The 72,089-nt window shown below is 36.6% G+C and overlaps 3 protein-coding genes, 1 long non-coding RNA gene and 1 pseudogene across 5 annotated transcripts; 1 reads left to right on the top strand and 4 right to left on the bottom strand.

Moving 5' to 3' along the window:
• Positions 1-7,154: 7,154 nt before the first annotated feature.
• LOC143549585 (MLO-like protein 6) lies at positions 7,155-11,234 on the bottom strand. The gene is made up of 15 exons (XM_077040462.1): positions 11,108-11,234; positions 10,968-11,025; positions 10,607-10,845; positions 10,251-10,367; positions 10,067-10,127; positions 9,842-9,930; positions 9,287-9,361; positions 9,090-9,184; positions 8,949-8,998; positions 8,632-8,672; positions 8,351-8,524; positions 8,221-8,256; positions 7,916-7,983; positions 7,759-7,819; positions 7,155-7,640 (listed from the first exon to the last, which is right to left on the bottom strand). The coding sequence occupies exons 1-15, from the start codon at positions 11,222-11,224 to the stop codon at positions 7,182-7,184; spliced, it is 1,740 nt and encodes a 579-aa protein (XP_076896577.1). The 5' UTR covers positions 11,225-11,234; the 3' UTR covers positions 7,155-7,181.
• Positions 11,235-45,163: 33,929 nt separating this feature from the next.
• On the top strand, positions 45,164-48,088 carry LOC143549584 (uncharacterized). The gene is made up of 5 exons (XR_013138158.1): positions 45,164-45,512; positions 45,614-45,658; positions 46,023-46,146; positions 46,297-46,435; positions 47,813-48,088. It is a non-coding gene; the product is annotated as an uncharacterized LOC143549584 (long non-coding RNA).
• Positions 48,089-49,486: 1,398 nt separating this feature from the next.
• Positions 49,487-50,313, bottom strand: LOC143549603 (V-type proton ATPase subunit D pseudogene; annotated as a pseudogene).
• Positions 50,314-51,887: 1,574 nt separating this feature from the next.
• Positions 51,888-61,050, bottom strand: LOC143549602 (E3 SUMO-protein ligase SIZ1-like). Of its 2 annotated transcripts, XM_077040474.1 has the most exons (17): positions 60,807-61,050; positions 60,612-60,725; positions 59,596-59,676; positions 59,103-59,145; positions 57,818-57,890; positions 57,558-57,723; positions 57,324-57,457; positions 56,848-56,916; positions 56,603-56,690; positions 56,445-56,520; positions 56,297-56,370; positions 56,096-56,203; positions 55,768-55,929; positions 55,183-55,287; positions 55,017-55,097; positions 53,300-54,473; positions 51,888-52,666 (listed from the first exon to the last, which is right to left on the bottom strand). In XM_077040474.1, the coding sequence occupies exons 2-17, from the start codon at positions 60,645-60,647 to the stop codon at positions 52,518-52,520; spliced, it is 2,619 nt and encodes an 872-aa protein (XP_076896589.1). In that variant the 5' UTR covers positions 60,648-60,725; positions 60,807-61,050; the 3' UTR covers positions 51,888-52,517. The 2 variants fall into 2 exon arrangements, with proteins under 2 accessions (XP_076896589.1, XP_076896590.1); XM_077040475.1 differs by lacking the exons at positions 59,596-59,676; positions 60,612-60,725; positions 60,807-61,050 and having other exon boundaries at positions 57,558-57,713; positions 59,103-59,147.
• Positions 61,051-64,285: 3,235 nt separating this feature from the next.
• On the bottom strand, positions 64,286-67,379 carry LOC143549601 (dicarboxylate transporter 1, chloroplastic-like). Its single transcript, XM_077040473.1, has 3 exons — positions 65,928-67,379; positions 65,620-65,841; positions 64,286-64,788 (listed from the first exon to the last, which is right to left on the bottom strand). Exons 1-3 carry the CDS (start codon positions 67,014-67,016, stop codon positions 64,426-64,428), a joined length of 1,674 nt encoding a protein of 557 aa, XP_076896588.1. The 5' UTR covers positions 67,017-67,379; the 3' UTR covers positions 64,286-64,425.
• Between the last annotated feature and the right edge of the window lie 4,710 nt (positions 67,380-72,089).

Here is a 72,089-nt window from a genome sequence, read left to right as displayed (position 1 = left end):
TATTGTTTTTTGAAAAAACCAATAAGTCTATAAGTTGTTTCAAACTCAATCCCAAACATGCTCTGAGCAAAATGTCTTTGGCAACAAGCATGCCCTTTGACCAAATCAATTGGACAACTTAAACCCTTTCGAATCACCATATATAAACATCAAGAAGTAGTTGATCACATAGCTTATTCCGAAAAGTATAAGTTTAACAATCCGTTAGGTGTCTCAGATTCATGGAGATATCATCTTCGCTTTTTGGATTTTCTCTCTTTACTTTGCGTATTATGAACCTTCGAAGCATGTCAAGATGTCCAATGAGTATTTATGCACAATGGCAATATGTTTGATGAATATAATGATCCAAATGAAAGGATGTGAATAGACTTTATAAACATACCAGATTTAACCTCACTTATAGTGTAGAGAGTTGTTCCCGTTAAGACGTTAAGAGTACCTTGACTTGAATTTTTTTAATAACTTAAAAGTATAACAATGCAAATGTATGTATGGCTTTGAAAAAACTAAGATAAAAATTACTAAAGTTAGTAATGGACCACCGATAACCAAAAGTTTCTAAATGGGGTTTTGGAGGTGGAATTGGTCTTAATGTCATAAACTAATAATAAGTTAGGCTCTAAAGACGCCCTAAGTGGTCAAACTTTGATTAGCCATGGAGGATAAAACTGGTTAAAAACACAACAATTTTCATCATTCATCGATAAACTAGGATATACAAAGATCTAAATTCTAACATACGATCCAAAACATGTAAAAAATAAAATTGCTTACTGCCTAAGAAGTTAAAAGTAGAAATAGATAAAGTGTGGAATTAAATTTGCAATAAGAGAACAATAAAGCATTATAATATAAACAGAACTGTTTGTTGATCGTGGGGTGATGATTGTCCTGCTTTATATGTCAGGCCGTCACCCTTTTTCATGTCTTGTGGGCCATTGTCGGGTTACACTCAACCCATTTTTATAGACAGCATCCGTTTTTTGAATCGGGGTTACACTCAACCCATTCTTATAGACAGCAGATAAAAGTATGATATTATTAAAATTTTATTTTGAAGACTGAAAAAGAAAATAAAAACAAGGGGAATATTTTGGATGCAAAAAGGATCAGAAAAGGTGAAGTGCCTTTACAGCCTTGATTGATGACGAAGTTCACAAATGATTGTGATATAACTGGGACTGCATAGCATAGCCTAGCATGTGTACTTGATAGAGATTCTATAACAACGTTTTGCGTTATGTGACGCCACGTCACAATCGAAGCATTTTATAACAAAGTGGTGTGGTGGATGGAGTCTCTTCCAATCATTATTTTATTAAACAAATAAATAAAACAACCGTCAATCATTGATTAACTTTCCCCCTACCCTACCCGACGCTTTATAGGAAACACCCCCAGCCCAAAACTAGCCCAAAGCGTCTCCGCATGAGAGAAGGGGGGGGGTGCTCGGGGGCACTTTGGAGGGGAAAGACGCTCACTACGCGGTCTAACAATTAAGTCCATAACCACTTTCATACCCTTTTGTTAATCAACTAAAATTTCATTTAACAAAATTTTTATTTGAAACGAAGAATTACTATACATGCGTATGGTATCTTTATACAGGTACGATACAACCAATCTTTTTCATTCAATAAAGTAAGGCTTTATGTAGAGGTGTGAAAAAGAAGGATTAATTGAACCGAAATAACTGACCCAAGCGAATACAGAGGTTTTGGTTTTGGTTTTGATTTAATATATAGAACACTACAGTTTGGTTTAAGTTGTACCTTGTTTCAAAACCCAACCAAGTCACACCATAACAAACCGAACAGCACCAAAACCAAAACGAATCACACGTAACTTGTTTGAATGTTTGTTGTATGTGCCAAACTCATGATTGCTAACAATAATTTAAGGCCAAAACGCTAAAGCCTGTGTTCATTATATTTTAAGTCATTTTTTCAAACACAAACAGTTCAAGCCAAGTGTGAATAAAGAAAAGTCAACTCATAAGACCACCCGTTGTGAGCTAACTAGGAGCGCCAAAGAGTTGTCACATTATGGGTAGTTTAACACCCAAACAAAGGGGCGCCATATGGACTTTTTACCCTCCTTTGTCAAGTGGGGTCTACCCCAATGCATCAATCAAACTTTTTACATTAGTTAAAAGGTTGGTTAGTTAATGTTTTTTTATTTGCCTATGTGACGTTAACGTGATGCTTTAACTAGCAGTCTAGTTAGCGATCATAACACATAGGCAAATGGAACCAAACCAATACACACTCTTAGGTTTCATATACAAGTTATATTAGTGTAGTAGAAAAACGTATATTTAACTGGAGGTGGCTGGATGGTGAGTGCCGAGCGGTGGTCAGACTGGATGGAGATGTTAGCGGTGGTGGTCCTATATGATCGATCTTGGAATTACATACATATTAATCAATCATATGAACAATAATTTAGAATAGTTAGATTACATATTTACATTCACGTTGTGAAATCCAATTGTGTGATGATGACATATGTGACTGTCATGTTAACAACTATATTATTACTATAGTATAAATTGAAACTTTGGTGCCACAAGGGTTTCTATTGGACCACTTGGCGGTACCATATTAGTCCATGAGTTTGTTTGTTTTGTTTTTTGTTTTTCTATCTTTAGTTTCACTATCATAATGAACGTAACCGAAATCAACCGAACACCAAAATCATTTTTCGTTTTATTTTCGGTACCATAACGAACGTGGCGGATTCATATCGAATTCGCGTAGACTCACCAACTTTTACTGAACCACGCCACCTCATTGGTCCACCTCAAATTTTATATTTTGTATTTTATTTTTGTTTTATTTCCGATACAGTAACGAACATAACCAAAACTAACCGAGTTCACGTCAAGTTATCGCCTCAACGCTCGGGAACAACGCTTGGGTTTTACCACCGTTCGGATTTTACCGACCAAATAAATGACGTTTTAAATTTTTTATTTTTTCATATGTTACTCTTCTTATATGTTAATTTGACGAATTTATTTTTTGATCTTAACGCTCGGGTTTACCAACGTTGTTTATACTTTACGAATGTAAACGATATTGGCTGAATTTGCGTCCACTCACCGTCGTAACATTCGGGTTTTACCAACACCCGAGTTTGCCGACCGAATGAACATGTTAATTTATTTTATAATACACTATACGGGTACCGCTATTGTTCATGGTCTTTTATTATAAACATGTTAATATGACGAAATTATTTTTTTAAGTTTAGTTTCAGTACCCTAACGAACGTAGCCAATAGTCTAATACCAACCGAATTCGCGTTGACTCACCGATGCAACACCCGGGTTTTACTGACTGATTTCGCTGCGCATCACGCGGGTGATTTACTAGTTATATTATAAAACTAATAAATTAGGCGGACATGTGAAACCAAGATAAAAGATTAAAACATTTTAATTATTGCGGATGGCCTTTAGTTTCATTTCATTTCCGTACTCAATTCATGAATTAATCACATCTCAATAACTCATATATTTTTAAATTGTTAAATAGTTTGATTTAACTTATATAGTCATATCAGTTTTCATTATTAATAAATTATTACTTTACCTAATAAATAAATCATGATTACGATTTCCTGAACTCGACATTTAGTGTAATTAAACTTATATGGACTCCAAAGTATTCAATATAACTTTTAAACATATTAGTTAATCGAGAAACATTTTAATATGCAACATAATAACCTTTTAACATATTAACTTAAACTGGTTAAAATTTACATAAACGTTTTTATTGTGACTAAAATTATAATTCACACATAAATATATGATTAACATTTTTTATATATATTTTGTTTGGGAGTTAAATAGGTCACCGTCCATGACAGTAGTGACAGATGGAAAATGCGTTGGATGGGCCCCTAAAAATGAATCATCTTAAACATGTCTACGGAACAGGATGGGCTAACGGGCTTGCCATTGGTCTGGGCCCTGGAGCTACAACAAACCGGGTTTGTGACGTGTTAATAAGTCTATACATAAGTTAAAAATGAGTTGTATATATTAATTATTAGGAACAAACGTTGGATTATGTATTTTACATAATGCAAGTGTGAAATTCCAAAGCCGAATAGATGTTACTATACAGAAACACAAAGTAAATTTAAATGTTGTAAAAGCCTAACAAGATAAAAGTACGCATACAATACCGTGTATCTTTCGTTTGTAATACCATTCATGTGGTCGTTTGCGTCTGGTTTGGTTGGTATCTTGCTATATTGTTTGATGGTAATAAAACTTGTTGGTTGTTAAAAAAAAGTATATACAATACCGTGTATCATATGTTACCAACGTTTGTAACACATATTTTTCAACAACCAAAAGTTTTAACAAATCATGCCATTTGATATCCAAAAATGGTAATTTCACAACCCACCATTTAAAAGGAATCTTTTTATACAAAATTTACATAAAAGTAGTGAAGTGTACAAACTAACAAAAGATACATGGTCCCTAGTGATAGCTTGTCTATACATAACAACATACAATGACAAGTTCTTCCACCTTTCTTGTTCTTATTTATAATTATTCCTTTGATTTTAGTATATGCTGTCGACACGTTTAAATAATTTTTAGTTTTAAAAAATGTTCCTGAAATACAACAAGGTTACAAAACCACTTAGCTTGATGTTAGGACAGTCAAGGGTAATAGTTCCAAACGAGGTAATAGTTCTGTTTTATTACTCATGTCATGTTTCTATAATTAGGAGACACCACTTTTATAATTGATCTAAATATGGTTTATAGAGTATTTTGATTATTTTTTTTCCTATATTACGCATGTCTGATTTTGGTCAAATTCCGAAATTATCGAATTATATTTTTGGAAATTCGAGGATTTTGATTTAATAAAAGTTAATATTATATTAGAAAGATTAACTTTATTTTATATTTTTTATAAGCTTATAAAATATACAAATATTTATTAATAAGTAGCTTCAGACCTGTGTGACTTGATTTAAAAAAAACGTGTAACTGGATAAGTGTCAAAAGACAAAGTGTGTACCATTTGTAAACATCAAGTACAAATACATCTAATTTAACGTGAATGCTTTGATCCAATATACAATGCTAGTAGAAACCTAGAATCAGATCTGAGGAGCATGCATGAGTTGATTTCGCATATAGGAAATCAAATTCCTATTTAAATAATTGGTATTACGTCAATCATGAAAACAAATATAGTGGCAAAACATCATTCATCGTGTGCTGACATATTTTCAAATACTATTTTACAGATGATCTAGTAAGACTAGACAACAAGAGGAATGATGACGGATTGTCATCAGATGTTATCTGATATTGACTAAGACATTTAAAATTGTTAAATTATGTAAATTATGTTTTTTACATAAATGTTTTGTAATAAAAGACAGGTGTTTCATTCCTGATATTTTATAAATGAATATTTTAAAGACTCCCGCTTAAACTCAGATGTATTTACAAAACCAGTTCCAACTATTGATCACATGGCTAGACTCTGAGGACGATTGTGACATGCTAACTTGTGAACACTCGTGTCATGTTCAGGTTCATGTGCATCTTACCCTAAGACATGAACGTTTAACTTTTGTTGAATTTACGTGTCACATAAACCATTAGAAGAGTTTAACCAAATATTATCCTAGGATGTCCAACTAACTTTGTCAAATGATCAAGATATGCCACGCCATTGCTCAGTCAGACTCATCCTAAAAGACGCACTATAATGTGTGAGTTTACGTAGGTCAGTCCACAATTATAAGTTTACAACTATTTTCTTAACAATTCAATAGATATCTCACATAAACTTTATTAAAAATATTTAGATAGGCATGTTAATCCATCATTACGTTATTTATAACTAACCACACGTAGTCATGTATAATGCACGCAAACTACATCAACATAGTAAGTTTGCCACATGATGCAACCTGAAGCCATTATATTATAAATTCATAACCTTTATAGAATATTATTCAAACCAATTCCACACCCTTGGCAATATATATGGTAAGTCCCATGGCTATTTAGGTCATGGTTATCACTTATTACCCGAGTTACGTGATATTCTTTGTATCACTTTAGGATTCAAATGGGACTATCAACCGGCCAGGTCAACATGTGTCCATTTATTACCACTTTATCCGCGATTCCTCACAATTTCGGGATAGCTCATCCCAACAAAATTCATTTTAAGAGTAACCACTAACCCTATCCTTGGACCTTAATCCTTTTATTAAGAAAAACGTCCATACTTCATACTTGAACCTTTTATGACTAATTAATTCGTTAATCATCCTTAAACTTCATAACCATAACCCTTAATCCATGACTTTCCGCGAACCCTAGCTTAGTCCCCAAGTTTGTATGTTAAGATTGGGACTCTCTCTTCAATCCAACATCGCCAACCTTGTTAGACAATTAATCATATAGTAACTATTTCATTACCAAACGACGTTTGGCCTAGCTGTACCAATGAGTTTAAAACACATTGCCATTATAAGGGGTGAAGTTTCAAGTTTTGTTATTGTCAAAAAGATGTAATAATTTAGATGCAGAGTTCAATTTGTTGTCCAGAAAAGTAACATATATATTAATTAACTTTTAAATTAATCTTCCTAGTGCTAAAATATATCTAAGTTCAATTCGTATAATAAAAAAATGTATATTTTAGTTTCAATTCTTTGCTCTTGACCTCTTGTTGTTAGTGGGGGTTGGATATTTGACAAGCGGGCTTGGTCTTGGTCTAGTAGTTGATGGGCTTAGACCTCGTCTAGTAGCTGATGGGTTTGGACTTTGGAACTTGGTCTAGAAACCGGTTATAGTTAGAGATTGTGTGCTGCATTGTGTAAGCTCAACCCATGACCCGTTTATGATTAACACGTTGGTACAAAAGAAGAGTGCGTACAAGTTACTAAAAGCATGTTTACGGTTTTTCATCATCCGAAACTACTTCAGAAAATTTTACATAAATAATATCTTATAATCACGTACAAAATAAACCACCTAAAATATGTTGATGAAGAAAATATATAAAAAAAGATAGAAACTAATAAAAATTTAATACAACATTTTTCTCAAATTCCATAAAAGAAGAAAGGAAACAGAATCAGTGGTAATTACATATTTTCCTGCACTTACAAGACTATCATATACTTGTAGTTCTTTTATCAAATGAAAACTCTTTAGGCAATTGTATTGTCACCTCATGTTGAGGAACCACTACCATTTGTAACGAACCACCGTCATTGGTCTCGTTACTCTGGTCCATAGATCCCAATTCTATCCGGTGCTGATGGCTCGTGGACGATTCAGGGTCCTGGCTTTGGTGATAAGACGGAGAGGGTGTACTATCATTGTCCCAGTTATCAGTATCGAAGTTTGACATCCTAGGAGACGTTTGCAAACTATCATTGTCGGTTTTGTAGTTACGTAAAAGGTGGACCGGTGACATGCCATGGGAGGGTGTCCCAGGCCTACTTGACATCGGGGTCACTTGACCCGACTTTTTGTTTTGTTTTATTTGTTTCCGGGCCGTATTGTGCCACGATCTTAAAGCCGTTGCAACGGTGTCGTTGAATACCGTGGGTTTCATAGTCGATCCCATCTATATTTTCGAAAAAAATATAAACTAGTTGAGAAATGCATGTATTATTTATTATAGGTTTAGAACTATAATTTTGTAGCATGTAAACTTAGATTATTTATTATTTATTTTTCATTACCTGTGTGACGAGAGCATAAAGAGGAAGAGTAACATAGCTGCATAGAATTTGAACTACCGCCCTAGTGAATGTAAAAAAAATAAAAAATTAGTTTCTATTAATTATATAACTATTTTATATAAAATGTTCTTATTATATATAAAGTTTTATAACTTACCCAGTTGCGACGCTGATGACAACGTCTTCTGTGTGGTCATGAAAACAAGATTTCAACCCGAATTCGTACTGTGTCACATTAAAATATTACTTTAGACACGCGAAATAGCGTGGTATATTCTATACTCGTGAGTCTAATCAGTCTCAATAATGTATGATACATGAGTTGAGACTGGAGATCAAACTCACTTCTCACAACAAGCTCGATAAAAACTCAGTTTTTAACGAGCCGAGCCAGACCAACAAGTCTCACAATTTAGTATACTAGTTTATATTAGTGTTATAATTAGAAAATTTAGATCTTACCCAAGTCCATGCAAAGAAAGCCACTTGAAAAGCATTCTGTAACATTCACAAAATGGATCATATGTTAGTGCAAATTTTATGAAGAAAACAAAAGCAATATTAAAGACACAATATTCGGATGTAAATTTACCGTAAAAAGTACAAAGTTGATGAGATAGAGAATGAGACGAGGGCGGTTAAACCAGAAGAGATCGTCACCGGGTTGAACCACGGGTACACCTTGTACAACCTCTCCTCTTTCTTGAATACTTAATCCCATTTTTGTAATGATCACTTGTAACTTTGTCCCAATCAGTAAAACAATCTGCAAAAACATTATTTTATAAACTAAATAAATACACAAAATTCAATTAATATAAGATGTATATTAATGTATTGAGATTAATGTATAGAAAATGAGAGTATACTTACAACTAATGGTATGAATGGTAGCCAAAAATGAGAATACCACCCTGATCGATCAAAGACAAAAATAATAAGAATAAGTCACGGTTTGACAAAGTAAAATACTCTGTGAAATAGTTGATTTAATTCCAAAACATTTATAATGAAGGTAGTAGAAATTAGTAGAAATAAACGCCGTAAATGTTACACTTTTATTTTTAACATATTTTATAGGTTTTTTAACCAGCTAAAATGATTATTTTGTGGTAAGCTAAGATACAATTGCTTGAAAATACAACATAAAAAGGAAAGCATATAAACATTTATAATTATAATTAACGTACCGTGGGTATTAAATAGGAGGAAGAGAACGGTGAATAACCAAATTGGTGGACTGTTACGAAAATAATTATATAAATAAGTTCAATCCTTTAAAAGCTAAAAACTAAACTTTACATAGTATTAGAAGTAGACAAACATGTTACCTTATACCCACAACGGTCTTGAAATCTTCTTCGAGAGATCTCTTAAGGTATTTTTGAAAGTCGAATCTTGACTGGTTTTGCGGGCCCAGATGTGCCTTAACTCGATAAAGAAACAAGTTAGTTCGGAAAAAATAAAGACAAATTTACAGTAGCATGTAGAAATTTGTAACGACATAAATTTAAGTAAAAGAGTTTACCATTATGAATCCGTGTCTAAGAGTGAGATAATCAACTTTAAGGACGGATCGAAGAAATTGTCTAAAGAAACAAACCTGAAATTGTATGAAACAATTAGACATATAAGTACAAGATAACGTACAGTATAATGTACGAGAACTTAACTATCATATAAGCTGTATCGTAGATAACATTTGAACAAATAATAATTAAAAATATATATTTTAATTAACTATATGTACAAATATTGATAAGTTTCTAAAGCATTAATTATAATGACAGGAGTTTGACATTTTGTTGTAATAAAAGTCGTTTAGAGATAGAGGGTCGTGACCGAAGTTAGAATTTAGTTTCTTGTCCATTTCATGGAAACTATTTTGATGTGCGAATATTTGTATTTGTTGCTCATATTGTAATAAATAAAGTGATTATGTAACCACATAATTCACTTTATTTTTATCTCGTATTTGACTAGCAACATTATGTGTCTATGAATCTTTACTTAAAACCAGTTATGTATCAAATGTAATAATATATATGATAAATGAAAAAAGTTGCTTTTTAAAGAGACTTACAATCCATAGTAGAATGGGAGATTTGCTCCAAAAGTTCAAGTGTCTTCTTCCGAATGATGTGTTTCTTGCAAATTGGAACCTCTCAGGATCTATAATTATATACATATATGTATGTAAATCAGCATACATGTAATATGCATGTGTATAATGCGTTACCAAACGAAATATAATGGTTTTGAAAAACAATTTTCTACAAGAACACATAGTAGTTTATTTCATGCTTACCGTGTGAGAATTGATACTCTACGGTACTTGTCTCGTTCTCCCAGTGCTTCCATCTTCTCATCTACATATACGTATAATATAACAGATACAATCAAATATTTGGCTTCCTATATATTTTATTCGTTCCAAACAGTCATATCTCTATTGTAGTGTGATAAAAGCATATATTAATAAAATATTTTACCTTCGTTTGTCCTAAGAGCATAGTGATAACACTATAAATAACATGAAAGAGCGCGAGAGCAAAGATGAATATATGTAGTTGATGAACCCCGTCATACGACATGAATGACACTTTTCCCTATAAAATTAACATAAAATAAATCTTTAAAACGCTGTTTTATTTATTATTATAAAAGCATATGAAAAACATGTATTTCATAGAAATTTTTTTATCACTTGATGAATATTAAAGTTTCCCGACAATCTTGCATCACAAGGCACATGCAATGTTGAATGAATAAAAAAATTCATAGTTGACAAACTAATATGATATATAGTTAATAGTTTTAACTTAAGAAACTAATAAATATTACATACCTCTTGTGCACACTTTTCTTCACCACTACTTCCGGCCAAAATCCTCCGTCCACCTTCGACCATTTCCGCAAAAGCGAGCAGCCTTCGGCGACTCTCTCCACCATCTTCCGACGCTGTTCCCTCTTCTTCCCGACTGCATGGGTGCCAAGTCGCGGCGGCACCCTTAGATATACAAATCTTTGTAATTGGTGTCGTCCCCGCGGTTAAAAGTAATGATATAAACCCCAATAACATAAACTCTACAATATCATAAATAACCAATAATTAATATTAACACAAAATTATATTCATTAAACCATTAACAACTATTGCAATATATAAGTGTTGCAATATAATAGTTCATTAAGTAATAGAAGACTACCTGCTTTGATCTTCTCCAAGGACTCATAGAGAGCTTTCTTTCGTTTATTCTTGAGCCACTACAGAATAATATTCAATACAAGTAAACATTAAAATATATTTATTTTAAATTTTAAAAGAGTGATCATAGATTATACATACATGCCCAATCATATGAATGATGTGTTCTATAAAGAGGGAGATGACGATGAACACGAAAGCCACGGTGGCAACCGCCCACGTTGGCGTTTGCTCCAACGAGCCACTTCCTCCGGCCATAGAATATGTTGTTGTTTCAACTTTGTGTTATGAAAGTTTTGTAAAAAGCTAAAGTGAAGATGGGGATTAAAATCTTTGTAATTCGAATATTGTCATTTTTGAGTGTTTGAGATGGTTTATATTGGAGTTTGGAAAATGTGAGGAAAGAGATAGTCAAAGGGTTGACCTTTCTAATAGACGCGTGCATGAAAGATTAAAGAAGGAATAAGCCTTTTTTTTAAATGGTTTACTTAAATTGAATTTGGATAATCCTAAATTAGTATTTATATTGATCTCTGAGTAACAATTTATATATTTAACATCAATGACATTTCTAACTCCTTATTTTGTTTTCAATGATAATTCCATTTTAACATAGAAGTAACTCGTACCTTGTTTGTCTGATGAGAAATTGATTGGTTTTTATCTCAATCATATCTTCTCTGTTAAAGTGGAATTATATTTACACTAATGAAAGTAAAAGTTAAAGTAATATTGGTATCGGAATTAAACAACTCAAAGCTCGTGTTTTACCAAGTCTAAGCTCTGCTTGACTCGTTAACTCTTTTACATCTCTACCTTCAACCCAAGTACTCTTTGTTGCCACATGATCACATCCTTAACCATTTTCAATTTACCCTTAGAAAAGTTATAATTATATTTCTACCTTAATTAATAAGTGGATATATACTTTTTCGAATATGAATATTCATCCATCTTAATTTGTATCACTAAACAGTTTTTATACTAAATTTTGTAAAATGAAATATACACAATTCTTTGTTCAAAAAAAAAAAACTTTTAAGGTATTATGCATATATGCATACATATATTATAACTAGACGGGTGCCCGCGCGATGCGGCGGGAACCAAAATTATAGTAATCATATAATAATTGTGAATGTTCAAGGTTCGTTTGAAACCGTGAAAATGTTTGAACCAATCATCACTTTTGGTCAGCCGGTTTCCGAATGTTTAAGCCATAGCAACCGGTTTGGTTTATGGTTTATACAAATAATTGACCATATAAAACCGGACTGGACGGTAAACTTATTATTGAAGCTCAATGCGCGAAACCAAACCATTAGTAACGAAGTTTAAAGTTTTTACGGTTCAACTTCGGTTCTCAACAACAAAAAATCGAACCAACAGTTTGGCTCACGATATAACTTAGAAACCGTTAAACCGAATTGTGAACACCTATATGTAATATGCTAAATTTTTTTAAAAAATTATAGCAATACCATACTCAAATTAAAGACAATAAAATGCTCATTTTTATGGTGCAATTTTTTATAAAAAATATTAACGTATGTAAAAGTTATGGCCGTTGGAAAATTGTTGGTGGGAAGTTATTTACAATTAAAATTAAAATGAATATATAGGTAAAGATAAAGGTCCAAAGTACTACTATTTCTTAAATTTACAAAATTTGTTTAAAGTTGAGGGGCAATGTTGTAACTATTTCAAGACATATTTTCTAATGGACAAGTTTGTCCCTCTCTTACATGCTATATAAGGTGTATATTATGGATTAAAATTTGTAAATTCCTTAAAATTAAGGTGTCTTAATTTGCCCTCCTTTCATACATTATATATAGTATAGATAAATTTAAAATGACCGACAATATTGTTGTTATATATATATGAAATTAATCCTATAAATAAAATAACTAGACTGTATAAGTTTTTAGTCATGAGTGTATATATATACGTTCAAATTTAAATTGTTACTAAAAGTACTTGACAATAACAAACCAGATGCTAAATTCCATGGTAATAAATCAGTCCAATGACTTCAACTCAATCAAAATCAGTGTGGTATATTCTAAGAAGTTATTGGCAGTTAGTGGAAGGCTGGAAGAGAAAAACCGTTGATAATTTCTCAACACGGAAAACTGTTAATATTTTGTTGTTTAAATTTTTTTTAATCTTTTTCAATGGGTTTGTGACGGGATATAAATGGCCGAAAGTTTTGTGACCGGATTTATTGCGTTCGCTATTTCTGGAACCAAGGTGATTTTGTTTTAAAGTCGATCGTAAAATTTGTGATACTTTTTTTCGAACTCAAATGCTTAGCTTTCTAGTAGTGTGTTTTTCATCTTACAATTTTTTATCATGTGAAATATTGGATACCAGAATTAAACAAAAATTACAATTACAATGATAGTACCGACAAGTTCGGATATATATACTAATTTAAATTTGAAAATCTAGTTAGATTATAATAATAATAAAAAAACACTTCTCATATTCTAATTTAATTTAATTTCTTTTCTTTTTTTTGGAACGACCAACTAAGAGTGGGTACTCCGTACGCAGCCCTTATTGGCTAAAAATAGCCCGAGCCGGCCACGAGTCCGGACGGACGGAGCCCCTAGCGGTCCTATTGAGGGATTCCTCGGATAAAACCCGACCCCCACGCCCGTCAAATGGCACAACAACGAGAAGCCGGTAAAACCGGGTGAGATCAGGACTCAAACCCTGACCCTCATATCTCCTATATAAATTGGTGATTGGTGATAGTGAGGTTGAACCCCTTACCTCTCACTAGTAAAGTGAGTGCTCTACCATTGAGCCACATCCAATTTATTTCTAATTTAATTTCTAATAATTAGTAAAACACAAATTTAAAGACTTATTTAATAAATAAACTCATTGTTGCGGCCTAAATCAGTGGCTCGACTTATTCACAAGTTATGGGTAAGCCCAAACCAAATTATTAGATAAGAATATATACGTTCTCTAATCTTGTTAATAAATAAATAGTAATGATGATGAGATTGGTTTTAATTAGTATGTATATATAGTCACATCTCCATTGAATCTTTTGACAAGGTTACAAACGTTTACCATATTCATTGTATTTACTTCATGTCGGCCTTTTTAGGGCTACTTGTTATCATATTCTTCTACCCTAAATCATTATTAAGGATATGTTAGGTCTTTATTTATTGCCACCATCTAAATTAGCATCTTCTTTAAATTGTTTTTAAAGATTTATCAATGAAATATTGAAGGTGAAGAACGCGGGTTTTGTTCTCTTATATATATATATATATATATATATGAAAACGTTTTATAAAAAGATTTGGCAAAAAATTTTAATTTATGTATTCATATAATATATTTTATCATAAAACTAGTTTTTTACCCTGCGCGTTGCGCCAGGCAAGTTGATAAATCCGGACGGTGGTAAACACAAGCATTATCGATCCTAAGTGTTGAGGTGGTAAGTTGACGTGAATTCAATCAGTTTTGGTTACGTGTGTTATTTTACAGGAACTGAAATAAAAAAGTTATAAAAATTGAGATGGACCAATGGGGTGGTGTCAGTCGTTAAACTCGAGCTTTGGTAAAGACGTTGAGGCAGTAAGCCAATGCAAATTCGGTCGGTTTTTTCACGTTCGTTACGAAACCAGAACTTAAAAAATATTGGCATTCGGTCGGTTTTGTTACATTTGTTACAGTACTGTAACTAAAACAAAATGCGGTAAGTCTACGCAGATTAGATCAGTTTCTGTCACGTTTGTTACGATATCGAAGCTAAAATAAAACAAATAAAAACAAAACTAATTAGATATATAATTATCAAACTTATAAAAAGAAAAGCAAAACAAAAATTATACAAAAAAAACTTAGCCCACTAAAAAAATGCTAAGTAGACCAATCATGTATATATAAGCGGTACCAAACTTCAAACTTCTATTTTATATATATTAGTAATAGTAATTATATATTTTATTATGTTATGGTCTGATATAACGTGTTCGACCATAGTAGGTCGTCAATGAGGTACAAAGCTTTCAATCATTAAAAAAAACCTTGATGGAAAATATATTGGGGTCCGCCGATGCAGCATTGAAGACCCATCATGAAGAAACAAGCATCGCAAACAACAAGAACATGCTCTATACATTATAAAGAAAAAAAATGAGGATTGACCGTTTGGCATTTTTCACATGCATGAAGTCATAAATTAATTTTAATGACTAAAGAGATTAGTGCTATTTATCCACTTCGTACCTATTATGAATATCTATGATCGCAAACATCATTACTTTAAGCTTCATAAGAAATTAGACAAATAATTTCTTTTGAAAGTATGAGAGTTTAAATCTGATGGTATAATCTAGTTATCTAGATGTCAATTTAGAGAACAAGTGAGTCGTTCTAAAAAGATTACTTGTTGGTTTTACATTATTTGTTTACTTACCATTTAATGATGTGAACAAAATATAAATGGTGAATTGATTAATGTATACTAATTTTTTTTTTTTTTTAAAAAAAGACAATGATGTTAATTTGAGTATTTGACTTACCTTCTGATTTTTAACAGAAACTTCTCATTAAAAGGTAAAACCGAATAGTAAGATGCTAATCTGGCCCGCACCTACAAATATCACGAGTAGTATAACAACAAAAAACAGCACGAAGCAAAAATGCAATACCAAGTACCGACTACATATCAAACAAGTACTGCCACGTTTCTTGGGCGAAACTACATGGCATAAATGTATGTTCCGCCGACTCTTCTACCTCTTCGCAAATCGAGCACATTACCGTCGTCACAACTACGTTTATTCTAGCTAACGCAACAAGGTACCCACTAATTCTACTCAAATTTATAATTCACCGCAAGTCTAACTTAACGTACATGTTGTCATATCAACAAAAGTTCTCTAAATTGATTAATCTCCGCCCGTGACGAAGGACGTCTGATCCAGTTCCACATTCCCCAAATTATACCATCATACATAACCAAACGACTTAACACCGTACATGTCTTGTCATTTTCATGTTGAAACAACAACGAGAATCAATTTGAGAACGCTTCTTTGCCCTTCCACTACTTGATTCAAAAAATGGTGTTCATCTCGTTCCGGACATAACTTTTAAAAGCATTACCCAGATTCACACCCAAGCCTTCTAGTTCGCGGTTGATTCTACCAATCTGTCTACGGCCGGGTGAAGACAATCAAAGAATAGATAACTATATGTTACAGTAGATGAATAATATGATTGTTTGATTCGATTTGTCGCTATTCACAAAGTGTGGGAATATTATTACTGTTTTACGAATAATTGGTCAATTACATGCGAATCATGACTAATTAAAATTATCATTGACATTACTGTGAGGAAATTTTCTACAGTTTAATTAATATGAAATTTGTTCTTTTCAAATTTGGTTTGTATACGTCGTTGAAGATAGCCCACTTACAATTTTCAAATTATCCGAATCTCTTTTAATTAACAAAAAAATAATTGATTATTGACTTTTATTTAAATATGATAAAATGCATTAAGTTATTAGTGTACCTTTATTTTCTTAATAATAATTAAAAAAAAAAGCATTGAACATTTAGACATTAGAATGTCATAGGAGAAATTTCAGGTTTTATTTTGTTCATAGTGTATTTTTTTTTCTGAACAACTAATGAATAAAGTGAGGTTACCCGAGATAACCCTACAATAAAAGGTAACTCAAACACTTGTGATCACAGATAGCGTTAGACTCACAATCTTTTGTTCCGGGGAAAAAAGCCGTCCGAAGACCCACTGCGGTAAGACCCCGTCAGTGGCGAAGCTTGGACTAAGACACCGAGAGGGCCGGACTCAAAATGTATAAAAAATTTCACAAACGAAGGCGGATGGGCTCAAATTTTCGGCCAAAAACGGCTAAATTTTACACTACGTATAAAAATTTCGGCCGAAAACGACTAAATTTACACTATGCGTAAAAATTTTCGGACGAAGACGGGTAAATTTGCACTGCTGCGTAAAAAAACAGGGGGCCGGGGCCACCTCGGGCCCTTGAGAACCTTCGCCACTGGATCCAGTTGAGATCGGATTCGAACTTGAGATCTTGCAGCTTATAACCTAAATTTTCACTTCCTCTCTAACGCAAGTTAAGATAAAGCTTGTCGGTTATACTCTAATGTATTAATCATATATGATTATAGTAAACTTTTCTTAAAAAAGCCAACGGAAAGTACAAACCGATAGAGACTAAGTTTGTTCTTTTGCATCAAATAATTAAGAAAGACAATTAAAAGAGACGTGGAAATGATTAGGCGTGTCTATCTTCTTTATATAATCTTTAATCATGAAGAGACGTGGAAATGCTTCTTGTTTTATCACTTTATGTACTTTATTAACTATATATAAAACTCACATCAATTACTTTTTCACTTTTTTTCCATTTTTCATGTCACATTGTTTGAAGACTTTCCTTACAATCATTGTCGGGCCTATGGCCAAGAGCTTACAGGTTAAATCATGACTTGATGAAATCTGTCTTTTAACCCATGTTTTCTATATGTTTTTGGGTCATTATCGATACAAAATAGGGCGAAATGTAAAACCATGGGTTTATTTTTCGAGTGGAAAAATAAAGAACAAGCTATAGGTTGAAAAAGGTGAATTGAATATATGGTCTAAAAACCGGTTATTAGAATAAAACAAAGTTGTAAACTTGAACGTACCATAGAAATACGCAAAGAGTCTAGGCACGTTGTTGAAGGTGTTAGGCGTGTTGCTCTGACTTGTGCATAAAACCAATTACAACACTAATGTAGCATTTCAAATTTGCACGCATCGTTGTAATGAGTTTTAACAAACCGTTGTAATGAGTTCGAACCAATCGTTTCAAGAATTAAGGAAAAGTTTGAGAGAAACGATTTATTTTATTTATTCAAATTTGAAAACAAATCATATGTGTAACTTTTATTTTATTATCTCATTTGGCTTTCAATGCATAATTTTGCTTACTATTAGTTGCAATTATGACAATGTGAGAATTTCAACATTAGATTTAATCTCATTGACGCATCTAACTCGTTGTATGCTTTAAGAAAAGACTTAAAATAATTAGATTGTCAAGAGGGATAACACTAAACACAATTATGTTGGATTGTCATATTGAATCGTTGAACCCGAACATGATTCATATATTTATTTGTGTTAGAGATATCATACCTAACTGGAAAATACTTAAAATTGTCCATAACGATCCATTAACTTCCACGAAATGGGGCAATGTAACAGTGTTAATATTTTGGTTTCATCATGAAACTTGCCATCGATTAAGGAATGTACTAAGTTAAAACAAAAAAATGTATTTATAAACATCTAACGATTTTTTCAGGGGCAACCTCTACATACCGATGAGTATAGGCGTTACCTCCTGTATCGGAGGTACTTGTTCCTCAATTTTGTTGTGTGTGTGGGGGGGGGGGGCGACGACCTTTTACGTATGGTCTTAACTATCTACGCTTAAGCGATAGTGGAACGCTACGTAGTTAGTTAGTGGGAAAAAATGGGCCGGGATTCAAAAGAATTAGGCGAAGTGTTTGTTCCTGAACGACGGAAGTGAAAAGACACTAAGGGAGAGAGATATACTCCTTTATTTTTGTAATCGCCGAAATTGTACGACGAACCTTCTTCTTCTAGTAAATATATGCAAACTTGATTTAATAGTAGGTTGAGAAGAATGCACAAATGGTCCATGTCTTTTAACCATTTTGCAAGTTTAATCCTCACTCTTTTAGAAGCGTAAACCTGGTCCAAAAATTTGTGAGATGGTTGCACGTTTAATAGTCTCCATTGTTAACCTAGTTAGTTTTTAATGGAATAGGAATGTCATGTGTTATTCATAGAGTGTAATTGTGTCTTTTCAAATGTAAGATTCTAATAATCGTAAATATCCAAAATAACCCAAATGAGGAGAGATATTCCTTTAATCTCTCCCTCTGTCAATTTCTAATAAAGACCCGTCCAAAATCCATTGTCACAATGAGATTCAACGTCAAATGAGAAGGTGACACTTGGCTTTCAAACTAATCATCACAATGAAGTTGATCTCAAAACTTATCGTTACATCGAAGTTGCTCTCAAAACTCATCGTGACGATGAAGTTTTGTGATCAACTTTATAATTACGATTAGTTTTAAGATCAGCTTCATTTTCGCGATGAGTTTTGATGTCACATGTCACCTTCTTATTTAACGTGAATCTAGCCTCCTACAAAAATTCATCGTGAAGATGGATTTTGGATGAGCCATCTTAAATTCTTAAGAATTTGACAAAATAAATGGATATTTTTAGAATCTCTCATAATTTAGGAATTTTCAAACACTCCCTTTTACCTCATTTTACTTTGTACACCCTTCTTTTAATTTGTCATATAAAAACAACTCAAACTTATTTATTTATTATTATTATTATTATGAACAAATATAGTTGTGGATAACATAGCCTAAAATGAGATATGTATTTGGGGTTGTTTAATAGTTTCTTAATGGTCATTAAAAAACTACCTCTTATTAGTTTATAATTTCTTAATGGTTAAGATGTAGCCTTAAGTCTAAATAGTTAAGAGGTAACCATTAAAATGTAGCATTTTAACCATTCAAACTTAGCCTCTTAATGGTCATCTATGTAGCTAACATCCGAATTTGGTTTTCGAATTCATTTTTTTTATTGTTGGACTGCTTTGACCCGAATATTCAATTCAAACTTTATATAATGTTCATTTTTAGGCGGTTTTTTTCTTTGTGTAACATTTTTTATGTAAAATTTATTTTATAATAGTATTATGGAAAGTGTTTTTGAAACTTTTTTTTTTAAATCTTCAGCGGAATATGATGGATGATCGGATTCTATATAATTTTGTTAAGATGGAGGGTTTTATGACAACTAAGATAGTCGAATTGTCAATCACACCTATTTAAAAATGGTTTGATAAATAAAGAATAAAGAAACTTATAGATTAAAAGTTTAAAACTAACGCTACCAATTTCAAGTAACTAATACTAAATATAATAGCTTATTATAGAATTGTGTTAGAAATACTATAATAATGGTAGTAGTAAAAGTTTAAAAAAACGTAGAAAATTGTATTTAGTCATAAAACGTGGTGGCTATGGATTATAGGATCATACCATTTTTTCGTACGGACGTATATCATTGAATTTAACATAAAGCTTCCACCTAATAAGTTGAAAAATATGTAATGATGTATATTGTATGAACTTGCTTTCTTCAACAAAAACTAAAGGTTAACATCTATGAGCAAAGTGTCAATTAAACGTGAAACGAATTAAACGTTTAACACGTCAAATTAGATAAAAAAATGAGTGTATAGTTTCCTCACAAGAAGTTTAAGTCAATAAATGGTTTAATTATCATTACACTGTTGTTTTCTTTATTAAAGTCCGGAACTACCCCTAACACCCGAGTGAGTTTTTCTGATACATGATACCAACCATCCATACGAATTTTGATGTTTCAGAACTGACTCATCTAGAAATACCATCGATGAGGAAACACACTACTGTGAAACTAAGACATAAAGATCTCATGCTTTAACTATCACCTAAAGCTATTGGATCAGAAGGTCAACTGCTACGTGACAATGATAAAGAAAGGTCGATAATGTTACTCCTGGACTTGTAATATATACTACGATATTTTAATTTGAAAGATTGTGTTGGGGAAAAAGTAAATTGTATTTACATCAGGAAAAAAACTATTGATCTTAACCAACTATATATCAGTATATCACAGTGTTAACCGGCTCACACTTAAGTCTTAACCACACAACAAACTTAATAGATAATTTAATTGCACCAACATACTTAACAAAATAAACAATTATTAAAGCACAAACAATATATATTAATTCATGTTCATTAATGCTTCGTATTTTCTTAATAACCCAAACTTATAATCTGTTAACTATTATTATTTGCAGAAAGCTATGTATCAAATTAACAGGGTTGTTTATGATGATTTAAATACTTTGGCCGAGTCAAATAAGAAGGTCCGTAGAACCTAACGAGTAATGAAATATATAAGTTAATTTTTCAAAACAACGTTTAACGTTATAACAATAAAGTAGTCAAAATGTAGTATTAAAATCAAATACCGTAAAGGCGTGACTGGGACGGACCGACAGATGGTGGTCACAACAAGGAAGAGGATGGTCCGACTATGATGGATATGATCAACCGCTAGTTTTTTCTTTTTTAGTTTTTAACTTTAGTTTGGGTCCAATAACTTATAATTGATTGAATGGATTATTGATTTAAAAAAATTTAGGGCCATTATAAGATTACTAGATCCAATCATTTTTAATAAGGTTTATATTGTGGCCCCCGATAAAAAGGCATCGGCTGAGGTGCGGCTTGCCCGCCCCTGCAAGTTAAGTTATGAATAAACCAAATTATAGATAACAAACATTGACTATTCAAGATGTCGTTGACTCGTCAATGCCTTCCTATCATCGATCAGGCCAGACTAATTGATCACGGGCCAAATCTCTATGCTTGCGCGTTACACGCTCAAATGATATTTATTTTAACTGATTTTTTTTATTTTTTATCACCCGCGAGATTTGAATCTTCGCCTTTTATAAGGCAGGGTCTTGTGTATATATTTTCTATTGCACTTTTTTTAAAGCTTTTCTATTGCACCTAAATATGCTAATAAGTTGTTACTTCACGTTATAGCATAACTGCTATAACTGTAGAAGAAAAGGCAAACATCTTTTACTTTTTCCAATTTTAATAAGAAAAATAAATTCAACAAAGCAGAATAGTACCCTTTGAAAGTTTGTTAATTATTATCATGAAGATGTTCTATTTATTTGACGAGAACTCAAGCTTATGTGGTTAGAACTTAGACATTGGTCTCTTTCACTATCTTGTGTCTACACCATGTGTGCATGCACCATGTTACGTCCATTTATGCATATCTTTGATTTTGACACGCATTTTATCTTTCTTGTCTATTTCATATCATATGGACAATATAGTTTCGTCAAGAACTTGAAGATGATTGTTTTCTCTTACGAAGAAAGGTTTGTCCGGGGTTTCTATTGGTCAAAACGGTCTACTGATGAGAAATTTCGGATGAGATTTCGACGAATTTTAGATCGATAATTAATTCTAGTATGTTGGAAAATTTTTTGCTTTCTGTTTACTTTTTAAAATAACTCGATCTGGTGGGAAAACATCAAATGTATTGGAGCATATGTTTAAAACAAAAGGCTATATAAAAATTAAAAAATATCTTTCTTATAAAAAATAATTACATTTGATGTAATCACTGCTTTTCTGATAGGCGAACCTCATATATTAAACACATCCCACACACTTAAAATGTTAAAAGCATGAAAACAAGTAAATAACGCGTTAAAGCAAGATTATATATATTATTACACTAGAAACTTTATTAATGAAGAGGTAGGTCCCAGCAGAGCCCAGTTGGACCCGCAAGACTCACCTTGAAGAGGGACGTCTGCGCAACGACCAACTGCTTCCGCAGGACCCACCATGCTCAGAGAAGACCTTACGCGCAGTACGCCAGCTGTTCCCGCAGGGAAAGCCTCCCAATGGTAAAGTACCCCGCTTGTTCCCGCAGTTGCGGATACAAGCCATCAGGGAAGGCTACCCGCACTATAGCAAGGCTACACGCATAAGGCACTAACTCTTGATACTTCAGGAATGTCACCTGAAGGAATGAGCATGGCGGGAATACTCCCGCCCAAATGAGCCAGTCCGTATGCTTCTGGAAGATCTTTTGTACTATACCTGCCAAGGTACGGGCAAAATAGACGATCTGACCAAAACAGCCCATGAACCAATCACAGGGTGACAGCTCACCGACAACAGTACGAGGAGGAGCACCCTCTAGTACTGTCACTATTAGCCGCTGCCTACTCACCAACCCTCACTGTGGGACGTGCGTAGCCTACAGTTGGTGGAACAGTGCATAGCCGGCAGTAAAGGAACAGTATACAGCCGGCCTTGTCACTATCGCCCGCAGCCTATCCACCAACCAGTATGGCTTGTGCGTAGCCCACTGTTGGTAGAACAGGGATACTATTCAGCCGGCTGTACCTTCTTGGAAACCTACCTTCGGCTATAAATACTCCAACACCTTGGAATGGTAAGGACATCATCTGATATCTCATTATCTTATCTTCTCTAGCAATCTCTTAATATACACTTATATTCAGAGCAATCTAGTCTGATTCTCACGCCGGAGGGTGGTCACAAGGAGGAACCCCCCCCCTTCTCAGTGACGAGCTTACGGCGTCTGTTTTGCAGGTCACCTGAAGAACAACCTTCTTTGCTGGACCTCATCCTCGTGGGAAACATCTATTTAACTCCCAGATTATCCGTAATCTGCCCGGGGTCGATTAGTGTTTCTTCATTGGCGCCATCCGTGCATAAAAGCTAGAACTAATTCTTAGTTTTTTCAAAATTTCTGAAGAAATGGTTAACGTTACTCCGGTCCCAAAGCCAGTAAGTGACCAAGAAACCCCGGTAACCACAACCCCAGCAACTGGGGGGAACACCGGCGGTTATACAAATTTTACGAACACTACCCCGGTTACCCAAGCCGGGACAAGTGCAGTAAACAATATTTCACTGGGGTTCACTGATGCCCAGTTGGAGAAACGGACGAGGGTCCCTCGCCAAACCCTCTATCAAGTTAAGGCGTGGGCCGAAGCACGTCAGAAAGAGTTCCAAGCTGAGTTGGATGAACGCTTGCGTTCACTTCAACAGGCTGACGAATTCGGCAGTACTCGCCAACATCTCAACATGAACAGTGAGTGCAAGTACTCGGACGATGAGCGGGAAGAATCCGATACCGACGCAAACCCTCGCCATAAGGCAAAAGGGAAGCGTAAGGAAACGGACTTCCAACCGACAAGGAATTTTGGAGAAACCTTTAAACCAACGAACGTGGGGAGAAACCCAAGTGACTTCTCCAAAACCTTTAGACCAACTGCTGCAAATGCAGGAAAGTCCAAGTTTGCAAGGGATATTGCGGAAGCAATCGCCCCGAGAAGTGCCAAACAAATGTCCAACATCGGCAATTATGATGGTCTATCCGACCCAGACGACCACTTGAACAGATTCATTGCGGGGGCAACCGTCAGTAACTGGACGGAACCCACGTGGTGTTATATGTTCCAGATGACTCTGGTTGGAGCGGCCAGGGCATGGTTCGATCGTTTACCGGTCCACCACATCTATGATTGGGCGGACTTTCAGAACAAGTTCAGCCAACAGAGGAAATATACTGAAGAACAGTGGACGATCCTCAACTGCGTTAGAGAGGAGGATGAATCTTTACTAGACTTCATCACTCGCTTCAACTCCAAAAAGCTGAGTCTGGGCAACATAAGTGAAGATCTTGTTCGCGCCGCTTTCATCCAGGGCGCCGAATACCCAGAGCTTATCCGCACATTGACGGGTAAGGACGGCATGCCATCCACATGGGATGCCATCATGACGGCGGCCAAGCGCTTTGCCGAGACGGAGAAGCAACTGGGAAGGGATCTTCCCCAGAGTACACACCTCTACACGCAAAGGACTAGAGAAAACAATGTTCGGATCGCCCGGCAGAACAAAAAGAGGAAGCTAGGTATTTGGCAGTCAAGGGTAAACTTTGATACCTCATCCAGCTCTCGCCCTCTTGTTGGCGGAAGGGATAACACACACCCTTCAAGCCGAAAACACCGGTGGACGCCACTCACCAAAAGCGTCACGGAGATATTTGCCACCGAAAAACTACTATGGCCAAAAGCTCCAGTGATCCGGCAGCGACCTAATGCGGATCAAAGCAAATCCTGTGACTTCCACGGGACAAAAGGTCATAGTACGGAGGAGTGTACATCCTTGAAGGATATTGTTGAAACATTCGTCAAGGATGGAAGACTTGCACACCTTGTGGCATCAATCAAGAAGGGAGGAAGGAATGATAACCGGTACAGAGGCAACGGACGAAAGCCCGTTGACATCAGCATCAACATGGTTCATGGCAACATCAGAGGAAGAAAAAGGCGAGCGACAGAACCATGCGCGTGGAAGGAAGCTGAGGTACGCTTCCCGCGAGTGCCAGGAGGACCCAGCAAAGAAGGCCCTATCGTCATCAAAAGCCAGCTGGGGCACTACATCACTTCTCGCACTCTTGCTGACAACGGCGCCTCGTCAACGGTGATGTACAGGCAGTTCTTCGACAAGCTAGATGACGAAGACAAGGAACGCCTGGAAACGGTCTACGCCTCGATGGAAGGGTTCGACCGCAGCACAAACACCCCCCTGGGTATCCTATCTTTCCCCGTCACTCTTACGGACGGGAATCACTCATGCACAGAAGACGTGGATTTTGTCGTGATGAGGAAGCCACACCACACATACGACATTCTCTTCGGAAGAGACGGGATGGCAAGATTTAACGCCGTGGTATCTTCAGTCCACGGCATGATGGGATGGCCAACAGCTGAGGGTGTAGCGATGATCACCGGCATTCCCCAGGTATGCATCGCATCTGTCTCATCTAAACCAAAACCAAAGATGGCTAAACCAACCATCACCGAACCGGAAAGATGGGCCTTCAACGGCAAATACCCTGACCAGGCCGTTACCATTGGCCCAACAGTTGTTGATCCCACACGCACCTTACTCAAACGCTTACTACAGAAAAACGCTGACATCTTCGCGTGGACACCAGCTGACATGACTGGTGTACCCCGAAGTAAGGCAGAGCATAAGCTCAAGTGCGATCCGGCTGTTACGCCAGTCGTACAAAAGCGCAGAGTAATGGGGCCAGAACAAACTAACGCGTGTAGAACCCAAGTCAAGGAACTCCTTGACGCAGGCATCGTACGCGTTAGCAGATATCAAACATGGGTTGCAAATCCCGTTATGGTACCGAAGAATAACAAACAATGGCGCATGTGCATAGATTTCAAGGACTTAAACAAAGCATGCCCCAAAGATTGTTATCCGTTACCCGAAATTGATCTTAAGGTGGATTCGTTAGCACCGTTTCACCTTAAATGCTTCCTGGATGCGTATAAGGGGTACCATCAAATCCACATGGCCGTTGATGATCAGGACAAAACCGCTTTTCGGACGCCCGATGGTACATTTTGTTATCAAATGATGCCATTTGGACTTAAGAATGCCGGGTCCACATACCAACGCCTGATGGACAACCAGTTTCATGCCCAAATTGGGAGGAACTTGGAAGTCTACATGGATGACTTGGTCATCAAAAGCCCTGACGCAGAAGCGATGTTGAAAGACATCGAAGAAACTTTCAACACGCTCAGGAAGATAAACATGAAGCTCAACCCGAGCAAGTGTGCCTTTGGAATGGAAGAAGGGAAGTTCTTGGGGGTCATCGTCACTAAAGATGGCTTCAGAGCGAACCCTGAAAAGGTCGAAGCCATTATCAAAATGGAGTCACCTACTACCATCAAACAGGCTCAGACACTGAATGGACGACTAGTCGCACTTAATCGCTTTTTGGCAAACCACGCGGATAAGTCGTTTCCTTTCGTGTCAACGTTGAGAAACTGTTTAAAGAAAACGCACTTCCGCTGGACACCAGAAGCGGAAGCAGCTTTTTGTAACACCCCGACCAAAGGCGGATTATACATCGGGGCGCCACATATTGTTTCATTACTCGTGACACTATTGGGTGTCAATATTTAATAAGTACGTTCATTCGCGCACGCGCAGGGTAAACACAAGATATAAATAAACCAACATAAATCAATATATTATAAATCATAATATTCGAACAGTAATAACTTGTCTTGATACATTTTAATCTAGGTCCAAAAGTAAAAACGTCCTATGTGTCCACAAGCTCCAAAACAGATACTGCAAACCTGAACATGTGTTAAAATAAACGTCAAACACTTGCGTGTTGGTGAGAAATCAAGTTTAATACAATACATAGATAACAATAAATCTGCGCGCAACATGTGTATGTCTGGTTTTCAACAAGGGTGTAATCTGATCGGGACCAACTCTAAGATTCATAAGACTGCCAGTGCTCACAATTGAGCTCACAAACAAGACTAACTGTGCATGTGTAAACAAAAGAGAAAATCATAAACGATAGTTCTCCCGTGTTCATCTAATGGTACCATGAAAACTGCGGAATAGACCGACAAGACGGTTAATGATCCACACATACAAATAAACAGCCAAGTCTACGTCCTCAACACATGGGATACTGCGCGACTAAAGTTCATAAACAAGTTTAAGACTCTAAGTTTGTATGAACACATGAACATCCCAAAACATTAAAATAAAAAGGGATTAGGTACGAGATTACTCACTTGATAAACGATGCGGTGTAAGATAAAGCAAGAACCAACTTTAAACAAGCACAAGTTAACCTATAAATAAGATTATTGTTTTAATGATTTGTTTTAAGTCTTGATTATAAGTTAGCATAATTAATAAGTAAATTATTATATATAATATATATATATTACCGGAAAAGCAGGGCAGAACAGGGAGGAAGACGGAGGCAGAGAGGAAGACGGCAGAGAGAGCAAGGAGCAAGAGGAGAGATTAAGTGTTTTGTGTGTGTAGTGTTGAAATATTATTATTATTTATAGGAAAACCCTAGGAGACACAATCCCTAGAAAAGGGGAAAGGATCTTAACAGGATCAAGCAAAAGATATCAAAAAGCATAAGAATCCAAAAGCAAAAGATATGGAAAGATATGGCAGCTGCAGAGGCAAGATAAAGCTGTCAGGGAACAGTAAAAAAAAAGCATGGGCGGTTCAGATAAAGGTACAGGTCAGGCATGGAAAAAGCAGATCTCAAAAGATAATGTCAGTCACTTTTTCTGCCAACCAATGGGGTTGGTGCGCATGCTGCGCCAAAAGTGGCTTTTCAGACATAAAGCAGATTAGGTCAACAGCTCAAAAGATAAGACAACACAAAAGCAAACGGCTAGATTAAACAGAAGAAAACTCAAAGGGTTTAGCGCGAGAAGGCTGACACAAAAGGTCAAGAGAGCGCGAGCGCGAAGGCAGACAGAACTAACCTTAACGCGTCGCGGAAAGAACTACATTTCTAAGCGCGCCGCGGGAAGAGTCACATTTCTTAGCGCGCCGCGGGAGGAACTAAAATTCCTAGCGCGCTGCGGGAAGAACTATAATTCTTCGCGCGTCGAGGGATGAACTACGATTCTTAGCGCGCTGCGAGAAGAACTACAAATCCTTAGCGCGTCGCGGGAAGAACTACCGTCCTTCGCGCGCTGCGAGAAGATTTACAATTCTTAGCGCGCTGCGAGAAGAGTTCATTTCGCGTAACGCTGAAACAGATGGTCTTCACGCAGGATTCCTTGTAAGGGGTCTGGCGCGTGGAGCTGCGCAGACAACCTTAGGCGGGAAGGAACAAAGGACAAGCAAAGAGTTAGAAGAAAAAGAGGGAAACAAGGCTAAAGGGCGGGACGGCGACAAGAGGGAAAAGAAGGCGGAAAGAGAGAAGAAGAGGGACGGGACGGCGGAAAGAAAGAGAGAGAAAGAGGCGGGAAGGAAAAGTATATTATTATTTTTAAAAGTAAAATATAAGTAAAAATAAATATTAAATCATAAAAGAAAGAGATCGGGTCAGAGAAACGGGTACCTGGGTCGGGTCGGATCGGGGCAGATGTCACACTTTTCAGGAGATTCGGTCACGCTTGATCGAACTCCCAACGCTCACAGCACCAGAAGCGGGGGAGGGGTTAATCCTATACCTTTCCGCAACAGATAGAGCAACCGGGGCGGTCCTGCTAGTTGAACGGAAAGGCATCCAGATGCCAATCTATTATGTCAGCCGTATCCTAACAGACGTAGAAACCCGGTACTCTACCCTCGAAAAATTAGTCTTAGCACTTATACACGCTTCACGCAGGTTAAGACGATATTTCCAGGGTCACCCAATCACCATTCTCTCCAACTTCAAACTTGCAAACGTTCTACGCAAACCCGAGTTATCGAGACGCCTAGCCAAATGGGCAATTGAGTTGGGGGAATACGCGATAAAGTATAAGCCAAGACCAGCCATAAAAGGCCAGGTTTTGGCCGACTTTATTGCGGAAGTGCCTGCATCGCGGGAAAAAGAGTGCCAGGAAGAGGCTCAACCCTCTCCAGCACAGGACATCAATGATGTCTGGCGACTCTACACTGATGGAGCAGCCAGTAACGAGGGTTCAGGCGCAGGGCTGAAACTAACCAACCCAGCAGGCCAAGAATACACTTACGCTATTCGACTGGATTTTCCAAGTACGAATAACGAAGCCGAGTATGAAGCATTCTTGGCCGGGCTGAGAATTGACCGTAAGATGGGAGTGAAACACTTGGAAGCCCACGTGGATTCCATGTTAGTAGCCAATCAAATCAACGGGACGTACACGGCCGTGAACGACACAATGGCGCTGTACCTCGCACAAGCAAAAACCCTCATGCGCGATTTTAACGATTGTAAGGTCATACACGTCAAGCGTAGCGAAAACAAATCTGCGGATGCGTTAAGCAAGCTTGCGTCATTGGCCTTCACCCACTTGGGAAAGGATATCCGCATTGAACTCCTTGGCGCACCATCAGTCCCGCACAAGAAAATCTGTGTCATCCAAACCGGCACAGAAACGTGGATGACACAAATAATAAATTACCTTGCGGCAGGTACACTACCAGAGTCAAAAACACAGGTAAGAAAACTACGCTGTAAAGCACTGAATTATCAACTCATCGATGACATCCTTTACAGACGTAACTTTCTTGGCCCACTCTTAAGATGTGTGGACAACCAAGATGCTGACTACCTCCTAAGGGAAGTACACGAAGGCATCTGTGGAGTACACGCAGGTCCACGCGCTGTTGTAGCTAAGCTAAACAACACGGGATACTTTTGGCCGGGGATGCATACGGATGCGCTGGCATACATCAGAAAATGCAGGTCTTGTCAGCTCTACGCACCCAACACGCATCGCCCGAAGAATGAACTTGTTCCAGTCACCTCTTCATGGCCATTTCAGAAGTGGGCCATCGATGTGACAGGCCCATTTCCTACAGCAGCAGGAAATGTTCAGTTCCTAGTGGTAGCCATAGACTACTTCACCAAGTGGATAGAAGCAAAACCCTTAGCCCAAACAACCGCGAAACATCAAAAAATTTATTTGGGAATTTATTATTTGTCGTTTTGGACTTCCACAGAATTTGGTGAGCGATAACGGCACCAACTTTGCTGACAAGAAGCTACAAAAGTGGCTGGAAGAACTTCAAATCACCCACACTTTTACCTCAGTGGCGCACCCGCAGGGTAATGGTGAGGTAGAAAGAGCAAATAAGAGCATCGTCGAAGGCATAAAGAAAAGAATCTTGGAACACAGATCCGGCTGGGTGGACGAACTTCCGCAAGTCCTTTGGGCAAACAGAACGCTGAAAAAGGCCAGTACGGGAGAAACCCCGTTCAGTCTCACTTATGGCACTGAAGCCATGGTCCCGGTCGAAATTGGTTTACCCTCACCAAGGGTCTTGATTCAGCCAGAAGACAATGATGCGGAAATACGGTTAGATCTTATGCTAACCGAGGAACGCAGAGACTTAGCCGCAGTGCGTGAAGAGAACTACAAGCGACAAATGCAAAAGTACTACAACACGCGGGTAAAACTCTGCAACTTCAATGTAGGAGACTACATACTGCGTAACAACGAGGCTTCGAACCAACAACGCCCAGGAAAACTGGCCCCGGTCTGGGAAGGGCCATACATTATCAAAGTTCTGGGAAAGGGCGCATACCGGCTCGAAAGGCTCGATGGCACTCCCATCCCAAGAACATGGAATGGAGCTCAATTACGCAAATGTTATATGTAGATCAATTCCAAACTTGTAAAGAAAAGGCCTAGAGCCACTTCTAATGGAAATGATTCTCCTTTCACAATGTGTTGATAGCCTTACCTTTATACTTATGAACCCACACTGATGTGCCGGTATTCAACGCATAAATATGGGAAGTAAGTCGTTACGTGTGGAAGGCGGCAAAACCCGCATAAACACAAAACGGTAAAAATTCCAAAAGGAAAACCTTCACGCAGGTCAGTCAGGTAAACTTTGGTCATCCCACTAAATGAAAGTGCCGGTCCTAGCCGCACAAATCATGATAGAGGAAACTGAACTAACCTATTGACAACCGAGCGTCGAACGGTTAACTTATTCAAAATGCTTAGAAAATTTCTAACAGAATGAGGAAAACCTCCACGCAGGTCAGATGTAGGCAAAGTTTAGCCATCCTACTAAGTGCAAGTGACGGTCTTACCCGCACAATCACGAACGAGGAAGCAAAACTTCAACCTATTATCTACCACGTTCAAAGGTTAACTTATTCTAAACACTTAGAAAATTTTAAAGGAAAAGATGAGGAAAACTTCCACGCAGGTGAGATATAGGTAAAGTTAAGCCATCCTACTAAGTGCAAGTAACGGTCTTATCCGCACAATCATGAAAGGGGACGCAAAACTTTAACTTATTATCTACCACGTTGAAAAGTTAAATTATCTAAGTACTAAAGAAATTGCTAAGTTAAATCAGAATATGCGTGAAATAAACAAGGCAAGGGATTGGCAAATAATCTTTATTCCATCGAAATTCAAATATTACAAAGATTGCTGGGTACATACCCGCATACAAAAGAAGCTATACAAAAATAAAAATCTATAATGGTGGAAAGGGATCTTCAGGATCAAGCTTCAGGACCACTTCCACTTGGACCCGCACCATCAGTAGAGCGTGGCGGTTCAAGGAAAGCTTTAAGGATAGCTAGCCCATCATCAGCAGCAGCGACTTCGTTCACCTTCTCCACCACCGGATGCGGGAAGGCGGCATACTGGTTCACTGCTTGGTCATAAACAGCTTCAGTATCCACATCATACAAAGGGAAGTTGGAAGGCGGGATGCCTTTCTCAACAAACCCTAGACCAAGCAGGAAGCCGGCCTTTTCCCCATCCTCATGAGAAGCGTTGAGGGCTGCGCTCATGGCATCGTCGTATGATGTGTCCGTAAAGACTCGATGCACAACCTACAAGAAAAAATACAAGTATAAAAACCTTTTCTATTTACAAAGAAAAGCGTAAAGACATTATGAGGTTAAGCTTACCTGAGACAACGCTTCTCGAAGAAGCCATTCCTTGGCAACCAGAGCCTCTTGGAGGGCGGCTTGAGCTTGGTTACGGGCGCGTTCGGCTTCACTTTTATTGAGGTTGGCAAGCAACACTTCCTTTGCAGCAGCCTCTTCAACGCCCTTTAGCTTCCGCTCAGTGTGATCAAGCACGCCCCTCTGGTCCAAGATCTCTTGGAGCTTCTTGGCGTCTTCCATCGCCAAGGCATCATGAGCCTGTTGGAGCGCCTCTATTTTGGCTTTAAGTTCCTCATTCTCGAGGCGTAGAGGCTCAGCAACAGCTTCAGCCTTGGTGGCCCTCTCGGTTGCGTTCCGTGCAGATTCCTTAGCCAGCCGAAGCTGTTCGTTAACAGCTTGGGCAGCCTTGGAACGGGCCTCGAGCCGGGCCTGAACTTCAACCTCGAGGGCCTTGAAGGCCTTCTCCTTTTCCGCAGCCACTGCGGTAAGCCTCCTATTCTCCTCCCGGACAGCCCGCGCCTGAGCTACTTCTTGGATGCGAGCTGCTTTTAACTTGTCGTTTTCACGACAAAGCAGCTCGACGCGCGGCTGCATCCGGGCCAGGAGAACCCGAAGCTCATTGGTTAGCCTACCCTCCTGGTAGCTAGCCATGGCTTCCCCCAACGCACCACTAGGAGCTGCGTGACGAGCCCACTCCACGCACTCCACAGGCGTGCGAAGGGTTGTTCCTCGGCGGATGTTCCATCGTGGAACATACACTTCATTGGAATCCGACACTGCAAAAAACAAAAAGCAGTTAGGAAAAGATGATATATAAAAAAAAAAAAAAAGGCCAAAAGAACCCTACGCACCTGTAGGGTCGACAACAGGCCGATAGCCGCCAAACCCATCACCTGAACCCAAGGGAAATCCGTCCAAGAGGTCAGGCAGATGGGAAGGAGGCAGAGGTTGGCGAGAAGCCCCAAGCGTACCTGAAGGATCGGCCGTCGTTGCCGATGACGGAGGAGGCATGGTGAAGGCCGCCGCGGTAGTAGAAACCAACGGAGGCGAACTCACCGTAGGTGAACTCGCAACCGTGGTCGCCGCTGCGGAGTCCGCAGAAAAAGTAACCGCCGGCTAGGTGAAAGATTCAGTAAATATGGCACTGACAGCCGGCGGTGATGTCATCACAGTTGGAACAGTTGGCTCAACGGTTTGAGCAACTGAACCAACTGAAGCAGGCGCAGCCGCCTGGGTCGTCGCCTCAGGTAGGCTGACCAAGCCTACCGTCATGGGTCCGGAGGTACTCCTCCCCGCTCCACCCTGGAATGCGGTAGCATCCGCGCCTGCACAAAGGAGATAAGTATTAATGATGGAAAGCTATGAAGTTAAAAATAAATGAAGTTTGCACTTACGGGTTTTCTTGAGCCTAAAAGTGCGGACAGGCGGGGACGAACCCGATGGAGCCGGCCTCTTTACGCCGCTCACCGTCGTCATCCTGGGCTCTCCGGAGGTGACAGTCGTCGCAGCCTCCGGAGCAGTGGTCCTATCACCACCAGGGTTCCCCGCCACCTCCTCGCTCTCGGTCTCTGAATCAGACCGAGGCACCGGATCGGCAGTGGAGGCCACCTTCGCCTTCCCCTTCCCGCCGGCAGCCTTCTTCTTCCACACCAACGGAGGACCATCTGCGGATTCCTCATCAGAACACAAGATTAGAGGAATTCCAGCAGAGGTTTCAGCATTGAGGGGTCGAGGGTTGAATAACGCCTTACCTGGCCGCCTGGCGCTCAGGATCTCGTGGCCTGGCGGGTAGACCTCCACGAACCGATCCGCCGTCTGTTCAAGGATGGGCAACTCGTTCTCATCTAGAGCACGAGTACCCATCCGAGCGGGACTATCAGCCTCCCGCGGATGCAGGAGCGACTGCAAGTCGTTCCCCTCTGAAATAAAAGAAAAAGAGTTAGAAGACAAACCTATATAAACAAAGAAGACAGAGCATACCGTAAGGGACAGAGTTCAAACCGTATTCAAGGACGATCGGGATCTTTTGCGCCTCCGCATCCTTCCACACCCGGCTCATCCCGAGCATCACCATCCCGGACTCCGCAAAGCGGTAAACCGGAGATTGGACTCGGGAAATCTTTGAGAACCATTCCGCCTCTTGGTAGTTGGAGGCGTGAAGGCTGGGGAGTGCTTGCCCATTCTTGAACTTCATGGCAAGGGGGATGGCGCGAGCGGAGATATAAAAGAACTCCCGCTTCCATGAACGAAGACTGCGCTCGGTTGCGCAAATCTTCAAACCCTTGATCCGGGTTATCAGAGTATACCACCCCTGGATGCACCTCCAAGAGTAGAAGGTCATCAGGCGGTCGACGAATGGCTCAACGCCCAGAATCCGGCACACCCACTCGAAGTGGCGAATCTTCGCGATTGCCATCGGGTGTACCTCGGTCAGGTGTACACCGTGCCTCTCCAGAACACGGTACACAAACTTCGTCAAGGGGAACCTAAGATTCCCATAGACAAAGAATGCGGCATATACCCCGATCTTGCCTCTGGGGGCATCATTAGAGGTGCACAAATCGGTTTTTTTGAAAAAACCGGTTCGGTTATTAACCGGACCGGTTTTTTTATCCAGAAAAAAACCGGTTCGGTTAATAACCGGACCGGTTATTAACCGGTTTTTGTCAATGAAAACTCAAACCGGCCAAACCGGTTTGGACCGGTTTAGAAACCGGTTAGAACCGGTTATTAAACCGGTTTTTTTACAACCGGTTTTTAATAACCGGTCTAACCGGTTAACCGGTTTTTTTTTTTTTTTTTTTTTTTTTTTTTTTTTTTTTGCTTTAGGGTTTAGGGTTTAGGGTTTCGTTGTTAGCATTCTTTGCTTGGAAGATTAAAAACACATAACTTTCATTTATAGCTTTTACATTAAAAATACAAACATTAAATCGTTATCGCATATTCGTAACTCAAAAATACAAACATTAAAGAATGCTTAGACACGATTACATTAACAAGTTGATGTTTGTTACTCATTTTCTTCGCTACCCGATCCCGAGCTATTCCTTAGGTAATCGTCGTACGCGGCTTCTTCATCGGTCATTGGTTGAGTGTGTCCTTGATTGACCTCGTCTTCATACAAGGCCGCCTCATACTCCATTTCCCCCTCGAGTGAGCGTTGATGTTGTGCCCTATCTAAAGAGTCCAAGTAATCCTTGTAGCAAATCGACATCTCTACAGCTGGTGGAGTGAGTCGAGTCCTCCTAATCGATATAACCCTGCCAGAAACAGAAAAAGCAGACTCCGAAGCTACCGTGGAAGCTTGGACCGTTAGTAAATCTTTGGCCATGGCGGCGAGGATCGGAAACTCATCCTCCTTACCTCTCCACCAAGCCAGCATATCAAGACTTCTAAATTCATCCGGAGTCATGTGTTTCACAAAGTTGGTACCACCATACCTTCCAAGTTCACTGCTTGGGGTGTTTACCCTTTGACGTTTACCGGCGTCTTCCCAAATCATGTAGTACATCCCCATTTCAAGGTCGGTTTGGGATTGGGATTGGGCAACAGCTCTTAACGAGTCATGAATTTGGGAAGACGACCCGTGTTTTGTAAGGTAAACATCATACATGTTTGCCAAGGTGGTGTTGAAAGCATTCTTTAAAGTTTGGTTATAATGGGGGTTTTGATCGTCGTTTAACTCTAGCTCATCACAAATTTTTTCTATTAAAGCTTCAACACCACCAACATTGATGCAAGGGTTTAACGCAGCCGCACAGGTCAAAACAGCGGGTAGTTGTTGAAAATATTTTCTAAATTTTTCTTTCATTTTTGCACCCATATCAAAATAAGGTGCACCCCTACAATGAATTTCAGTCAACTTTGTGCACATGACAGCAATTTTTGGTAAAGCAATGGGGCTTGTTGGATAGTAAACCCCGGATAAACTAGTTGTGCAAGATTTAAAAATTTGAAGAACCTCCGTAACGATCTCAATCAATAACCAGTTTCTAGGATCGTACGGTGCACATTTACCCCTATTTGACAAAATTTGATGAAACGCAATTAACGATTGTTTTTGTTGGATGGCTTTCTCAAACATTTCACAAGTCGAGTTCCATCTTGTTGGACAATCCCAATTAGGCCCCAACCATTGACAGTTAGCTTCTTCACAAAATTTTTTGTATCTTGAAAATGTTGAATTGTTGCTAAAAACATCTCGTAACATTCTTTTAAAATTGTTTCTTTGCGTTTCGATCACGTTTAACCCATCTTGCACGGCCAAGTTGATAATATGTGCAATGCATCGGCTATGAAAAAACGCTCCATCACAGATAGGTTTATACTTTAATTTTAAATGGCCAACCGCGGCCGTATTGTTGGACGCGTTATCAAACGATATTGAAAAGATTTTATCTTCAATCTTGTATTGTCGAATGACTTTATCCAAGAGTTTAAAAATATTTCTACCCGTGTGCGGGTAATCAAACAATTGAAACGCAACGGTTCGTTTCATCATTTGCCACGACCGGGGGTCAACCCAATGAGCCGTCACACAAATGTATGAGTCGGGCGAACCATTAGGTACCGACCACACATCCGTTGTTAAGTTCACACCAGTTTGTAAGTTTGAAAAGTATGAAATTAGTTCGGATTTAGCGTTTTTCCATGCTTTAAGACAATCTCTTCTAAGGGTCGAACGACTTACGTGTTGGTAGCGTGGTTGAACATACTTTTGCATCATCTCCGTGAATTGAGGGTTGTCGAAGTGGTTGAAAGGAAGTGATTGTTGAATCACAAAGTTGCCAAACTGTTGACGTACCGCTTCAAGGTCGTACGTAAACACCGTTCCTTGATTCGTCATCTCCGGCTGCGAACTACTTCCGGATTCGTCCTTCAAGACCTTGCAAGAGGGCTTTTCTACATGAGCTCTTAAACTGGAGTTTGCTTCTTTGTTATAAAACTTCAAACAATGTTTGCATCTAGCTTTTTGGGTTCCGTTAGACATTTCGCATAGGTCGAAATGTTGCCAAATATCTTGGTTTCGTTTCGTGGGGATGACCCGAACGACGGTTTCTCCCGTGTTCGAGGCACCCATGTTGACCGATGAAGCAGCACTTTGGGAGGCCATGATAATCGACTACGAATTAAGAGTGGTATACTCGAGTATGAAATAAACGACTACGAAAGAAGAGCGTTTGGAGTTGTATAATCGCGTATGAAATAAACGTTTAGAGCGTTTGGAGTTGTATAATCAAGTGTGATCTAACCAATACCCAACCTAAACTATATATAGATGTTTGTGGGGGTAAAATGGTAAAAAAACAAAAAAAAAACGGCTAAAAAACGGTCAAAAAAAAAAAAAACGGCTATAAAGCCGTTTGGTAACGTTCGAAAATCGGTTTAACCGGTTAACCGGTTATTAAAAAACCGGTTAACCGGTTTTTTTTATAACGGTAATAAACCGGTTATTTTAAAAACCGGTTAACCGGTTTTTTAATAACCGGTTATTAAAAAAAACCGGTTATAAAAAAAACCGGTTATAAAACCGGTTTTGGCTCCAAAACGTATAACCGATACGTAAACCGGTTACGTAAACCGGTCAAACCGGTTTTTAAAAAAACCGGTTTTTAAAAAACCGGTTTCCGGTTGAACCGGCCAAACCGGTTCCGTAACCGGTTTTTTTGAACACCTCTGGGCATCATACACCGTCTGGTGAGGTTCAGGAAACTCAGGCTCGAAAGACTCGAGCATGAACTTCCTGACGATGTACTGATATAGATCGACAGGCAGAGCACACTGGCACTCGCCAGCAGTACTCTTGTCATCCTTGTCGGACGTGGATGACGGGTTCTCGGCATACACCCCAGCCTCCTGGGCTGTAGCCTCAAGATCGTGAGCAGAAGACATCTTGCATGTATGAAAAAAGAGAAAGATTTCAAGAGAATGCTCGACTGAAAAGGTGAGTATTCGCCGGAAATCGTTTTGAAGATGAAGAGAAAAGTGAAAGTGTGGATTACAAAGGACCCTCTCCCCCTTTATATACTAATCGCAATCAATGCGATGAATTTAATGCGGAAGAGAGAGAAATCGCAGGTGCAATGAAACTATGACACGTGGCAAAGAGCAAGCTGGCAACAGCTGTTGAAAGGACGCGTGCCATTAATTTCGCGGCCACGCGCCCGAAAATTCGCGCCCACGCGCCTGAAAAAGCGCCTGGAATGACCATATACTGTCACGTCGCCATAACTTCCTGCACGTCCTGACACTGTCAGAGGAAACCGTCGGACGACGTTTCAATAGTTTGGACTGTTCTTATCCTTTCACCAACTCTTCGAATTTCAAAATTTCAAAAAGATTCAAAAGTAAGCGGGAAAATACCCCTTACCTTGGTAACCAAGTAACTATAAGACAGGTGCGGGTACAGTGTTAAGGCGTGACTGGGACGGACCGACAGATGGTGGTCACAACAAGGAAGAGGATGGTCCGACTATGATGGATATGATCAACCGCTAGTTTTTTCTTTTTTAGTTTTTAACTTTAGTTTGGGTCCAATAACTTATAATTGATTGAATGGATTATTGATTTAAAAAAATTTAGGGCCATTATAAGATTACTAGATCCAATCATTTTTAATAAGGTTTATATTGTGGCCCCCGATAAAAAGGCATCGGCTGAGGTGCGGCTTGCCCGCCCCTGCAAGTTAAGTTATGAATAAACCAAATTATAGATAACAAACATTGACTATTCAAGATGTCGTTGACTCGTCAATGCCTTCCTATCATCGATCAGGCCAGACTAATTGATCACGGGCCAAATCTCTATGCTTGCGCGTTACACGCTCAAATGATATTTATTTTAACTGATTTTTTTTATTTTTTATCACCCGCGAGATTTGAATCTTTGCCTTTTATAAGGCAGGGTCTTGTGTATATATTTTCTATTGCACTTTTTTTAAAGCTTTTCTATTGCACCTAAATATGCTAATAAGTTGTTACTTCACGTTATAGCATAACTGCTATAACTGTAGAAGAAAAGGCAAACATCTTTTACTTTTTCCAATTTTAATAAGAAAAATAAATTCAACAAAGCAGAATAGTACCCTTTGAAAGTTTGTTAATTATTATCATGAAGATGTTCTATTTATTTGACGAGAACTCAAGCTTATGTGGTTAGAACTTAGACATTGGTCTCTTTCACTATCTTGTGTCTACACCATGTGTGCATGCACCATGTTACGTCCATTTATGCATATCTTTGATTTTGACACGCATTTTATCTTTCTTGTCTATTTCATATCATATGGACAATCAAGAACTTGAAGATGATTGTTTTCTCTTACGAAGAAAGGTTTGTCCGGGGTTTCTATTGGTCAAAACGGTCTACTGATGAGAAATTTCGGATGAGATTTCGACGAATTTTAGATCGATAATTAATTCTAGTATGTTGGAAAATTTTTTGCTTTCTATTTACTTTTTAAAATAACTCGATCTGGTGGGAAAACATCAAATGTATTGGAGCATATGTTTAAAACAAAAGGCTATATAAAAATTAAAAAATATCTTTCTTATAAAAAATAATTACATTTGATGTAATCACTGCTTTTCTGATAGGCGAACCTCATATATTAAACACATCCCACACACTTAAAATGTTAAAAGCATGAAAACAAGTAAATAACGCGTTAAAGCAAGATTATATATATTATTACACTAGAAACTTTATTAATGAAGAGGTAGGTCCCAGCAGAGCCCAGTTGGACCCGCAAGACTCACCTTGAAGAGGGACGTCTGCGCAACGACCAACTGCTTCCGCAGGACCCACCATGCTCAGCGAAGACCTTACGCGCAGTACGCCAGCTGTTCCCGCAGGGAAAGCCTCCCAATGGTAAAGTACCCCGCTTGTTCCCGCAGTTGCGGATACAAGCCATCAGGGAAGGCTACCCGCACTGATAGCAAGGCTACACGCATAAGGCACTAACTCTTGATACTTCAGGAATGTCACCTGAAGGAATGAGCATGGCGGGAATACTCCCGCCCAAATGAGCCAGTCCGTATGCTTCTGGAAGATCTTTTGTACTATACCTGCCAAGGTATGGGCAAAATAGACGATCTGACCAAAACAGCCCATGAACCAATCACAGGGTGACAGCTCACCGACAACAGTACGAGGAGGAGCACCCTCTAGTACTGTCACTATTAGCCGCTGCCTACTCACCAACCCTCACTGTGGGACGTGCGTAGCCTACAGTTGGTGGAACAGTGCATAGCCGGCAGTAAAGGAACAGTATACAGCCGGCCTTGTCACTATCGGCCGCAGCCTATCCACCAACCAGTATGGCTTGTGCGTAGCCCACTGTTGGTAGAACAGGGATACTATTCAGCCGGATGTACCTTCTTGGAAACCTACCTTCGGCTATAAATACTCCAACACCTTGGAATGGTAAGGACATCATCTGATATCTCATTATCTTATCTTCTCTAGCAATCTCTTAATATACACTTATATTCAGAGCAATCTAGTCTGATTCTCACGCCGGAGGGTGGTCACAAGGAGGAACCCCCCCTTCTCAGTGACGAGCTTACGGCGTCTGTTTTGCAGGTCACCTGAAGAACAACCTTCTTTGCTGGACCTCATCCTCGTGGGAAACATCTATTTAACTCCCAGATTATCCGTAATCTGCCCGGGGTCGATTAGTGTTTCTTCAATTAAGGATTTATTTAAAATAGTAAAAAGGTTAAAAATATAAATATTTCATTGAAAACCTTACAAACTAATGTAAGCATTTTATAAACTCATAACAACCAACTATTTAATATATATATATATATATATTAAATATCACTAGTTTGAGGCCCGTGTATAACACGGGTAGTTATTGAAAATGCAATATCTAATAAATAATCAGTATACAAGAAACAATAAACCCGTTAAACACTATTAATACAGCTGTTGTACAATAGTCTTTAAAACAATTTTAAAGTAAAAGATATTTATAAATATCAAATATTTGAATAAAAAAATAGGATGTAAATATTAAATTAACAAATTTTAAAAATAGTAAGTATTATTTTATATTATAAATTTATTAAAAATGGTGATGTTTAATATGAAAGTGACAAGTGATAAAACTTGTAGGCTTTTATTAGATAGTAAAGATAAAGATTTGAGTATAGTTTTCACTTTTTATATTTATATTTATGATTACAATTATGAAGTTTTTACTAATATATAAATTTGTTACATATAAATCTACTTTTAAATTAAAAACGAATTTCATCAAACACATGGCATGAACCTATGTAGAAGTGACAATTAGATATATATATATATATATTTTATTTATATATATATATATGTTTAGACACATTAGTAAAAAAGATCAAGAAAATTTGATTGATCATCCATAACATGCTTATTACAATCAACTAATGAGGTTAAAACGAATCATCTACTTAATTTTACGAAGTCTGTGTAACTTTACTGGTGTAATCAATACTAAATCTGAGTAACTTTCCTGGGATAATCATTAATTAATCCAAACATCCATAATTGTAGAAGAAAAAATCTTTTAGGATATAAGCTTGAAGAAGAGTATGGTGAAGTTGTAGAGCCTTATCAACATCTTTAATCACATGTTTGTGTAACTGCAATTAACTATAGCATTACGCCCCATTACTGCACGAAAAAAACCGTAATCAACATCAGTTACAAAGAAGCTCAATAAGAGTGTTAAAACAAATTGAAAAGCTGCGTATCAAATATTCTGTAACACATGATTGAGAGATTAGAAAAGTGCAAATTTAGCGAGTTCAGTTAGTATAGTAACCGGCAAAGACATCAGCGACAGATTGGAGTGAGGCGTTGCTTTACCTGAGGCTATCATTTACAAAAAATAACTCATAGTCATCTGTAGACATGAAGCTAAAGATCTTATAAGTAAAAACGTAAAATACTTACATTTGATCAAGCTGCTTATTGTCATACCCATACCTTGAAGATGTGGCATTTAAACAAACGTTGCATCGATGCAGCAAACAAAACTCACAGTAATCATGCAACTAAAATGACACATTTTCAGACTTTAGTAGTAAGACAATAAGATTTTATCGGAACCCGACCTCAGGTAAGTCATTTAACCGAGTTATCTTTTGAGGTTAAGTTCAGTGAACAACTACATTAATCTACAATTTTAATGTCAAAAGCATATTATTCACATGGCTACTTGAAACCAATTCTTTTATTAAACTTTCTAGTTGGTCATCATATCAAACGGTTTCAAAAGACAATATTTTTTACTAACTTTCACTTGAAAACTGAAAGCTCACTATTTAAGAGCTGGATTTTTTTGATTACTTTTAGAACTCTTGTAGGCACTAAAATAATTCTGCAGAAAAATTATAACAACAGTAAGCTCTACAACTTTAAGAGCAAAAAAATCATTACAGTTTATAGCTCATAACCGTACAAAAGTCGCCACACCAATGACCGAATCATGGCTGCAACAAAAGCCGCCACGCCAAAAACCGAATCATGGCTGCAACAAATGTCGCCTCGCCAAAAACCGAATCATGGCTGCAACGAAAGTCGCCACGCCAAAAACTGAATCATGGCTGCAACGAATGTCGCCTCGCCAAAAACCAGATCATGGTTGCAGCAAATGTCGCCTCGCCAAAAACCGAATCATGCCACAAACCGAATCAACATCATAGCCATAAACCAATTTATCTGATATAATTACCCCCAATCTGTGTTTCGAAGGCTCACCAACAAAAATGGTCGCCGATAACATCAGACAACGTCATAGAGATTAGGGGTTTTAGCGGACAACAGATGGAGAACTAAAATCATGGTTTTCACCCATTAGCATCTTATCACGTTCACAAACCAAGGCATAATCATCATTTAAAATAACAGAGATGCTCATGTGACTATGATTGTCTAATGCCACAATCGCAGCCCAAATTATACAGATAACATAACATCACATAAAGAACATGTTACCTTCCCAATCAAAATTGGAAGCCGATAACGACGGAGATCGATACACCACCGCCGGATAGGAATTAGTGTTTAGAAATTAATTTTACATCAAACTACAAATGACACTTAAGTAACATTAGGGGTTTGTTTAGTATGAAGTAATGTAATAGACAATGAATAAAGTAGATCATTATTATTTCATTTTTATGTTTGATTAATCTACGAAAATGAAATAAATCATTGCTTTACATACACTAGTTTAGGTTGGTAGTAGCTTTGTTTATGCTTTGGGATATTTCGTTATAAATCAAGGTTGTTAACAAAATTATACCTTTTTAGTTGTTTTTTTGGGGAAAGTTCCATACATGATCCAAATGAAGAGAGAGAGGAAAAAAAGATCCATAAAGTCCCAACTTTCCTAATATGATCTAAGTAATTTATACTGAGGCGACACATTGGAAATATAACCGACGAAATTGATGAACAATTTAAAAGCCGACACGTGGCAAGAATCTGACAACTCCGACCGTATTTTTGAAAATCTTGGGGTTTTCGTCCAAATATGTTCTTCAAATCTTTTTGTAAATAGCAGTCTCTCCATACGGTTTTTTTATTTTTCCTATCTGATACGTTCAAATTATTATTATTCCTAACTTTTTCTCTATCTTCTTCTTCTTCTTCTTCTTCTTCTTCTTCCATCTCCATCTTCTTCATCATTATATTCATACTCCATCTAACATTAAACCGTTGTTCTTTTATGATCATCAAATTAACTCCACCACTCAAGTAAGAACAAGAATTTGGAACCGCCACTTTCCACCGGAACAAGAATTAACAAGCCCATCGGAACAAGAATTAATTCCGTCATTTGAACTATCACTCGGAACCGTCACTTTCCACCACGCATGCATCACCTGGTTATAGCTCCAAACCAACCTAAGAAACCCCTACTGGTCCATTATTAGACTCGAAACCTAAAATGAAAATTGATAATATTGTAGTTTGTTCCAATGGAAGAAGATGGAAGATGAAGATGAAGAAAAAGTTAGGAATAATAATAATTTGAACGGACCAACCGACCAGGTAGGAAACATAAAAAAATCGTCTGGATAGACTGCTTTTTACAAAAAGATTTAAAAAACAGATTTGGACGAAAACCCCAAGATTTTCAAAAATACGGTCGGATTTATCAGATTCTTGCCACGTGTCAGCTTTTAAATGATTTCATCAATCTCGTTGTTTGTATTTTCAATGTGTCAACTCAATACAAATTACTTGGGTCATACCAAAAAAGTTGAGACTTATGGATTTTTTTTTCTCTCTCTTCGTTTTGAACATGTGAGGAATTTTCCCTTTTTTTATTATCATTCACATTAGTGCGTGCCGTACAAAAGCAATAAATAAAATATTCACATTGGCATCGTACTTAGAAGTTTGTTTTTTTACTTGCTAGTCCTGTCCTTTTCAAACAATTATATATTATTATATGACTAAAGAAGAGTGAGGTCAGCGAACCTCTTGATATTATATGCTTCTCTGAATCAATCATCATCAACATTGTATGTATTCTCTTGCTAGGTATGCTGTTAATTTCGTTTTTATTGTATCTAATTACTCGATTCCGATTTAGTGTTGATCATGATCGGGTTTTAGGTTGTCACAAAGTATCGGTCATGGAATCGTAACTTTGTAATCATTCATCATCCAATTTAAAGGTACGAGCCCTAAAATCTTGCTTATTTTCACTTTTAGCTGCTCAAACATAGTGCTTATTGTTATTCTTATCTTGGACCGTTTGGGCATTTCTACCAAATATTATTGGAAATACTATTCAAGGGCAAAAAGTACTTGTCAGCGGTTGCTAAGAAGGTATTCCTGTAACCTCTAAAGTTTGAATACGTGCATAAATGTTGTCTAAGACCCATAAACGAATGTGCATACACGAGTTTAAACAAACGAACAAGACATGCGTTCATGTCCGTTTGTTTAACTAAGTGAACAAATACTTTTGTTCATGATCGTACGTTTATTAAATAAACAATCTTCTTAACAAACACTTCACAAACTATTCACTGGGGCAGAATGGGTCATAAAATTTTGTTGACAATTCAGACAAAAGTGTTCCCAGTGTATTAGCTCTTTTTTTTAAACCAATACAGAAGGCATTGGTTGTATTTTTTTTTAAATTTTTTTATAACTATTTATTTTAATAATTTATCTTTAGTGCATACCTTACCTTGAGGTGTGTTTGTGATTTTGGTTTTTGAAAAAAATAATGTTTTTGTTTTTAAGGGTATTTTTGAAATTGATGAATCTACGGGTTTCATGGTCAGGAACAAGCCGCCTCAAAGAAGCTGCAAGGTGGATAGGGGCCAACTTTTTGTTTCATCAACAGGTAAAAAAAGGCTTTTATTTTTGGGTCAAATTTGTTAGGATTCACTCTTTAATTCACTAATGGATCAAAAATGGTTTTTATAATCTGGATGGTTTTGGTAGGTTTGCCTCGAAGTGACCCAGGACAAATTCTTTCATACATAGCAGGTAAGCTCAGTTTGGTTTTCTGTCATGCTTTTTAGGTCCAGTCTTTTGGTTAATTTGGGGTATACGAGACTTATGCTCAGCCCTGATGAATATATTGGATGAAAAAATGCTTTACAAAATGGTTTATGGGTTTATTGTTAAATATGTGGTTTGGGAATGGTTCTTGGTTTTTAGTCGGATTGGCAGTATGTTTTTTTATATAGTTTTTGGTGTTTTTTCCCCCGGATATCACAAATTAAAAGTTCTATGTTGCATCACTTGGCAGGTTTGTTTCTTGAATTTGTGGTCAAGCAGTCTATTTTGATTATTTCGGGTCAAAGTTTGACCAGGAAAAGTCAAATGCAATTGTGGCTGATTGTTGCAGGGGAGCTCAAATGCTCTCACTTGACTCCAAATAAAGAACTAATGTGCACAAATTTCATACACAATTCCTAACTTAACTATCAGTTGTAAACCAAATTTGAGCAGCATTTCTTCAAAAAAATAAAGTAAGCAGTTGTCCACAAGTTTTGCATGTGTTCATGATAGTTTATTTTAACTGTTGCTGGTTGGCACATATGTTTTAAATGCTAATAAAACATTGACAAAATAGTTACCTAATGCTAACTTTTTTTTCATGGTTCTACTTCCACAAATAGAGGGATATTAGCAGCACCAAAGGGGGTCTTAGCAGCAGTGCAATGCTCTTGGCAGCAGCAGAAGTATCCTGCCAATGCGAGCAAGCGTTGACGAGAGTAACAAATTATTCTATCTTTGCTCGGCGTGTGGGCTGTTTAGGTACGTTTCTTATTTGCTTTTCTCTAACCTTTATGATCTTTAGGCCTGACAAAAAAAATGTTAGGTTGGGTCACCGGCTAGAACGGGTCAGTTTAAAATGTCCAATTTGATTCGAGCCAAAACATGATTATGGTCAAAATAGGTATAGGTGTAAAGAGGTTATGACTAAAAATAGGTTGGGATCAAAACGGGTTCTCAACAAAATAGGTCGGTGTCAAAATAGGTTCTGACCAAGTTTTTTTTTCAACGACTAAAATATGTTCGGGTCACAACGGGTTGATTTAATAAAAAAATTATGAACATGCCAAAATGGGTGGATTGGGTTAGGCAGAGTTAACATGTCATATCGGGTGCGGGTCAGAACATATTTTGACCAAAATGAGTGAGGGTCAGAACGGGTTTTGATGAAATTGGGTATGGGCAGTAGTGGAAAAACATTTTGGTTTTGATTAAATACAAGAAGGGTATATTGGGTATTTCAAATTAATGGCAATGCACACCCAAAATCGACTAACACTCCCAATATGTATCTGATCTCTAATTTGCAATATACGAGAATTATTATTTTCAGCTCATGTTATATTATGATAGATTTGTCGTATTATATAATTTTAATGATATCGTATTATATTTGATAGATATGACTAGATTTTCTAACCAGTAACCATGCAAGTAACAGGTTAAAGTGCATCTAACTGCACGCTGTAGTTGTGTTATGATTCCCTTTTTTAGTCAAGTATTATTGCCTTGAACTTTGAGGTCCTTGTGATTCTTTGATGGTCTGCTATTAGTAACCTTCCGCCATTAATTTGACTAATAAACAAGGCTGCAAGATGGATCTCCCCAAAAGCAACTGCAAGTCCAATTTTTTATCTACCAATGCGCAATATTGAAGTTGCAAACAAGTATCATTGCCTTCAAAATTCATCTAGACAACTTCATCTAGAGTTTGTTCATGTCAAGGTAAATGTATTAATGTTGCATTTGTCCTTTATACTTTCTATTTCATTGTTTGTATTAAACCAGTCCAATATCTTTAATTGTATGTCAGCTTTAGTGGGAAATTATGCATGCTTATAACTTATATGGTGCTGAATCTATATAGCCAACATGGTGAACATGTTTATGAGAAAACACCACCTATGGCTGATGACACCAAGGTATACATACCTTAATGTCAAGTAAATCAATCGCTAATTTTTTAAAAATGCACTAATCATCTTGCCTTTTTCTTGTATTAGAAAAATAGTGACAATTATTGAGTGCAGTCTACACTTTAGTCCATGCAAATCTCAACTTCAGCGCGAATCCAGTGATGAGGTTTATATTTTTGTCTTAACTTTCGTATTATTCATTACATTAACTAAGACTTTGTAGGATTGCAAATTTGAAAAAAGAAAGAAAGGAGAAGATCACTTACAATTTGGAAATAGGACGAGGTAATTGATGTTTCAAGTTCCGAGGATGAGAAATGTCATGAGGTTATTGATGTTTCTAGCGCTGATGACGAAAATGAAGAAGATGATAGCAGTGACTTGGCTTCAACTTTCCAAACAAATTAAAAGATTCCAATAGTTAGGGGCCAAAGTCGCAACTGGTTGTTTGAGTTTAAGAGTTTAAATGCTTTTTATAATAACATTCGTAGAATGGATGCATGTTTTTTTTAATTGAATCCATGTTACCTTCATAAGTTTGGTGTATCGGGTTTTTTATAAATGTCTATGATAATTGTTTTCATGTCTATATTATATATTACGGTTTAAACATGATACTCGTGATGTGTATCATGTTATATATTATATACTACAATGTGTTTTACTAAATTATGTAATACACTTCTGTTTGCCATTCCTATGAACATGTACCTCCCAAAATGTATTGGAAGGTAACCAAAATGTTGCTTTGTTAATAAATCAATGTAGTCATCACATTCCTAAGTGGATATTCCCGTCCACCGGACGGGTCAACTACTAGTTATTAATGTTTATCGAACGTTCAAGGTACAAGCCCTATACGCATTTACTAATATCATATCATTTTATTTTTTTATTTAGTTTGTTATTATCTTTCTCCTAGTTTCTTTATGACAACTTTGAATGTTTCCTTTTAACCTTAAACTTTATTAATAAAACTTTTAGTAAAATATGATTTAATATTAGATATGTTTTTTTTTTAATAAATTATAAACATTAGAATTTTGATTTACTGATATTTTTAGTTGTTTTATCATTGATGTTTAAACAAATTAATACTGTCTTAATATATTAAGACAATAAATAAATTACTTCTAAAAATCATAGTATATTGCTGGTAAAATATAAGCTCTTTTTTATTTTGGAATAACTTATAACAAACTCATGAACTATATTCTTAAATCTACACATTTGTTCATTATGAGACTCGGATCATTAACTATTTAGAGAGAACTGCCGCTATCTACACATATTGATTCCACTAGCTTCCAAGTTAGTAAAATATTAACATTTGGTTTAACTAACAAATAGATATAACACAATTATTTTCCATCTCTCGATCATAAATGAAAGTTTTCTTAGATACACATAGAAACATATCTTTAGACAACTTTTAAACTAGGGGTGTCATTTTCAACATAAACCGAAACACAACACAAAAATGTTAACATGTCAACCGCCTAAACCATTTTATCCTTTTTCTTTTAAATCCTAGCCAACCTAAATAACACATTTACAACTTCATTATTACATACCAGTTAAGGTTAATGTTTTTTACATGGATAAAAATACAATGCCGTGTTTGAACAGTTCAACCTTCCAACCTTGTTTCTTTATCATTTCTTTCTTTTATTGTTATATAAAACACAAATAACATAATAAAAGTGATTCCAATGGCATAAAGTGAATTCCCCAAGAGTAATTAATAATCTCAAACCTCTTGGCCCACGAGACTAATAACACAAAACCAAAAAAACAAGTTCCCAAAGACCAAATTCTGAAAAATACAATAAATGAAAACTTACACATGAAGCTTTATTGAATCAACAAGTAGACATAACTTAAGTTATGTAACAAAATAACATTATTCCAAACAAGCATAGATAAAATTAGTATTTCAGAAGATTATGTCAGCATCTTTGTTACTACTGGCTGAAAGAATATTAAAATGTGCAACTTTCATAGATATTCCTCTTTGCAAAGAAAGATTGCCACCAAATTGTTTAGATTCTTTCATTTGTTTTTCAATCTCTCTTTTTTTAAAAGCTTGAATCTTTTTCAACCTAAAGAAATCCTCCCTCTCCAATTCATCAAGCTCCCCTTTAATATAACTTATAGTGTTTTCCAACCGCGACTTCACCACGCTCTCCAACGCGTTCACCCGACGGTTCGTTGTCTTAATCGCTTCGTCGAGGGTCAAGAATGATGTTTGTAGAGATGCAAGTTCCACAAGAACCTCTATTGCTTTCACATGTGCAACTTTACACCCTTGAACCTGTTGACCGCCTCTCGCTAACCCGGTCAACTCGTTTTTTGTCTCGGCTTCGGTGAAATACTCAAACTTCGTGAGTTTAACGCCCGCAACATTTTCGGTCCGGGACCTTACTCTTAAACTCGCGGTTTTGACGTTTTCTATGACGGTGTATTTAATATTGTCACCGGCTACATATTTCGCTTCGGTTAACGCAAATGAAGAGGATTTCATTATGTTCCCCATTGATTCCTTTGTTGCTACTATCTTTTTCAAAATGGCTCGAAATTGGACGGTTAACGCGTCACTTTTTTTCTTTAGAAGTGCGTGGCCTCGGGTTGCGCCAATGAGACGGGCCTTGATGACTCCTAGGACCGTAACGGTTGGAACCACGTTTAATCGTTGGCCCTGACCAGACATCTTGTTGCATATATGTAACTCTGTGAATAATATATATAAACAACCAGAAAGTAATATTTAAGACAACGTACAATGTGGCTTCAAAGTGTTTATAGATTCATAATAAAACACAATTCTTTTGATTAACAAATTAAAAACCTACAATGTTGTATATCAAAGGGATCTAGATTTAATATTATTATGTAAATCAATGAGATCTATATGCAATGCCAGATTGTGTTTATGAAATGAAAATGAATATAGAAAATGTAGATCCTAAACAAGAGGTTATATATGTATATATATATATATATAGATTAGGAAGATGATTACTTGATGATGAAGATGATGATCGCCAAGGAGTTCTATATTTTTTGTATTGGAGAAATAGTTTTTTCTTTTCTTTTATTTTTTTATCATATGATGATGTTTATATTTAACTATTGGATTCTTCCAATAAAATTAACGTATAATAATTTAAGCAATGAAGAGTTATACATAAAGAGAAGCATAAACATAAACAAAAAAAAACAATACACAATGAAATTATTTTATTATTAAACAAAAAAAACATTAGAAGTCCTACTTACATATACAAGTAAGACTTCTTTGTATAATAATATTTTAAATAGAGAATTTTCTCTACTCACTAATACACTATTCCATTTACTGTTGATTATTTTATTATTTTCTTCAATCATAGGTATACGTATGTTTTTTGTTGACTACGCAATTTCACCGCCTTTACTTTCCCAGCTTTACTAATTTTTTATACTTTTATTTTAACTTTTGTTTGATCACCATAACTCATCATCTTCATAGATCTTGGCTTTTAATTCTACTTGGTAAGTAGGTTACTTGGTTTATGTTTTAATTTTAATAGTTGTGATGTTAATCATCTATGATCTATGTGCTTAATTTGACCTAATTTCGGCCGGGTATCTTTAAAAGTGTAGTTTAGTTCGCTATTTTTTTGGTTTATTAACAATGTTTGATTGATGCCCATCTCAGTCATCATCACCATCATATGTGGTTAACATTTTATGAAAATACCTTTTTATAGCTTAATTTGAAGAATACCCAATGTGTTAATTAGACCCAACAATTTTCGATTGATAAAACTTGACATTTTAGGCTTCTCAAAGGTTTCTTGCTTGGTTGAAAATTAAATAAATAACGATAAAATACTTTATTTCATAAATCTTTATAAAACTAACTTTCCGACCCATGGTCTTTAGAAGTTTAAATGATACACTTTTATAAAACTTATGGAAATTTCATCAAGGGATTAAATAATTTTTCCACAGTTAAGGTCTGACTGACTTGAATTCGATTACTTTCTACATTACTTGAACACACTTTTGTTATAGCTTACTCCGGGTTCTACATTACTTGAAATTAACTTTTGTTATAACTTACTCCGGGATTGTTATATCTTTCAGTATTTTGGTTAAGATTATTACTGGAATTGATTCCTTGTTAGAACGTCAATTTGATTGCTTGCTAAAATATTGCACGTTAGTTTGATTTTGATGAGATATTACAACCTTGATAGGTTTTAGAGACAACTCTTTTGTGAATAAAATGACATTCACCTTGAGCGACGAGCTAGAGCTCCACGTCTTTCCTACACCGCTAACTGCTATGATCTATATTGTAAAGCGTATCTAATAACAATTTGAAGTAGAATCATACTCGTACTAATGTTGACCAGATATAGTTTCAGATAGAAAGATAGTTGTGGTCAGATAACATTTAAAAGAATAGGTTAATAGATCGAAGTCTTTACGTGGTTCTCTCGGTATCATAGCCATTTCGACCATGTCTTTTGCAGGAAAGACTGAAGATAAGAGACAGTGGAATCCATTACAGATGGAAGCTGCAAAGAAAGCCTGCAGAACCATACAGGTCAACACGCACTCGTAAAAATAGCCACCTGATAACTGGCCACGCCATCCTCATGCTGGCAAAATCAGCTTAAAACATGTTTCATGTGGTAAAAACGGCTACATTTGTTTCTATCAAGGAGACGAAAACATTTACAGACGATTGGGACTATTGGGATGTTACAATTTCATCATATGGAAAAAGAAGCATCTATACCATGCATGCCTTTTTGGCATGTTAAAATCTCAACATAATCATAATAAAGCTCACCAGACCGGAGAGTTGTTAGCCACTATACTTCTCCATTGGACTTGATGCAAAAAATGCGGGTCACCGGTAAAGACCATGTTGGCTATATATCGTCTCCAGAATCTGTGTCAATAGATAAATATAATCTAGGTCTGACTGAACGTTTTTGACGAGGAAATGAGAAAGGGCTATCAGATCTTTCCCTACTTATCTTATCCGGTCTACCATCACTCATTCCAAGAAGCAATGAAGCTGCACACGCATAAATTAGGATATTAGTTGGTTGAAATGGGTCGTTTTAACTACCGGCTAATATGGGCCAAGCTGAGCCCGCTAACTAAGGTCTTGTCTATTCTTTTAAAACGATTTTATAAAAATTCAAAGCGATTCGAGCTAGAGCCCTCGCAAGTTAAACGAGCTGAGCTTAGATGAGCTCGGGCTTGGTTCGGGCTCGTTTACACCCCAAGACAACCCATGTATGTATCTAGTTTAGTTAAATTTAAACTTACCATTTTGAAAAGACAAAAATACCTTTGAGGAGGTGGAAACATGCTATGGGTTCTAACTGCCGTATTTTCAAAAAACTGGGCATTTTCGTCATCCTGCGTTTTTTAGCAGGAATGATATAAAATCATACTTGGGTTGCCAGTAGAGTAGTTTCAATATATTGGTGGTCTTAATGGAAAAAAAAGTAGAATGAATATTTAGGTGGTCTCCACATTCATTATTCTTCACAAAAAAAAAACATTTGACACGTTGGACCCTTTGAGATGAAGCATAAATAAAATAGACATATTTATAAGTAAATGGGTCAAAATCGACTCATTTATAAGTAAAGAAGTTGAGAGGAAAAGAAAAGAAAAGAAAAGAAAAGAAAAGGAATACCAGTATCTGCTAACGAATTAAATGCACCGTCCTTCGATAACGGTTGTTGTGTCAAATTTACCCCACTGGTGGCAGCATCAGGTTCACAGTGTACCCCACCACCACCACCATCGCCGCCACCTAGCCTGAGTGATATCCAATCATCACTGTGAAACCCATTCGACACGGCTGGCGGCGGATCTGTCAACTCAGCCTGCCGTGCAGCCTCAGATGGTCTTGTAGGAAGAAACAGCTGCAATGACGGATCATCTCCACCAAAAGCCAATGGATTATCAACCAACTCACTGTTTATATTCATCTGATGTGAAGAATTAGAAACAAGTGGAGTGGGACCCATGGAAGTTTCACCCACCAATGGGTAGCCACTGACACCCATCGATGTAGAACCGAATTGACCGTTATGCAAGTCGACTAACGCATCCGTCGGGTCCACATCGGAACCAAATAACTGAAAGCTAGGCTCACATTGATTCCCATGAGGTATAGACCAAAACGGAACCTCAAAATCATCATCCGCGTTAAAAAGGCCGAGTTTATGATGTGGCTCAGGAATTCCAAGCATATTATTATTGTTGTTATTATCATTATTATTATTATTATTATTATTATTATTATTATTACTAATAAATATCGGTCCAGAAGAAATTAGATTTTCGGTTTCTTCATCGGAATCACTAAGAACAATAACTTCTGCATCCCCACCAGCCGACCCCATATTATTTCGGTCAACACCGAGCGAGAGTGAGTCAAACTCGGTCCCATTTAGGGTAGAAAAGTCAAACCGCCCACCACCCTCCTGATTGACACTAGTAGCTTCACCCTCTCTACCACTGCCAGTGGCACTGCTGTTCATAAAGTTATCGGGTAGCTTACTACAAGAAGAGAGTGAATGCATATTTTCGGGTTTCCTGACTTCCCAAAGCCCGTTTTTATTTTTTTTCATTCCGAGTTTTAATCCCGTGTTATGGCCTTCGGAACCGCCTTCATGTTTGACCTGCTTTATGGGTTCTAATTTGGGTTTTGACTCGGCTTCCACGGGGGCACAAAGGGTGCCATCAGGTAAATGCCACTGCCCAAGATCCCCAAGACCCTTTCGGTCATCTTCTGATTTTGCCCGCCACGAGCCATCTGGCTTCACCTCAATTTCAGTCACATCCTCCCCACAATTACGCATCTTGAGAAGGTTAACAAATATAAAATAGAACATTGAGTTAGCATATTACAAGAGAAGAACATGAACGCATGTATCGTTTGTTTATTTATGATCATGAACATCCGTTTATGATCATTCGTGTTCATTCATTTATGTTTGTGTATCTTTGTTCGTTTATGTTCATTTATGTAAGCTTGTTTAGGTTTGCTTAAATTAATTTATTTACATAGTCATCTAAATAGTTTAGGCCCGTCACAATTTAGTCTAGCCTTAATATATATTTAGGCCCGATTTATTTATGTCAACGTTTACTTTTAATTTGTGTTCGCTTAGTTATGTTCGTTCGTAAATCGTTCATTTATACTATTAACAAACGAACACGAACACACTCATTTTCTTAACTAACAAACACAAGCAAGAAAACCCTGGCCGTTTAATTGTTCTTGATCGATCGTTTCTTCAGTTAAAGTTAAATGAAAAATGAAGAACATTCTCTTTTCTTGTTTGTTCAGTTCATTTACAGACCTAACTAAAATCAAAGATGCATTTCGACTTGCTTGTTACCTTAGATGTGATACGAGTAAAATATGGGTCGATAATGACGTTCTCCAAAGAGTAGTTCTTGAGACAAGTAGGGCATTGCCACTGCAAAATACATATATATATTAAAAAAAATAAACTATTGATCGACGGAGAGATGCACAAATGAATATACAAATTATTATCTTGCCTTACGAGACCGTTGATTCATTTCCACAAACACTTCAAGATCAAAACAGCCCATGTGAACACAAGGTTTAAATCTTCCAGCAATTTTCATTCTGGAACCACTCATCTGCAGCATAAAAGTCAATTAACAAAAAATATTTTGGTCATTTAGTTGAATGAACATTACCACATGCCAAGTTCGTTCATTTATGTTTGTGAATGCTCACTGATTTAAATTTGTTTTTGATCGGTGATCATTTATGATCGTTAGTTTACGTTTATTTAAGTTCCTTTACATCCGTTAATATATTCATTTAATTGTTATTTTTATATCTAGCCTATTACAATGTAGTCGTATTAATAACTTTTAAGACCACCAGCACATGGTTGTTCACATTGGTTTTAGCTCAGTTATGTTCGTTCGTGAACACGTTCATTTTCTTAATGAACGAACACGTACAAGAAAACCAAGTTCGTTTTAGTGTTAAGTGTTCGATTGTATGTTGGGTTACAGTTAACAATTAACAAACTAACACAAACATTCCTATTTCGTATTCATTTGGTTAGTTTACAGGCATCAAGAAATTGCAGAGAATGTGTTACTTACAGGGCAACGTAGATTAACAGACATATTATCAGCAACAACCTCCAGATCACTGTCACTGTCAGCATTTTCTTTGTCGGCCCCACCTCCTACACACCGACGTACACGTGTGAGCGCATCTTCAAATTGCTCACCATCAGACTCTTTTGGTATAAGGTTGAGAATCTAATAGGGTAGAATAGACAACACAATAGCACAGACGTCAATAAAAGATTTAAATATTAAGTTGAAGTTACACCAGCATCACATTTTAAACCCATAATATATAAGTAATAAACAAAAGCAGTTAAAATTTCACAAACCAACATTCTGGGTTGAAGGAGACTCCCACCTGTTGAACTGTGCGCCTTTTCACAATCCGAACACCGAAACAGAACACACGAGAATCACAACCTGTTAAAGTAATTTTATTGATTCCATCTCGAGTGCATGGTGTGATCTGACAAAAAAAAAACAATTAACGGTATATGTTTCAGGATATCATTTGAGCATAGTTCATAATTAACTGTTAATTAAATAGGCTTAAACTTACAATAGGACCATCATCACGACCATTGGTTCCCAGCAATTGAGAACCAGGTCTATTTATTGCACGCATAGGCACGCCTATTATATAAAATAAACAAGAGAGGCGTAAGATCAAATTTTCTTGATATTGCGTTCTATTAGATAAAATATACCATTTATTTGTAGCTCTGCAAATTGTGGCCATTGCATTCTAAAAGAGACCTTGTCATTCAGAAGCATACACCAAGCCTACGTATTGAAGATAATAAAGATCATATATGTTCGTATCTGCAGTAATTAAAAGAAAAATTATGACGAATTTATGACTAACCTGCACATCATACTCTGGTTTCACCAACAATTCCCTGTCTGCTCTACCAAGTTGAAAAGTTTTTTCAACACTTTGCATCGGATTTGTGCTGAAACATATTGCAAATAACTTAAGGCAGAATTCTTAGATATGCGTACGGCTGCTTAATATTCATGTCAAACCATTCTAAATATGTAAAAAGACGATTTGCAAACTTCATCAACATACTGTTTTAAAACACAGAAAAGAAGAAAAAGGTGACTCACCCATCTGTTGGGGCATTTGCAATAACCGGCTTCACAGGTAATAACGGATGTGTTACTGTAACCCAGAACCTGAATGTTTATTAACATGCATCGATCATCATTTCTTATTAAGTAGGCAACTAAGAAGACAAACTTGTAACTGGATTTTGAGCATAGCTAACTTTTGGAATGATTCTTTTAAATGACTTCATGTGAGCCAATTTCAGTATTTCACTACCGTGTTTGCCAAAAAAGTTAAAAAGTAGATAGATCAGTCAACAAGCACTTAATTGTGCTACATGACATGCAAAAGGTCAATGCAATTTGTGCAATAAGTGGGTCCCAGATACCCATCTATCAGAACAAAGAAAATAAGTAAAAGGTTGAATCACAAATAGTTGGGTACCAATAATACCCTAACTGCAAACACTATTACGTTTCTTTTGGGAAAAATAAAATGGGAAAATCATGATTATATCAAAAGATTGATAACTTACGGATCTGCACGACCGAGCCTACAAAGTTCACAATAAAATTTTGGGGGATGTGGTGGTAAAATGCCCTCCATGGGTTTCTCGGGAATAATAACACAAACAATATGCTGCCAAACATTGCATCTTGGATCTTCACACTGAGAAAAAGAATTTTAAGGAATTTAAAACCAATAAACAACCAACATCATCCTAGGAAAACATATTATGTAAAAAATATAAGGTACAGGATGCTGGAACCTTAATTGTTGAATCAGTTTTCAATGAACTTCCACAGGGGCAACGGAACTTTTCCACCTTAAGAGGGACTTCAATTTCCCCTTTATTTTTTGTATTATTATTATTACTATCTGACACACCCTGACCTTTTGATGCCAAATCAGTTGCCCCAGAATCCTGCAGTTTTCTTGTAGCAAAACAGACAATATTATATGATTTGAACAACCAGTTTGTGATATTACATAAGATTGCAGGGATAAGTTGTGTAAAGATATGCACACCTGTAAATGTCATCAACTAATTTGGCAACTTCTTCCTTCCCAACAGCATGTTTCTTGGACCACATTCCTGAAACTGCACAACATGAAATACAAATACACTGTTTGTTATTCACCGTGCATAAGTAATAAACAAAAGCAGCATGTACCAAAGAAATATTGGAATCTAGAATGACACCGTAACCGACTTCTTTGAAATATAATGTAACAACCCGAATTTTCGAAACCTTAAAATCCAGTGACCTCCATTGTTTTTTCTGATGAGCTTCTATCACAATTAATAACCGAAATCGAAAAAATAATTATAAACTTTGTCTCGTGACTGAAAGCAATGTATCACGGACCTAAATCACTCGTTTACAGCCTGTAAATAGTTACTAATCGAGTCTTAAATCGCCGACCGAAATCACGAGCTTTCCAAAAATACCAATGGCGTTAGTACCCCTGTAAATACAGACGATTTCAATCGTTTTCGTATCTCACCGGCATCGCAGACCCTTCTCTTCACTCTATCTAGCCTCCCGCCCTCTTTGTTAGCAAAGTTCCGCCACCGCCGCCGATAGCTTTTCCGGCAAACAGTCGTTTATCGAATTTGAACACCATCTGAGGAGTTCACAACGTTACGTCTCGCACAAAGAATCTTTCGTTTTGCTTTTTACTCATCCAGGTTTGAACCTCTTAACAACTTATGTGTACAGATTTATTGTATATATACATGGATATATTGACATATTGAATTATTGATTCATTAAAAAATTTATTGCGATGCACCGAAAGGTGTCTAGTGAATGTGGATGCACCGAAAGGTTTCCAGAGAATGTGATGCACCGAAAGGTGTCCAGAGAATGTGATGCACCGAAAGGTGTCCAGAGAATGTGGATGCACCGAAAGGTGTCTAGTGAATGTGAATTATTGAGCATGTATGCATTTATTGACTGATAGTTATTGTTAAGATATTGCATTATTGTACAGTTGCTGTCCCACTGAGTAATTTTACCCAGGCGTGCATATTGTCTTTATATGTACGTTAGGTAACAGATCCAGCCGGGAAGAACAGATAGAGGGCTCGAGGAAACTTAAAGGTCAAGTGTTTTCATAAATGAAGAAAGAAACGATTGCTTTGTACTAAAATTTTGCATTTATTGAAAACATTGTAACATTTTAAATGATTGTAAAGAAAGCATTGAAATGTGATTTACCATTTAACTAACATGTTAGCCCTAGAGCGAGCGAGTGTTACATATAGAAACAAAAAACAGTACAGAATTAAAAAAATGTTGTAACGTACCGCGTTCATCGGAGAGAACAGCTATTATACGGTCGATGAGATCCTACAAAGAGAAATAGAGAATAAAACTGTATTCCTTTGGTCAACAATACAATAAATTCACAAGATTATAATTAAGGGCAGGAAAATAAAACCAAAGATATTTCTAGCTAAAATTAACGGAACTCTGTTAGTGGCATTAATAATACTATCATGCAACACATAACACAAAGAAGAGCAACAGCCTAGACGAATCAGATGGTGGTGATAATTTAACATTAAGCAAATCAAGATATAACATTATAATCACCTGATTGACAAGATAAAAAGGTAAAACTTGGAGTATCATATACTCTTATAGATACTACACAAAATGCAGAGAAAATATGTAAAAGATTGAGGTAATAGATTCTTGTTGTTCTGCCAAATGATAATAGTTTCTCTTTTTTTAAGCTAAAACCCAAAAAACAGTTATAGCAATAACAAACAAGAAGCAGAGAAAACCCAATCGGACCTGCTTCTTTCCTTGCTTGGAAAGACCCAGTTGAGTGAGGATTCCCTTCAGCTCTCTTATCCGAAAATGTGCCAATTTTTCCTACACGACAGAAAACAGATACATATAAACATATTGCAACTGGAAACAATCTAGAGTATGTGTACATGTATAATAACACAATAAAGTTCTTTCCTTTAGTGTAACAAAAGCCGAGTCTAAGCATGTGTAAATTTCCCCAAAAAAATAAACAAACATTGCAATTATCTCGTGAAAACCCTATCATGACCAAATCCAATCAAAATTTCATGCATCCTCTTAACATCCAAAAACCATGTTAAACATTAATTAACTCAATTCACCAAAATTACACAACTTATCATGAAAACACATCAACCAGCTCAACGATTCTTTTTTACACAACTCTTATTATATCCAAATTAGCTTTATACTTAAAAGTATACAACTATTAATTCAAAGTACGTGTTTATGTATAATAATGCAACAAAGCTCTTGCCTTTGGTGTAACAAAAGCTAACATGTGTAAATTTCCCCAAACAAATAAACAAACATTGCAATAATTTCATGAAAGCCCTAACATGGCCAAATCCATTCAACTTCATGCATTCTCTTAAGTCTTAATATCCAAAAACCATGTTAAACTTTAAACAACTAACTTATCATGTCCAAACATCAACCGCTCAACAACTCTCTTTACCGAACTCTTATCATATTCAAATTGGGGAAAGTTAACGTACAAATGAAATTAACATGCTAATTGTGAGAATCAAGTAGAGTAATTATGTAATTACTCTATGATGTAATTAAATAATTACTCTACTTGATTCTCACAATTAGCGCGTTAATTTCATTTGTATTTGATCCAAACCCTATCCAAATTAGCTTAAAAGTACAAAAATAATAATATCTAGTACCATGTTAAACCACACCAATATATATACATACACTAAGGTGAGGTAATTGAGCATACAACCTATTGCTAATCTATATCGCACAAAATCGAAACAATACAATACCTTGCAACTGGATACCAAATCCATCTCTACCTCCATACATAAATTATATACTACCAATCATCTGCTTCCAATAACTCACCGGATCATCCAATTAATCACAATCAGAATTTCAATCTAGAAACAAATCAACAATCAATACAATTAAAAACTGCAACAATTGTATTAAAATATAAAAACACTAAATTAGGTACTTACAATTAGGGCAAAATTGAGAGTGATATCGGAGGGTTTAAGAAGTGAGGCCGCCGACGTGTAATTATCGGTGACCGATTAAATAATAATAATATAATGAATTTGTTTCTGTCGTCTTTGACGGGAAAACAGAGCCGGTAGCGATAATCTATCTTTAAACGGACGTGACGGATGGTTTGGAATTTGGTTAATTCGTACCAATACGTCCGGGGTGGGATTCTCTGTCCTTACGTGCATTTTAGGATCCCTGTGTCCTCTCTTCCAGATGACCAGATCTTCGATTTCCACGTATGATTGATCACGTAATCGCAAGTATTTGCAGTTCGGTACCTGTTGTGTGAGATGTTTTTAAATGTCCCTCGTTAATTTGAATTTAGTTCTGTTTAACCCTGACTTTAAAGCCCAAATTGTTTTAAAGCTTGCTTTGTTTTTGTTTTTGTTTTTGTTTTTGTTAAGAACGACGACAATCGTCAGTATGATGGCCGACCTTGGTTTGAACCCTAGAAAGTTTTTCCCAAAGGAGAAAGGTCATAACCTCTAGTTCTCCGGTCTTCTTTGCATCCATAGAGGAACATTCTATCCTGATGTCACTTGACATTAGTTGTACCGCTATAAGAGTCGAAACTCTTTAATGTAACGCAAGCAAGATAAAACCCGTGTGAGGCTCGGACCCAAACCGGAGAGCTCCTGAAGGAAACCTAGTTTTCACCTTTATTGTCATGACTTATATGAACTAACCCAGAAAGTTGTCGGTAGAATTTATGTATGTCAACTACTGAACTAGCACAAAGGTGACTATTGGCAAATACTTACAAACTTTCCTATTATAAGCATCTATTTTATATAGTACCTCATGTTTATTTTAATTTTACAACTTAAATTGTTTGTTTCAAGATACGTTTCTTATTGTCTAAGCCTATGTCACGATCTTTAACTCCAATACACTTTTATTTCTTGACGTGTCTTTATATTTATATTTCATAAATATATAACATCAGTTATGAATGCATTGCCCTTCTTTACTATAGTGACTACTGAACTTTAAATTACAGTTTGGCTATCAAACTCAGACATGAGACGTGTTTATATACATCTATGACGCCTAAATATATCAAAATTATTGTGCTAAATTTTACGACAACAAAAGCTGGAAAATCATAAAAAGTTGTATGATATTTTCTTATAATTCTTATAAAATATTATTAATGTTGCTTGATATTTTCTGAATTTAATGTACAACTAAATATCACATGATTACACACCTTATCAAGATAGACACACAAATTTGTTCATAACTATGACCGTTAATCTTTTTAAGGGCCCAAAATGAATATTAAAATTGAAATCTCTTTGAAAAAAAAATGTCTTTAGTCATATGTTTTTTTATTTGTTTATTAAGAGACTTAAAGCTCTTATTTTATTTCACTCCCCTTTAAGCCGTCATGTTAATAATAAAATAACAAATACAATTGTTCAAGTTATTATTATTTTGGCAAGTTACTAAGTAGATTTTAAGATATATAATATAGCAAAAGAATATACAAGGTTAACCTATGAATAAATTGTAACATCTCAGTTATAAAAGCACCAATGTAACAAAATTTTCAACACCCGAATTTTTAAACAGTAGGAAAAACCACCAATGATTCAGATTTAATATGAAAACCCCTCTTGAATGAGCATTTTGGACCACATGTTCTAAGGTTTATTCCTCATGCCTTATCTTGCTCACCAAACACATGAATCTATGACTTCCATCATTAATTTATAATTTATTTTCACACCCGTCAAAATTTGCATTCACATCTCATCTTGGTATATTTTCTTTTAATTTAATATTATTCCGGGCAAAAAGTTTTAATTTTCCCATGTTAAGAATCCAGTTTCTGGTGTTTTGGTTTACCAAAAGAGTTTCATTTGTCGTTGGTTCTAGTTTTGTTATAAACAAGTTGTATAGATATAAAAATAGATTTAGGGTGTGTGTGAGTTTGTGGTTAAAAAAGGTGTATTGGTTCAACTTTATATGTTTTCGTCTTTTCAAAGCATGGTATTGGCGTATGTATAGTGGGTTCATCCATTGTGGACTCACACCATGTGTTGTGTCATGATGCACTCACATCAACACGTATCAATCACACAAGTAATGAGGATTGAGATTGCAAAGGTTAACCCGTTTATGATTTTGTCATCATTTTATGTTTTTGTTAACGTTTTGAAGGAATAAAAAAATAGCCATTGAGCACTTCATTCGCAATCCCTGAAAGGTACACAACACTCTAGAGATGGCATTTAACCCCATTCTTATGAAATACAAATGGGTCGATTTGTGTTATGATGCACTAAATATCTAGTCAAAAATAGTTAAATCTTGTTAAACATGTTGAAAAGAAAATGGTTGAAGCCCGTTACCCGCTTGTTGTGATGCGTAGGGGGATTTAGGGGCGCCTTGGGTACCCCATCCAATTAGAGGCCGTCGAGCGGGTACACCGCCACCATCATCTCAGGTACCCACCGAAATCCACAAGCTCGGGTATTAGTTACTGAGGAAGAAGCCGTTGAAAATTCCACTTGTATTGTTATACAACGGCTATAAAGCCCTTAAATTTTTTTAAAAAAATTTTCCAAACTTTTACCCTTTAAATACCTATCTCAAATTCTATTTTTCATAACTTAAATTTCATGTCTTACAATATGGACATCATGATACAAATACAAAGAGTGGATGAAGAGTATTTGATTGTAATATATCTCATCCTAACATAAAATCTATGGGTTTGTCTCAAGTCAAAAACCAATTCGGTTCAACCCTACGTAGCATACCAAATTGGCAAGTTTAAGCCCACGTTTGGCCCGATACCCCTCGGACCCATGCATGTTAAAGCCTCGTGCATCATGTTTGCCCTTTACATCAAATTCACGTTGGTCATTCAAGTTCACCTGTTGGCCCGTTTTGAAATTTGAAAACTTGATTTATATAATCAATTAAAACTAACTAGGCATTCTATTACAAACAATTTGTAAGGGACAAAACTGAACATGGGGTTATAACAAACACAATTATTTTATATACTTTTTTTTGTAAAACTGTAATCTTGAGTATTAATATGCAAAAAGAAACAAAAAAAAATCTTGCTAAACGATCGTGTCACTGTGTCAACCCACGAAAACTGTGTCAAGTTTGGGTTCATGTGCCTGAAACGATTATCGTGTACCCACAAACACGAATATTTAACACCCCTGATTTAACAGCCCTTAATGGTGGGCCAAAATAATCAACATCGCAATTTCATGATATTAAAATCGATCAATATAATCAATGAACGCAATGTCATGAAGATGATATTCGAGAACAAACAACGGTTCTATTTACATCATATCACAAAGATGAGCATCTGTATTGGATGCTACCATATTGTGTTTTATATTAGCAAGCATGTTTGACATTCATGAATACATGTGTATCATTCAAAACTGATTAAACCAAATTGATCTGTTTGATAATATATCATATTTTGTCGTCAAATGACCAAAATAAAAGTACAAAAATTATTTGCAAGGTGAAAAATTCCCGAGAAAAAAAAACAAAATCTTGCAACTAACATCACATTAGAAGTCATAAGCGCTACCACAGCCCGATGAACTTCCACCAGACTCCACCAACTCCAAGCCAGATAATAATATTGACCACAGAGATGAGGAACCCATAGCCCCACCATTTGGCAAGCGGTACATAGTTGGCTCCATAGAAAACAGGGGCTGACCCGATTCCATAGTGGGTCAGACCGCCCATGAGGTTGGAGAGGAAAGATAGAACCATGGCTCCAAATAGTGGTGGTGTGCCAAGGGCACTAGCAACCGATAAGAAGCCTGTGAACATGGCACCAATGTGAGCGGCTCCACTAGCGAAGAAGTAGTGGGAGTAGAAGTATAGAAGAACCAGAATGCCAAAAGACGCTTGCCATTGAAGACCTAATCCACCAACAAACTGCATACAAAAAGCCCCATGTTCAACTTCAAAGTATGGTAAGATGATTATAACTAGCTAACAGTCTAACACGGAATATGTGATATTGGGTTAGATCAAAATGAGCTCATGTCAGTTTCGGGTTGAACACGTTTAGCTAAATGGGATGGGTAGGGTAGGGTTGGATTGGGTTGGGTTGAGGTTGACCTGATTAACCAGTTTATTTTTAATTTTTAAAAACAAAAGAGAAATTGACATCAGATTTAATAATTTAAACATGATTGCGTAGCTAAACAGGTCGGGTTGGGGTTAATCTGGAAGGTTTAGAGTTGACCCGTTTAACCAGTGTATTTTTAAAATAATTTAAAATAAGAGAAATTGACATCGGATTTAATAACTCATACCTAATTGTTTAACTAAATGGGTTGAGTTGGGGTTGACCCATTTATCAAGTTTATTGAATAAAATGAATATTGATGTCATAGCTTGGAAATTTTTACGCCAAATACAAAAATAAAAGTGAAACAAGCATCAACTTATATAATTTAATAATTTAAACGTAATTGTTTTATATACATTTGTAACTTTGTAAATTTGTAAGTTCTGAGTATTTATATGCAAAAACAAGAAATACATACAAAAAGGGTTAAGCAAGCCATATTTGTGTCACCCGTGACCAATGATGCCGCGTTCATGTCCATGTCAAAACTTTATGTTTGACCCCCCCAACCCAAGAACACGACCCATTCGGCACCCTACCTACAACCTCCTAAACCGTTCCATCAAAAAACCATTCCAACCCGCCCGTACTGCCAGTTGAAGTACAAATAAACAATGTGATGGAAAACATACCTTGACAACGGTTTGACTAAACCAGGAGATAAGACCATATTTGTTAAGGTACCCAGCCATAGCAATAAGTGCAGCAAACCATGTAAGCGTGTCCCACGCAACTGCTTCACCCAAACATTCCTTCCATGTCACCACTCCGGTTATAAGTAGAACTGAAAGTCCAAGAATTGCAGCCGTAACAGAATCAACATTCAACACGCCTCCAAATATCCACAAGCCAACCTGACTCGATAATCAAAACATAGAGTGTAAGTCTATCTTTCAGTATTGCATTCAAATCCAATATAACAATCATCAAATCATCATACCGTAAGAAGCAAAGTTCCCGCCATAATAATTTCATTCTTCGTCAACGGTCCCATTTTCTCCAACTTCTCTTTAGCAAGTTTAGGCGCATCCGGGCTGCTCTTCACCGACGGTGGATAAATAATATACAAAATAAGCGGAACAACAATCAACGAAATAATTCCAGGCACAATAGCAGCCACAGCCCAGTCAGTCCACCCAATCGTCTGCTTAATAGTATTAAACGTCAAATTCGCACTCAACGGATTCGCAGCCATAGCAGTCAAGAACATCGACGAGCTAATAACCGACGTCTGAAAACACGTCAACATCAACCAAGACCCTAACTTATGTTCCGTCCCATCCCCTGCATTACTCCCACAAGCAACACACAAAGACTTAACCAACGGCAAAAATATCCCCCCTGCTCTAGCCGAAACCGAAGGAATAGCCGGTGCCAACAACGCCTCACTAAACACCAAACTATAACCTAACCCTAACGACGAGCTACCGAACAATTTCACAAACTGATAAGCAATTCTATTACCTAATCCTGTTTTAATAAAACCTCTAGCGAAAAAGAAAGCTAAAGCAATTAACCAGGGAATCGGATCACCGAAAGCCGAAAACGCAGCGGCGAAAGTTAGGGTTTTGGTGAGAACACACGCACCGAGTCCCATTAACGCCACGGCACCAAGCGGAAGTGGCTGAGTAATGATTCCAACGATAGTTGCAAGGAATATTGATAATAATTGCCACGCGTTTTTCGATACACCTGCAGGTACAGGAACAAACCAGAGGATAACACCAGTGGCAATTGAAGCAATTAACGGTTTAATCGCAGCTCCTTGCCACGGTGCCGGCGCCGGCGCCGGCGCCGGATCCGGTTTGGCCGGAATTACGGCGGATGATGCTTTGACGGTGAAATTAGGGTTTCGGTTAAGTGATTTGAGTTTGAGTAATGGTAATTGAGAGGTGAAATTTGAACATGATCGGAGATGGTGGTGACCGTTGGATCTATGATTTAACGGATGAGATTGATTTGAGAATAAACGAGTTGACCGGAACCCTAGGTTGACGTTGACGGAAGCGGTTAGAGCTACTGACGCCATCGATGGATTAAAACGATGGCGTTTTGCGGCGGAATACTGGTTATGATTTTGTGGTGAATAATAATAATAAGAAGAAGAAGAAGAAGAATTGGAGAGTGGGAAAATGGGGTTTTAATATATAAGTGAGTGGGTGGTTGAATATGGGGCGTTGGATTGGAATAGGATCTGATTTGACGGTTGAGATGATGGTTTTATAAGTGGCTTTGTTTTGTCCGTTGGAATATTTTGCTATTTCCGTCTATGCCCTTTGGGCTCACCGAAGAAACTTATGGGGGTTGTGGCTAAAGTGCGCTGGGGGATTGAGTATTGAGGGATCCTATGGGCTATGTGGCGATTGTGATATGACACGTGGAGTGATAGTAGTGGGTTTAAGTTTTGAGTGAGTGAACTAAAATGAAAGAGGGATAGAGACTTGTGAACCAATCAAGGGTTCAACTGTTCATGATTAACTTGGATTAATTATTGTATTATACACTTGTAGTTTAATTGAATTGTGACATATGCTCACGTTGCATGTTATGTTATAACATCTTCAGCAAGAACGTACTTGATATTCACTATGATAGTCAAAGTGAACATTTACATACAAAGTTCCTCATGTATACCTATTGGACATGTCAAATCCATAGAATAATATGGGGGCATTTCTTAACCGTTTGCCTTGTATTATGCATTCATCCCTTCTATCTCATTGAGCTCAAATTCCCTTTAGACTATCCTCTTTGGTGTGGGGCATCGATGCCCCTCCACATTGCCACGTCAGCGCCACGTAAGCACCGGGGCATCGAAACCCCAACCTATAATGTCCCGCTATGGTTTAATGCTCATTGGGCGCCCCATTATATATATATAACCATATGTATGATCCGTGTGTGAGAGATGGAGCAAGAGAGAGAGGGCCCACAAAAATACCCAAAGGCACCTATCGTTCTGACCACCCTCCTCAACCGTGCCCCACCACCAAGGGCGCCCCTTGGTGGTGTTCAGCACCCAAAGGCGCCCACCATGCCCTCCACCGCGCGCCCAATAGCATATGGTCTTAACAACTTTGTCAATCGGTGTAATAAATATAGGACGATCAAGATAAGTAGGGATAATTTTCGTTATCGTTTGCCTATGAGGTGTTGTGTCTTCATTTGCCTTTAATTTCGCTTCATAGTATGGAAGACTCGTATCCTCTTCATTAATTAATATTTCAACCATCACATGTGAAACTTTAAGTTCGTAAGTAGAGAACGTGTAGATTTTTAAGTACTTTAAAACTGTATGAAAATAGTGTAAAAGTTAGGCCCTTAATAAGTTGAGGGACATAGTGTGATAATATGATTTACAACAACTTTCCTAAATGATAATTTTTAGAACTATGCCCGGACCGTCCCCCTCTCATGTACATAGTCAATCACAAGTGATATATTGTTTTAAGCAATAATAGAACTGTTTTTATAAAGGGTTCTAACGTCCTAGTTTCTTTTATAAGGGAATAAAAAGGCATTAAGGTTGAATTTTAATTATGCTTCCCTTTGATTATTTTAAATTTCATATACACATATAAGTGTAACCGAACTATAAAACTTAGTTATATAAAAGCCATAATTTGATAACTACCTCTAACATATGTACTCATCAAAGTTACATACCATGTTGTCACTGACAAAAGGGTCAATGTTGTGGTCCAAGTATACATTTAAGTTATCTAACTCAACCACATTTCTTTGTCTTGTTATTTAAAAGAAAAGTTTCACATAAACCACATAACATGCAGAAGCAAGCAGAACTTGTTGCTTGCTATTTGTTTTATTGTTTGACTCAATATTCACTCAACTCTTGTAATTTTAGAAGAAAACTAACTATATTTACTTTACACAACAAATATTATAATGTATGCCCCGTTATATATTTTGAAGTTTTAAGTGACCAGTGAAGTCGTCAATTCAAATTCATGGTGGAATGATTTGTTAAAGACTTAACTAATCATTCCATTATCTATGGATAAATTTAAATTCACCAATTTTATTGACCACTTCAGTAGTTGTTTTTCCCAACTTATTTTTTTAAAAAAGAATAAGGCATGTTTGCTTTCTGCGTGGCATGAGAAGGTGAACATGAACATGGTTTGGAAATGGTGACGAAAATGAGCAACTCTTAATCAAAGCGAGTTTGGAGAATTTTCATGCTGTCTTATTTCGTTGCAATTTGTTGTAGCATTTCAAAAACAAGGAATGGAAAAATCTTTGAAAGGAAGGAGGGGTCAAAATAAAAGAGCTAATTTGTTGTAGGATTCCTTTGTTATATTCAAAGATTTAAGAGGTCTTATATAGATTGGTTAAATTGTTGTAATTTTAATTAACTTTCAAATGGGTCAACTTGAGAGTTTATGGTTCTCCTCCGGCTTGTGGAGGGTTCATATATTCGATACTTTCTGTGTTGTATATAAAAATTTACTGTTCCAATAATAATAATAATAATAATAATAATAATAAAACTGAAATTTAAATTTTACAAGGTACACTGTACACATAGTTGATAATCCCTATGAACCCAAAAAACGGTCGTGTCCTAACGTTCACATTTTCGACCGTTGAAACAACACCTACGTTATAAACAGGCCCCAACTCTCATCACCATCTGCATCACTAATTTCAAAAGTTATTAAATATTAATCTCTCTCTCCGACCGGTTGTTAGTAATTTCTGCGGCTGCTGAAATGGCTTCCGGTGGTGCACTCAGATTAACAATCGCACTCTTTGTTCTAATTATCTCCTTCACCGCCGTGTTTGGTAGAGACATCACCGAGTTTCCATTAGCACCGGCGCCTGCTCCGATGGAAGCCGGTTCTGCTGTTCCGACGAGTCTTTCAACAGTCTTTGTTTCTGCTTCGCTGCTGGTTTCAGTCGTTGGTATCTTCTTCAGTTAGAGACGATGAACAGCTGATTTTGTTTAATTGCGGCGGCCCCTAATATGCTTATCAGGGTTTTATTTTTTCATTCGTATTATTATTGTTGAAGACTTATTATATGTATCAGTTTTATTGGTTTATTCAATTATTTATTTATATTATAGTTTATTTATTATCAATCAATGTCTTCACATCTTTTTTTTGCAAGTTTGCTTAGAAATCTATAAAAAAGTATACAATAAATCAAATATACAATAACAAGCTCATTTTATTGATTTGTATACATCCAAAATTTCAAACAGACAGCTAATTTCAATTTAAAAAAAGATGTAAGAATTTAGAGTGTAAATATTTAAACGTTAAAAAAAATAAAATTATTATTTTGAATTTTTAGTGACAATTTAATCACTAAACTGTTGACTATTTCTCATATTAATTGCATAACTTGTGAAATAAAATTCTACAATGTATAAAACTCAAATTTACTAAAACCAATACAATCGTATATTATGTATGATTTATTAAATTGAATCCTTAATAATTTACTGATTTATTTAAAGGCATCAATTATTAATATATATTATTCATAAAAAAATTTATCACGATAATTGTTATTACTATTATTACTACTACTAATAATATTATTAGTAATATTTTTATTACTATTATTATTATTATTATTATTATTATTATTAAAGCTACTAATAATTTTATTATTAATGTCACCACCATCACTATTATTATTATTATTATTATTATTATTATTATTATTATTATTATTACTAGGATAGTACCCGTGTTACACACGGGTTGAAAATCGATAAATAACAAAATCAATATAGACAACCGTAAAATTTCATAAATAGACAACCATATATTAAAATTAGGATGACCTAAACAAAATCTTAAAGAGTAACATTGTCTACATAAAAAATTAATAATTACACAAACTTGTCTATATTAGCATAGTCATGAAAATATTTAAATCGTATTATCCCAGTATGAACTTATTGTGACATTCGTCAATTTCGGGTCACTTTTGTTATGTAAACCCGAACATTTCAAATATATAAAATATTGGATCTTGTCATTTAAAATATATAAAATATATATTTTTTTATATTATGCATTGTTTGACCATTTAAACATACCCATTTTTATGCAAACCATAAAAGAATCTTTATACCCAACCCTTCACTCATTCCCTATATATACACACCCATCTTCTTCATTTTACTCTTGCTACATCTCCAAAAAACTCTCTCAAACTCCATAGATTCAAGGTTGTTATTTCTTATGTATTTTTGAAGTTTTGACTTCTCAAGTCAAACTAACTAGTCTTTCATTCTAACTTGTTCATCTAACATTACTAACTCTTGAATACGGTGGTACAACATATATATAATACACACCCCTTGTTTCCTTTATTTGTTACTTCACCGACTTTGGTTGGTTAAGTTTCGAATGTCATAAGGCAAGGCTTCATGGAGGACTTCGTGTTCTTGATATATATTTACACACACATAACTTATTATACATATCACTTATGACTAACTTCTAACCCTTTAGTTTGTTCATCTTATTTACAAGTTCCATGGTGTGGGTTTGTATAAGACTAACCTCGGTTTAACCGAAACTAGTCCAAACCGGAAACCGAACTTTTGTTTACTAGTTTTGTTAAAATAGTTGTTTAAACATGTTTATTGCTAGATTTGAGTTTCAAAAATCATTTTTACAAGTTCTTTGATATTAAGCATATGGAATCCATCTATGAACTCGTTGGAGATGGAAACCGAACTAAACCGAAACTTTTGCTTAAAAGACTTGTAGTTAACTTTTTTTGTTGTAAAATTTAAGTTTTCTTCATTTATAAACCAATATACAAGTTCTATGATATTTGGGCATGTAGAAACCATCTATGAACTATTTGTGAGATGGAGACCGAACTATACCGACTTTTACTCGCTTAAGACACACAAGTGTGTTTTTAGTTATCAAGACTTGCATATTTCTTTAAAAAAATAGTTTACAAACTGATTTTAATTATTTTTCTTAAGTACTTGGAATAGTTGGATCCAACTTGATCTTATAACATAGTTTGGACCGACAAAACCGAACACTCGCTTAACGTGCGTTGTTAGTTATAAACAATAGATCTACGTACTTGGTTAAGTGTT

This window comes from Bidens hawaiensis, unplaced genomic scaffold (genome assembly GCF_021521415.1).
Source record: "Bidens hawaiensis isolate Kalapana, Puna unplaced genomic scaffold, B.hawaiensis_p1.1 tig00015702_1, whole genome shotgun sequence".
In the NCBI taxonomy this organism is placed as follows: domain Eukaryota; kingdom Viridiplantae; phylum Streptophyta; class Magnoliopsida; order Asterales; family Asteraceae; genus Bidens; species Bidens hawaiensis.
The sequence above is the reverse complement of the archived record's forward strand: the minus strand, read 5'-3'. Positions and strand labels throughout refer to the sequence as shown.

Coding starts and splice junctions, on each gene's coding strand:
- LOC143549585 (XM_077040462.1), bottom strand. CDS start 11,224: ATGGCCGGAGGAAGTGGCTCGTTGGAGCAAACGCCAACGTGGGCGGTT. Junction 11,026..11,107: donor TCATTCATATGATTGGGCAT/GTATGTATAATC, acceptor ATTATTCTGTAG/TGGCTCAAGAATAAACGAAA. Junction 9,931..10,066: donor AGAGTATCAATTCTCACACG/GTAAGCATGAAA, acceptor ATATAATTATAG/ATCCTGAGAGGTTCCAATTT.
- LOC143549602 (XM_077040474.1), bottom strand. CDS start 60,647: ATGGAGGTAGAGATGGATTTGGTATCCAGTTGCAAG. Junction 59,146..59,595: donor CCAAGCAAGGAAAGAAGCAG/GTCCGATTGGGT, acceptor TTCTCTTTGTAG/GATCTCATCGACCGTATAAT. Junction 56,371..56,444: donor TGCAGAGCTACAAATAAATG/GTATATTTTATC, acceptor TTTATATAATAG/GCGTGCCTATGCGTGCAATA.
- LOC143549601 (XM_077040473.1), bottom strand. CDS start 67,016: ATGGCGTCAGTAGCTCTAACCGCTTCCGTCAACGTCAACCTAGGGTTC. Junction 65,842..65,927: donor CGGGAACTTTGCTTCTTACG/GTATGATGATTT, acceptor TTATCGAGTCAG/GTTGGCTTGTGGATATTTGG. Junction 64,789..65,619: donor TTAGTCAAACCGTTGTCAAG/GTATGTTTTCCA, acceptor TTTTGTATGCAG/TTTGTTGGTGGATTAGGTCT.